Source organism: Amblyomma mixtum, chromosome 9 (assembly GCF_055824585.1).
Source record: "Amblyomma mixtum isolate Tamu chromosome 9, ASM5582458v1, whole genome shotgun sequence".
Taxonomy (NCBI): Eukaryota; Metazoa; Arthropoda; class Arachnida; order Ixodida; family Ixodidae; genus Amblyomma; species Amblyomma mixtum.
In genome coordinates this window covers 64,429,410-64,501,498 of record NC_143020.1, presented here as the reverse complement: position 1 = coordinate 64,501,498, position 72,089 = coordinate 64,429,410, and the positions used below count along the sequence as shown (strand labels likewise).

The following is a 72,089-nucleotide window of genomic DNA, read 5'->3' as shown; positions in this document are numbered from 1 at the left end:
TACGCAATAAACTGGTAGAAGACAGGCGTGCCGAAGGCGTCCGAGTGTCGTGGGACGGCATTTTACAGGACGTCTGAAGTCCTCAGAGTGTCTGAAAGGGACGAAACGGCAAGAGATCGTGAGAAAAAAAAATAGATGGGAGACGGAACGAAGAGCAAAGCGGCAAGCATCAGAGGAAGCGTGTTGCAAAATGAAAGAAAAGCTGAAAAATCAACAGGATGGTGCACTGAAAAAGGAGATTCAGAAACCGTGATAGATTTCAAGTGACGGTAGATACGCCTCTAATGAATAACCTACTCCTATTGAAAGCAGAAGACAGCGGTTTGCAGGCAGAGGAAAGCAGTTAAATCAGCAGTGTTTCTAACGCAGTTCTTTGGGAACTTGTGCAAGATTGAAAAGGCAAGAGAGCTGGAAACCCATCTATAGAGTACGGTGACAGAATGGCAGAAAAAATTGGAGGCTTATCAAGGTTAAGCGCAGTGGATGCGAAGCATGTTATGCAGCTGCCTCAGTGTGGATGGGGCTAAGTAACGGAGACGTGGTTTTAGGTTAATCGTCGTACTTTATTCTTTGCAGCCCGACAAACACACTCTTATGGTCCGTAAATGCATGACTCTTGGTTTGCACGTCACTTATTCTGTATTGTCTTTGAGCATTTCTACACAGCACCAAGTCTAAACTGTTTCCCCACTGATTCATTTTGCATTCCTATTAACGTCCTTAGCGTTTGGAGGTATCTTGACCGCATACACGCCCGGCGCAAAGACTGCGGGCACAGAGACTGACGCGACGGCGGGCGCGCGCGGCTTCCGCCCTGGCGTGACGTCACATATCACGTGATGCAGCGATGGTGGCGCCGCCGCCGCGTCGCGCGCGACGGCGCGAACCGAAGCGTGGAGGCCTCCGCCGGGCGACGTCCCACGGCGCGATATGAGGCCCCATCTGCAGCCGGTGTGACGTCATCACGTGACGTCACATCATGTGATCTCACTTCAAGGTCAATGGTGGCCACCGCCGGGCGTCGCGCGAAGGCCCGAAACCTACGTTAATATGCTTCGCATAAAAAACAAATACAGCAGTAATACTAGTCAGCCTAGGCGCACTGAAGAACTGTACGGTACGTACCCGAGCAGTTAAGTGACGCAATATGCAATGAAGTCGGGGTAAGAAACTAAGCATGCTTTCATCAGATATTGCGCTTCCTTAACCACTGAATGGTTCACCAACGCGCGGAAATATTAACATTGAGCAACTACGATTGCTGCAGTGTGCAGTGGAGTCTCGAAACACGAGCACTACCGCATAAACGGAAATAACCATCTTCCGCTCATACACAATTATGCATTTCTTCTACGCTCTCGGTGATAGCCAGCAAATTTTTTCACCAAAGGACTCACCGTTTCCGGAGTCGGTAGGCCAAGACTTGCGCTGTCCTGAGCCTCCGGCTCAGACCTAGTGACTCTGGCTCGCTCCCGCTGCGTTACCGGAAAGACTTTCCGAGGACGGCGTTGCGGTGGACGGATCAGCCGGCGCCTCCTCTTTTGCCGTGTAGTATGTCTCCGTGCTCGGAATGTCTTCTTCCAACGGTGAGGCGTCCTCGGGACTGTCAGGTGCCTGCGTTGCCTCGGAAGTGTCAACTTCCATATCCGATTCGGAGAAGGACGCTGCGCTGATAAACTCCTGTTGCGCCCCAGAAGAGAGTTCAAGGCCCTCAGACGCCGACGTCCCTTCCGACCGGTCTGACTGGGCATCCCTTGTGATGCTAGCACGGCGCTTTGCCGGCGGTGGTAAAGGGGATTGGAAGCTTCCCGTCCCCGCGCTGCTGTCGGAGTCGGAAATACTTTCTTGACTTGATTGACGTGCGGGCATTCCACTGGGGCCGGCTTCGTCTGGCGAAATCTGCGGCATGCTACTCGAAGAAATCGTATCGTCGGAGTCCCCCACGGATGTCCCCAAGCCACTAGTCAAGGGTGATTTTCTCTTGGGCTTCTCAGGAGCAAAAATCGCCTCAGGCAAATTTGCTTCCGGAACTTGGGACGACGGGCCCGCTACTCCCGACGGGCCCGCTACTCCCGACGGGCCCGCTACTCCCGACGGGCCCGCTACTCCCGACGGGCCCGCTACTCCCGACGGGCCCGCTACTCCCGACGGGCCCGCTACTCCCGACGGGCCCGCTACTCCCGACGGGCCCGCTACTCCCGACGGGCCCGCTACTCCCGACGGGCCCGCTACTCCCGACGGGCCCGCTACTCCCGACGGGCCCGCTACTCCCGACGGGCCCGCTACTCCCGACGGGCCCGCTACTCCCGACGGGCCCGCTACTCCCGACGGGCCCGCTACTCCCGACGGGCCCGCTACTCCCGACGGGCCCGCTACTCCCGACGGGCCCGCTACTCTCGACGGGCCCGCTACTCTCGACGGGCCCGCTACTCTCGACGGGCCCGCTACTCCCGGGGGGTGCTCATAAACAACCACTTCAGTCATCTCTGTTAGCGGAACTTGGGACGTCGCAAGAGAACTGCTTTGGTACGATAGCGTTGTGCTACTCCCTGGTAGACCACTTTTCCCGCAGCAAGTTGATAGCGCGCCTCCATTCTGCTCTTGCTCACCTTCCTCTTCTGGTTCCACTTCGGGAACATCGGCCTGCTCCACTGGGGCCTGGGCGGCGACCTCAGCCTCCTCCACCGGCGGTTCCTCGCCGCGAGCCGAGGCCTGTTGAAGTCGCTTTCTACTCAGACAGAGCTCGCAGCGTTGGCAGTTGCATTGAGGACTGGAAGGATCCATGTCTTTCCGGGGCTTTAGCGAGCGACAGGCTAGCGTGGAAGGAAAATCGGCGCTTGTTACGCTACAGGCGGTGGGTCCCCCGCTTTGTTTCACGCACGCGATGGTCTTTCCTTAATATATGGCTTCCATTCCATGACGTCACTCCTCTCAAGAAGGGCGTTGCATGAAATGCGGTTATCAGGAAAACATTTGTGGTTTTTGAACATACTTAATCGCATGCAGAGGGGAGGAAGGGGAAGTGGTATTTCGAAGGCAACGACACGTGTAAAGGTCGCACTGATATCGCCATCAACCTGTCTAATCAAGTCCTACACTAGCCGCTTTCACTGATGCTGGATGTAGAAAGAGAAGTTTATTTTCAACTAATGTCAACAAAAATACAAAGCAAAACTGCTGAACTCAATGCTCTGATCAGTCAAGCACATGCGCAGTGACGCAGCACTGAGCACGTCAGAAAGGCAGTAAGAAAGCCGACACTCTACCGCCGCGCAGGACGATGAAGTATGTCGACCATTTGCGCAAGAACTCAGCCTAACTCATTAACAGTGCGTCCACGCATGCTTGCTCAAAGAGGCGCGTGCGGAGGCGCTGCAATATTGGAAACATTGCTCTTTGCGGACGCCTATTTAAGGAAGCCGCTCCACGCTGCCGCCACAAAACGAACATGCCGACACACAAGAGCATATTTGTAAACAGTTCGCGTGAACTAGTGCGCGCTTCGAGGCGGGTTACGAACATTCGTGACACTAGTACCCAAAAGGTGCGCGCCACTACACAGTCGAACAATGCGTGCCGCAATGTTTCTAAGAGATGCTGGATGCTGGATGACGATTGCTTTTGCCTCGCATCTGGTTCGAAATAGTCGGGCATGTTTGATTTCACTCCGTTTTCATTCTCACAGTTTGAAGGAATGGTGTGTCTATAGCAGTGCTTCGTCACAGGCATGTATTCGTTGCGGCAGTGATTTTGTATTCCTTCGTTCGTTGTTTACCACATTACCAGTACGGGCTACCGCGAGCCCGGATGGTTGTCTCACGCGGCGTTGATCTCAACATCGTTTATTCCTATCTCCAGGAATCCGTAGCAGCGGACCTAATTTTTCAGCAAGAGCTTAAAGCAAAGATTTCAGCCCTTCAGTCATGCCTTAACTTAAGCCAGGCTCGCGCGTGCAAAGAATCACTTTGCAATGAATGCTGCGGCCGACTGGAGCAATGATTCTGTCTTGCGCGATTTTCGAGAGCAGTATTTGAGGGGCTCCGGTGTTTTGAAGTAATAAGTCAGTTGTACAAGTGCTTGCGCCTTGAGCAATACATTTCGACTACGGAGAATTTTGAGCTCCAAATACAGATAACATTTCAGTAAAGTTGCAATCGAACCCTGGTTGTTTCTTCAAGAAGAGAACGCGGTTGTGTAGAGGAAATTCACTTATGTTGTCTGCGGAAAAGTGGCGCACAATGATGTTCAGCGTTCTTGGACAAAATTGTGAATATTGGAAAACAGTAAGGTATTGATATGGAAATATTTTAGACCATGGTTTATTCTTTCGATATGTAGCAAAATCTCTATTTTGTAGTGTTTGCACAACTCGCATCGAATTAGTTAAGACAGGCATTGAAAACTAAGGGGGAACGCTTCTGACGATAGCAAAAAAACTTAATAGCAAAAAAAGTGAAAGCCTGTCGATGGGAGATCTGCGGATATATACATTGTTATAGTGAAATCGTAAATTATATAAAAAATTGCCTTCATAAACTCTTTCCAGTTCAAAAATGCATCATTCGTGTGCGGTGCTAATAAAGATTCTGGGTTCGATGTTACAAAGACGATTGTTTCGCATCCTCGCCCTGCACGTGGCGCTTCCGTAGGACAGTGCTGCCCTCTACGCTGCGGCGCGCAGCCTCCTGCTTTGTCCCATCTGCTATTTTTAACGGTATGCACCTTTTCAATAAGGGCTGCCTGGGCGCCGCCATATTGTGCTCCGGTCTGGTGTGTGCAGCTGACGTTAGTACAGTGGAAGCGGAACGGGTTGGCAACAGCCCAGAGAGGAGGAATTTCGGCATCCTCCTCACCCGATGGAATGTCTATAGGAAGTATGCATAAACGGCCCAGTGGCTGCCTCATTGTGGCACATGTAGCACGGCGAAATGCCGCAGGCATATCTAATCGGCTTCTCGCCATCTGTTCCGGCTTCCATTGCTGAAGCTGCGGGCTGTAGCCAAAAAAATGGGGCCCGTGTCGCTTGAATAGCTCCTATTAGTCGATTGAGGGTGCATACATCAAGTGCATAAACCAAATAGAGGTGCACTGGTCCTCCCGCTCTTGTGAGCCAAGATTGACACATACACAGATTCTAAGCTATTGTAGGTTTGGTTTGGTTTGGTTTATTGGGGTTTAACGTCCCAAACCAACTCAGGCTATGAAAGACGCCGTAGTGAAGGGCTCCGGAAATTTCGACCACCTGGGGTTCTTTAACGTGCACTGACATCGCACAGTACACGGGCCTCTAGAATTTCGGCTCCATAGAAATTCTACCGCCGCGGCCGGGATCGAACCCGCGTCTTTCGGGTCAGCAGCCGAGCGCCGTAACCACTGAGCCACCGCGGCGGGGATTCTAAGCTATTGTAGAATAGGTTTATGGTTTTTGGGGTTTAACGTCCCAAAGCGACTCGGGCAGTGAGGGACGTCGTAGTGAAAGGCTCCGGAAATTTCGACCACCTGGGGTTCTTTAACGTGAACTGACATCGCACAGTACACGGGCCTCTAGAATTTCGGCTCCATAGAAATTCTACCGCCGCGGCCGCGATCGAACCCGCGTCTTTCGGGTCAGCAACCAAGCGCCTTAACAACTGAGCCATCGCGGCGGGGCCCATTGTTGAATAGACTGGTGTGCAAACCTATTTAAGTCTTCTTCAGATGCAAAAACGAAAACCCTAACTACAAGCAATACGGTTTTCCTAATGGTTTCCTTTAAAGCTTGCAGTAATGTTCTGTTTTCATTTAATTTACTGTACTTAATCTAATTCCCGTACCTGTTTAATTACTTGTTTTAGATGAAACAACGATGTCGTCTGCGCATGCGCTAATTGCGTTATTGCATCTGCATTATTGTATCATTCTTCAAATGATTACTTTGCGAGTGTCGCAATGCCAACACCGTCTTTGTTGCGAACATTTCTGTCTGGCGCTGTGCATCAGTCGCGAACAATAAACGCTGACTCGATGTAGCGATGTAGCAAATTTAGGCTACATGTCATTGTTTCGTATACTTTTAACTGAGTGTGAAATGGCTGCAAATATGGTAATAAAGAAATGCGCCGCGCAGAAATATTTTTAGTTTTTTTATTTCAAAGACTTCCCATGTGGCCTATGACAATGCTGACGATAAGCTAAGGTAGGTCGTGGAGCCCATTCTCTTCAAGAGACCTTAACAGGCCCCGGCTCTTAGCGTTGTCCGTTAGCCACAGGAACAGGTGTTTCTCAATTGCAGCCAGAAGTCCAACTTCCAGTAATCGTCCTGCGTTCCCGGGGAAGTCCACAAAAGGTGGAGGAAATCCACCTCAGTGGACGGCCTGGAACACTTGGAACATGTGCTGAGCTTTGCACTTTATTTAGAGCCCCATCGGCATGTCACCGACGGGGAATTGGCCGCCCCGGCCCTTATCCCAAGCTCTGCACAGAGGAGGGCCCCGTGCGAGACCCTCGGCACAGACAACGGGAAAAGCAAAACGGTGCACGTTTTGGCTCCACACGCAGACGTCGTCAACATGAGTGGGACACCAGCGCGCCTTCGCTTCTCCAAAAGCGATGATTTTGACATGATGCGGGGAGTGCGGGAATGCAATTCCTTTGAAGATAACATGCAACATACAGTGCGGTAGACAGAAATCGCTCAACTTTTGTCAGAAGAAACAGCTAAAGTATTTACCGCCCACTTTGAACTACTGCCGCCTTGATCCCCCGCGCGGGGCGCAACCCCGCCGCGAGCTCGATCCAGGTGGCCGTGACTAAACAAAATTGCTTTGTTTATCTGTACCAGATGGCGCCGCCTAACACGCTAGCGCATTTTTTAGGATCTATCGTGGATCTACATAGTTTGCGTCCCGTACTTGTAGCTAACACTGTACGAAGCGACACGAGTGTACGCTATGTAGACTGCTCACGTTTACTTGCGTGAAGGTTCCACGTACCTAAAACTAAAACTGTCTAATGACTTAGTGGTGCTACAACGCTTGGGGAGCGGCACTCATGACTAAAGATGCTTAATGCCGACGTCCACTAGCTGGAAACGTGGAAGCTTCATGGCACTGTCCTTGTCGCAGCGTTTGCTAAGAGCAATGCCCCGCGGTGAGATTACGACCTTTGGGTCGTGTGTGTATTTTCTTTTTCACTAGCCACAGTACCAGCCAGTAGCGATTAACTTCAACTTGTGACGTCGGTGCATCGTAATACGGCACTCATGCATTACCTTAAACAATAGGTTCATCCCTAATGGCTTCTATTCTTAATAAACTAGAAGGTACCTTAAACTTCACATCCAATTTAGGCAGATTCAAAATTTGCATTAAAGATGGCCTAATAATATCAGGTGTCGTACGGAAAGCGACGAGTATTCAGGCGAAATATTCCGTCAGCAGAAAGTGTCACACATTTGGCAGCGTTTAACTCGTGTGAACTGGGGAACTAAAAACGACAGCAGAAAACGAATAATTGCTTCGGATAGAGGAGAAAAAAATGAACCTAGAAGCCAAGTTTGATAACTATAGGTTAGTTAGTTAGTTAATTATAGGCAAAAATGTAGAAATTGCGTCCAAATAGCGCGGAGGTCGATATAGCAACAGGAATGGTGTGACGTCATATCCAACGGAAGTCGTCACGCCATAGTAAAAATTATCACAGAATTGTCGAAAAAACATCGGATTTCTGTCAAATTGGATGGGAAAATGTTTATTTAAGCGTAATTAACACTCATTATCACCGAAATATATATAATTTGGGTGTCGATTCAGCCACGGGAATGGTGTGGCGTCACATCCACCGGAAGACGTCACGGCATAGTGTCCTCGGCTTTCGCCTCTCAACGCTTTAGTTGCCAAAGTGTGCTCGCAATTTCTTTTTTATTGCGAAAGCAATACTACTCGTACTTTTGAGCCTTCGCGTCACCCGGCCGCAGTTACGTTTGACCTTAGCGGAGTGAATATGGGCGACCAACTCGCTCCTTCAGATAGCCCGGTTGCAGTTACGCCGCGCCGCGCCCCTGTGGCGCTACTGCCGCTGTGACGTCATACCAGCTGTAGATTATGGGCGACCAACTCGCTCCTTCAGAGAGCCCGGCTGCAGTTAAGGTGTGTGTTTGCCGCGCTGGGCACCTGTGGTGCTACTGCCACTGTGACGTCATACCAGCTGTAGATTGTTTTCTTTCTCTCAGTCGCAACAACATAAAAAACAAAATATAAAAAATTACCGAAGATGCTTTGAGCCGTCGCTCACCGGCGGCCAGTAGCCATGCGTGACCTGTAGACGCGGCGCTCTTAAATGGCGTTATATGCCACTAAGCATCACGATTTGCGACCTAAAAGGGAAAAAATGGAAAAAAATGAAATTAAAAAAACAGTAAAATTACAGTACAGAGAGCGGAGTCGAACGGCCGACCTTCAATACGCAACACGTGCCTCTAAACCACTGCGCCATAGCGGCTTTTTTTTTTTTATTTATTGCCTGACTTCGGCAAGAACCACAGTACACAAATACACTTACAGAGCGCAATGAGCAATAATTAACAACACTATCCGCCCGGGGGTGCGTGGCTTCATCATATTAAAACTCCTTAAGCGTCACCAAAGGCTCGACTCTTTCGAGCCACTCGGGAGCTTCAGGAGCAAGTTTCTGAACTTCAATATACTTATGCATGCACTCCCGAAAATAGATCCGTGCTGGCCGTGCATCAGGATCGCAATGATATCCTGCCATTCTGGAGCGCCAAATACAATGGAGGCCCATTAGCATAATGAGGTCGAATGGTGTCCCATCCTCACTCTCTACAGGCAAGTACCGAATACCATGAGCGTCGAGCGGAAATTCCTTTTTTAAAGTCCGTTGCAAAATGTCCCAAAAGTATACCCCCTCCCAACAGTGCAAAAAAACGTGGTCTATTGTTTCTGGTTGTTTACAAATAAAACAATGTGATCCCCAAGGTAGAAATAACTGCTTCCTTTCCAAGAATTCCTTTACTGGTAGTGTTCCGGTATGTAATTTAAAGAAAAAAGTTTTTGCACTTGGCGGCACCTGCATCGCCTTCACACGCTTAAGTACGTCGCGTCCCTGGCCTCCATTGTATAAGGCCCTGTACATAGGTTGTGGAAGAACTACATCGCACAAATCTTTATACAACTTCTTCCTGCTAACAGAAGATAAATATTCATACGAAAATCGAACAGACAGGAATCGAACACTCACAACCTCTCTAAAGTAACCAAAAATACGTCCCGAGAACCTTTCGGTTGTGACAACAAAGTCCGGCATAGCGCCATAGCGGCGATGTCAAACCGTCGTTCTGAATGAATATTTATAACTAGCCTTAATGTGGCTGCTACCTGCCGGTGGGCGGCGCTGTCATCGCTGGCTGTACCGGCTGCATTTGGCGAACACGCCTACCGGTCGCCGCTGCGCGACCACTGAAAGCGTCCTGGAACGCAGTGCGCCGCGTCTACAGGTCACGCATGGCTACCGGTGACCACTGCGCGACCACTGAAAGCGTCCCGGAACGCGTGTTCGCCACGCGTGATCTGTAGACGCGGCGCACTGCGTTCCAGGACGTTTTGAGTGGTCGCGCAGCGGCGACCGGTAGCCACGCGTGATCTGTAGACGCGGCGCACTGCGTTCCAGGACGCTTTCAGTGGTCGCGCAGTGGCGGCCGGTAGCCACTGTACATAAAGTTTGATTCTATCTGTACGCACCCCTTATGTAATACCCCCTAACTGGGGGTCTTTAAGGAAATAAAGTGATGTGGTGATGAGTGATGTGATGTGACCTGTAGATGCGACGCACTGCGTTCCTTCAGTTGGTGGCGCGGCCCTTTTGCTTTCGCAACCTACCAGACTTAACCGAAGCTAAGCCCCCGCCAATTTTTGTCGTTTCTCTTTCAACTTTTTTTCTGTCGGCACGTGGCAGCGGTGGTGGCTCGGCTTGAGCCAGTCGGCAGGCCCGTGCACTTTCCTTTTCATCCTTCTCTCAGCAAACACAACAACACAACACCGTTTCACAGAATAACTATCACTGCTATCATCGTCACCAGTCAAATTAGTTTTGAAACACTAAAAATAGAAACATAAAAATAGAAAAATAAAAACAAGTAAATTACAACCATCAAAGCATGCGATTTCTGCGGGAAATTTTATGACCATACACCCACTGGTACAACCGAAGCTCTCTAGGCGGCGCAGCAGTCGCTAGCCGGAGCCTTGGAACCAGCTCTGCCGCTCGACCGGTTGTTCCAGCCTTTGTCATCGTCCCCGCCTGCTGAACATCGTGAGCTAGCTCCTGCCACACTTTCGGAGTGCTTGAAGTGTCATCTCGTTCCCCGTGTCATCATCGTTGCTGTGTCACCACCTGTGTCGCCAGTGTCCCTCCTGACATGGCCACGTTTCCAACCACAGAGAAAGACCCCATTGTGCGGTGCCCGCGCGACCCTAGGCACCACTGCAAACTGAGCAGGTTGTGTATACACCTGACCAAGTGTAAAAAGAACAAACCTGCTAATGACATCTCGGCCTCCTCACCGTCCCACGTCGTGTTGTCTACGGAGTCGCAGAGCCAGACGCGCCGTCTAGAAAGGCCTGGACCTGTGGTCTCAAGGGGCCCTGCACACGACCCGCCGCCACCGCGCACCGGGCCTGCGCAACTGAACGGTCTTCCCGGCCGACATAGACAGACAGAGAACACCGTCATCGTAACAGGTATTTGGGGCACGCCCCAGGGTCCCCGCACGACGCCACGGCATCCCGGCCAGTCTTCTGAGCTGCGGCGGCCCGCAGACGACATTCCGAGCCTTGCCCAGAAGATCGCCATGCTGGGTCGGGGAAGACCAACGCCGTAAATTTAAAATGTCGTGGGAAACTGCTTGATTAAAAACAATTTGTTTCTGGGCTACAATTGTTTATTCAACTGATTCGACGACGCACAATGTCTTCATTCCTGTACACTTAGTTTCTTCCATGCAGAATCGGCTCTGCGTGCCACATAGAATTCTGAGGATGCTTCCGTTGATGAGTTAGACAGCTTCCACGCATGACAAGATTGAATGTCATGGAAGGCGCGCGCTGTCACCCACTCTTCCTTTTTAACTCGTAAGAAAAATTCAGGGGGACACTTCGTTGACTTAAAGTGCGGTGAGGCGAAAGCCTTAAGCACGGTGCTGCTGCTTATGTCATTGATGGTTTGGTTTGGTTCATGGGGTTTAACGTCCCAAAAGCGACTAAGGCTATGAGAGACGCCGTAGTGGAGGGCTCCGGAAATTTCGACCACCTGGGGCTCTTTAACGTGCAGTGACATCGCACAGTACACGGGCCTCTAGAATTTCTCCTCCAAAGAAATTCAACCGCCGCAGCCGGGATCGAACCCGCGTCTTTCGGGTCAGCAGCCGAGCACCATAACCACAGAGCCACCGCGGCGACCGCTTGTGTCATTGATGTTTGGTTAAGAAACTTGTTTTGTTGCAACCTTCACGCGTGAATAGTTTTATAGCGAAAGCAATACTACGCTCATGAACAGCCATTCGCGTAGGGGCGGCCGGTAGCCACGTTTGACATTTAGAATGACCTCTGACGTCATGCCATGCCTAGTGACGTCATAGCGTGACGTCATACCAGGGTGACGGATGGGCTACCAAGTCGAGTCGTCGCGCAGCGGCGGCCGGTAGCCACGCGTGACGTTTAGAATGACCTCTGACGTCATGCCATACCTAGTGACGTCATAGCGTGACATCATACCAGGGTGACAGATGGGCTACCAAGTCGAGTCGTCGCGCAGCGGCGGCCGGTAGCCACGCGTGACCTGTTGACGCGGCGCACTGAGTTCCTTCTGTTGGAGGCGCTGCGCTACCAGGCTTAACCAAAGCTAAGCCCCCGCCAGTTTTTTTGGTCATGTGTCTGCAAACCACCAGGTAATCTAGTAACGTTGCTGCAAACGTACTCTCACGTAGTGGTGACTGCAGCCCTTGGAGCATAAAGACAGCGAAAACGGCTTCTAAACAAAACTATTTGGGCTTACTTGCGCCCGCTAAGAACTGAATGAGTTGGTGGCGGCGTAGCTACAAGCGTGCTCGGTGGTTGTCAACCCGAACTCCAGATACTCTCGGCCATGCTCATTTTAATGCTGAGAGCGAACTTTCGAGATAAAGCACGGAAAGTTACTAGAATATTCTGGAACAACGTAGGATCAGCAATATCTGGATGCGATCAATAGAGATAAATCTGGACGCGTCTTGCTTCACAAAAAAAACGACAAAGTGGCATGCCAGCAGCTTCGAAGTTGAACAAGAACTACAAACATTCGCGGCAAATCCTTGCATTGAATCCTGTTTTTTTCTATTTCACTTTGTTATAAGGCTCCTCCATTGTCTAGCACATTTTAACTGAACAGAACCTCTGTATAATATCCTTTCGTTTTATTTTCCATATTGATATCATGCCTATAGTGTGTACGTTTTGATTGTATTTCTTACGCGCATTACCTTCTTTTTATGCCGAAATATTATTGCACTTTCGTCGGCCGCAGATGGGTCGAGTCATTCTTCAGGCGCCATAGCCTTTAGCCTCTGCCACTGCAGCAGGCGCTGTACCTACTGTGCGCAAATAAAATCTTTTCTGAATACTTTTCCGTCTGTATTCCTCCTAGTAATGCTTAAATTGTTATGAATTTTGCAAAGCAAGGACTGTTGTGAAGTGTAACTTCTATCCGCAAGGAAAGTAGTGCTCACGAGAGAATTAAGGGTACCACAAAAAAATTACCGACGATTACGTTACTTCCTAATGCGAAATTTGAGCGCAGCAAATAAGCTGTTTCACCTTTTCGATAGATTGAGGCAAGGAAATCGAGCAACACATGTATGCGCTATCACAGAATTTTTTTTTTATTTTTCGCAGGAAGAGGGGGGAGGGGGGCGGCGTGTACACCCAGCGGCAAACGATGGGGGCAGAAGCGCGCGCAGCAAGCGGACAACACGATAAAGGGAGGAGGGAAGAGATAGCAGCGACTGACTGATGCCGCTGACGCCGATAGTGAGTCAACCCCAGCTGCGGAGTTGGTTTCAGGGACAACGCCGCCGATGCCGACACAAACAATATGATACACTCGCTTCCGCAGCGCTAAGAACCAGGTCTAGCCGTGGGAAGGTGGTCACGTATTCGTCGACGTGCCGGGGCCTACGTGAAATAACCGGCGCGTCGGCAACTGAAGAGCACCCTATCCGCCACACAAGAACAGGGGGGACCCTTTCCTCCTCTTTCTGCATGGCGGCGACGGTGTTCTATGCAGTCACGTTGTCTTGACTCTCTAGCGGCGTCAGCGGCATCCAGCGGTATCAGTCGGTCGTTATCAGTCGGTCGCTGCTAGCGCTGGGGGGATGAAAGGGGGGCGGAGCTGGTTACGAGGCCGACGACAACGCCGACGACGACGCGAAACCCAGGAACGGACGCCAAAGAGCTGCGCTCTAAAAACTGCCCGCAGACAGTCCCTGACCATAAGTTTACAGCGGGCGTTAGGTACAGCGTCCAAGGTGACCTCGATCGACCTGGGCAAAGCAGCTTGCAAATCACGAACGTAGGTTATCTTCCGCGCACAAAGTGAACAGGATGCCTCCAAAGTATCTGATAAATGTTCCGAACATGAGATTACGCAAGAGTATACCGGTGTCTGGCAGTGCGGCGATAGATTTCATGCGCAAGTTGCGTATTAGCGCCGCACATCTGGGACGAAGATGCGACTTCATTTTACCAGTTTTTCTACAGCACGACAACTCTGTACGAACGATGGCAGTGATCGGCTCGGGTGCGAAGCGCTGAAAACCGCAGATTTCAAATTGGGTCGCCAGCAACGAGGGTTTGAACGCTGGACGAATAAATGCCAAAAACAGAGCGGATGTCCAGGTCAAGAACTTTATTGATACAAAACGAAAGGATAAAATACACAAACAAAAAAGAACCGCCTGAGAGCAAAAGCAGACGCCGTGTGCTCTTCTGGGGTCCATGAGACAGCCTTCAGGAGGCGGTGAAGTTTCCTAGAGAGCCTGGAAGAAGAATACAAACTCGTTGTAAGAAATATAAAAGTTTAAGTACTTCCGGCTTTCCGCCAGTCGGAGTTGGATGCTAGCGAGAAGTTGGCGAGGGAAGCAGGAAGATACAGTCGCAAGCATAGAAGTTAACTGCGGTCGACTCCGAAAGACGGCATAACGACGCTTGAACTCTCGATAAGAGTTGCCGGTCGGACGATAAATACACGCGTATGATTGGTGAAGTGCACAGGACCGCTTTTGCTACAGTGGCTGAGGTAATGATCCCCCCACAGCACCTGGTTCTGCGTATCGTGTACATGAGAAAGGTGCTAGAAGGGGCACGTTCGAGAATTGTGGCCCCACTTAAATGAATGGGACATAAAATAGGAACTAATCATGAGGCTGGTTCAGTTGTTTTGAGGATGTACAGAGGTGGACAAAAGTTCCCAGGCAACAGAGTCTGCTTTTCGGCGTTATACCCTGGCGCTTAAAGTGCCATTAAAGCTATCGAAGTTCTCAGAGGTGAGCATGATGCTTCTCCTACCATCTACAGATATATTCAGCTTCGAGGGTGTCGTAACGTTCGGGCTATACTGCTTAAAAGCCGACCCTGTGGCCTGGGAACTTCTGACGAATCCTGTACACACAGTAGAGAAAACCGGAAGAGCTCACAACAGCGCAAATGAAGAGAGGAATAGGAAAGAGGGGCATTATAGTAAACAGCTCATTTCACTCCAGTCGTCTCCATACACTTTTTGCTTCGGTGAACCTGACATATCTGTTGGTGCTAACTGGAGAGTGCTGAGAAATATGAAAGTAACGCCATGTTTGAAACGTTATCGCCTAAATGTAACGAGACCGCTTCATCGCGTCAATAACTTCCCCTTTTCCCTGCTGTCGTGGCTGTGCCGAACAATTTTTTTTTCCCCCATAGACTCACCGTTTCACGACTCGGAGCACGGGGCGTCACAGTGCGCGGGGTCGCAGTGTGGCGAGTCTTCTTTTGAGTGGAACTAGTGAGGCTAGCGTCCGTAAGTTCCTCCGAGGACGGGCCTTCCATGCCGCCAGAGGACAGCGTCACAGAGCTCACGTCAGCCATCGTGTCGTCTCGGATGGAAGACATGTCTGCCGAAGCACCCTCCAGGGGATAACCCGACCGACTTCCAGAGGATATGGACGGCACGGTCAAGTCGGTGCTCAGGCTCTCTACTTCCATTCCAGAGGGGTCTTCGAGGCTGCCAGGGGCAACCGTAGCCTGGGAAGCTTCGACGTCCATGTCTGCTTGGGCAAGCGTCGATCCACTAGCGCTCCTATCTTCCACCACAGACGGCCCTGACAGGCTGCCGGACGCCGATGTCGCTTGAGACAGGTCTGACTGAGTGTCCGCTCGAGCGGGGGCCGTTCCACTTTCACTGACCTCCGCTCGAGGTGAAGTGGGTTCAAGGCTCTGTATGGACGTGTCGGACACGTCGGGACATGCTTGAGCAGAAGCAGTTCCTCTGGGGTCGGCTACGTCTGGCGGCGAAATCTCCGGCATGCTTCCCGAAGACAGAGTCGCCGCCGACAGATCCTGCCGCCTCTCTTCGCTAGACGTCAGCCCACCGCTCGACGAGCTCAGGTCGTCAGCTCGGGGTGACTGAGGTACGCTACTCGATGGGGTATCCGATAGAGGACTGCACGGCGACAAAGTGCTCCTTGAGGACTGCGAAAACCGTAGTCTGCGTTCTGCAGCGCCAACTGCTCCGACATTAGGCGAGGCCGCACCCTCCACTTCTTGCTGAGTAGGTGCTTCCTCGGTATCCGCAGGCAGCCCAAGCTCCTTTCTCTTCAGGCAGTCTTCGCATGTTCCGCACTTGCACTTTGGAGGATCGCGCTCCATGGCCCTAGGACTTGTTCGAGTGAAATACGAGCGGACCAAGAGCAGCTTTCTTTTCCCAATAAGGCGGTCAACCGGCGTTAGCTGTCGAGTGGCTCGTCGTGCGGATTTAAGCGGTCGCGTTCTAGCCTTTCATTATTTATGGGCCTCTGTGTGACGTCAGTCCTCTGACACGCCACGCATCGTCTTAACTACGCTTATCAAGCGCGCTATGTCATGTGCATGTGCTACTGCATTGACGGCTGTTAAATGTTGACCGGTCAAAGCGTCATTCGAAGCAAGTTATCATGTCCCATATGGGTCGCTGCAGTTGACTGCAAGGCGATTTGGAAACCTTGGCATAATCGGTCACGAGTTTGAGTTTGATTTCAGACCGTTTCTTTTATCGCATTTTTATGCGCTGTAGTTACTACCAGGGCGACTTACTTTAACGTCATGCGCAACAAGTCGTTCTGGTGATGCTTCTGAATTACAGCACGTGTTATTTTGAACGCCGATAGTATTATCTACTAAGGGCGTGGAAGAATGCCTGCTGCAATTTTTGTGTCGAAATTTTTAATGCAATGTTTCTGAATGCACAAAACATTGAACCTTGCCGCGAATTTAGTGCTCTAATATGCCTTCTGCGCAGGAAAACTAACATAGAAACGTTTTCAATAGCTCTGTTCGTTTAAGAATTTGCTGATTATCACCAAACAAGTGAGCAGCTTTTCCACCGTTGTTGCAGTCTGTTTTCTAGCTTTTATTATGTGTAATTTGTTTTTTTGCAGTAGTCATTGCTTCAGAGATTACGGTAACTTCATTCTAAGAAACAAAGTAACACTGACACTTCTGTGGCACAATGTCGCACCCATCTTGCTGTTCCAAGATATCCATGAGCCACGGTTGAGAATTAGAAGTTGCCTTTCAAAAAAATTCGCTGTGGCTTAGCTTGGTTAAGCCCGGTAATTGCGAAAGCAATATCCGTACCTACGCCATGGTTCAGCTGGTAGTGTAGCTGGTGGTGGTGCTTGTGGTTAGACTTGTGGTGATGCATCGGTTATACAATCCAATCCAATCCAATCTAATCCAAACCAATCCAATCCACTCCACTCCAATCAAATCCAATCAAATGTAATCTAATCTAATCTAATCTAATTTAATCTAATCCAATCCAGTCGAATCCAATCCAATCTGATCCAATCTAATGCAATCAAGGTCAAATGAAGGTCAATGGTGGTCACAGCCGCGGCACGGCAAAGGCGTGAAAGTGCAAGTAATATTGCTTTCGCAATAAAAGGTGTATACGCTACTAATCACTGACCCCCCCCCCCCCCCCCAGAGACGTCTGTTTTAAAACGGAAGCAGCGTTTGATATTAGCTTGGAAAACTAATACTTGGCTGACTTCGCTCCCATCAAAATGCAGCAGGCCTTGCAGGGAAGCCAGCTTCGTGGTCGCCATTTACATTTACCTATTTCCTCACAAACTCCATCATGAATGGGTGTGACCCTTCAATAGCGCATGTACTGCCCAAAACTAGCGTGCATCATAAACAACTTTGCAAAATAGTAGGCTGGCGTACCACAGGTATGACTATCGTTTTGTGGGCATCTGCGGTGGCTCAGTGGTTATGGTGCTTCGCTGCTGACCCCCAAAGATCCGGGTTTGATCCCGGCCGCGGCAGCCACCTTTCGACGCGATATCAGCCCACGGTAAAGCGCCCCAGGTGGTCCAAATTATCCGAAGCCCTCCACTAAAACGGCCCTCAAAGCCTGAGTCATTTTGGGACGCTAAACCCCATATACCAAGCCAAATTGTTTACGAGAATAAATAATGTAGTCTAAGTGTAAAGTGCAGAGAAGTATAAAGCAACCGGGAAAGCAATTTCGGCAAATGACTCTCGGGGTGAAGGTGATGTGACCGTATCTTGTAACATTTCAGTGCGACTTGTTTCATACATCGTGACATCAATCGCTGCGGAAGTAGGATGACGCTAGGAAGCAAATGACTAGCGACAGGATGGACCAGTCTGTACACGTGCCGCCGCAGGCGAACCTTACTGCCCCCGCATACAGTCCTGCAATTTAAAACGTACCATTCTCGGCCTATTGTCCGTCATTCTCTGCTACCGTGACGTCATCCCAATTCCCGAAGTCACAGGGGCCATTGAACAATGAGAGAGGACGAACTCAAAATAAAAACTAGATAAAAACTTCACGTAATATTTATAGTCTAACTCTCGTCGAATGTAGGTTTAATTCTTTCAGGCGCCATTCTTTGTTTTTACTGAAATCAATTATTTTTTCAGCTAAGTAGTATATTCAGGCCTCAAGAAAGGGAATTTGTTAGTTTTCGAATGTGAAAAAACCAGCAGGTCAGTTCTTACAACGATGTGGAGAATTCCGTCCAAAGTGTCATATTTGTTAGAAATAATAACATCGAAATGTTCTCGTGTGTCAGGTAAACACCCTAGAGATCGTGGAATCGCTCTGTGTTTCGAAGATTCACATTACGCTCGAAATTGAGCAAAAAACAATCGACGTTTTCACTCGCGGCAAAATCTGTCTGCACAAAAACGGCGGGCAAAGTGCTACCTAGCTCACTCTTATGTGAAATATTATTTACTGCGTTCGCTACATGGCGCAAAAAATCAACTTATTTGCAACAAGAAGGCTGCTCAATTTGACTGAAATAATGAAATCACTGTTAAGTGCTCCAGTTTCTCAGAAAAAGCTGCAAGTTTGCCGCTTACACAATTGTGTACAAAGCGCCTGAAAGGGTTAAGCATGATGATAGCAAAGGTGAAGCATATATTTATTTATTTATTTATTTATTTATTTATTCATTTATTTATTTATTTATTTATTTATTTATTTATTTATTTATTTATTTATTTATTTATTTATTTATTTATTTATTTATTTATTTATTTATTGATACATACTGCAGCGCATTTATATGCGCTATGGCAGGAGTGGGAAAAACACAAAATGCAAGCGCAAAATACGCAACAGGGTAACAAAATGCAGCAAAATGTACAAAGTGAGCACTACAAAAAAGTTAAAACCACAAACGAAATATCAAACAAGAAAGGAACTGTTAACGACAGGGTAAGAATATACTGATATTAAGCGTCTTCAATGGCAGTTACAAAATTTTGAAATGGACAACAACGAATGGACCCAGGTAGAGAATTCCAGGCCTCTATTGAATGGGGAAAAAAGTGAATTTGAACAAATTAGCATGCGCAAAATACGGTATCAAATTTAGCTCGTGATGACTTCTTGTAGATGAGAATGGTGCAAAGTTAAAGGGGTAGAGACATCAAATTCCAAGGTTGTACAAAAGACTGTCATACGTTTCCTTTGTATGTGAGGACCATAAGAGCGAAGTATTAAATTTAAGGGAGGTCTAGAACATATTTTAATTTCATTTTAAAATTTGTGAAAATGCTCACTCTTGAAGTCTGAGCCATCGCTAGTGCATCAATGTGACGTAGGAACAGAGAAGAAAACACAAGCAAGTATTTCCTACGTCATTGCACAGTTTTCTGACGTACGGGACCAAGTTTTGCGGTTTCGCGGCCTAGCAACCTTGGTTACGAGTGCTCACGAGTTTTTTTGTTTTTTTTTTCTGCACGCTCGCGAGTGCGTTGGTGCTTTACGCCCGGCGTTGCCGAAAGATCCACTTTTGCAGAGGCATATTGCCTGTGCTCTAATGTAGGAAGCATTCTCTAGTATCATGGATGTTATGTATTTTCTTGTGCGAACGTGAAGTACGCCGAGCATGCCGGCCGGCCGGCCAGCCTGGATCCCGTCTGCCGGCGTCATCAAAAAGAGCTGAAGTGTGTTCTTGACGTAAATAATAAACCCTGGGATAAGAAATGTGCAAAATGTGTCATTTTTGAGGATCGCTGACGAATACTGAGCTGCTGGCAAAGGTAACGACTGTGATACGAGCAAACTTTTTGCCATAACCGCCTCGCAGCTGCCGCTCGCCCGACGTTGCGGTCCGGCTCGCCTGGCGCCCGCTCGCTTCGCTGCTGAAGACGTCGTGGAGATTTACCATACTATTATTTTATTGTGAGATGATGCTGTTGACAGTAAAGGGATGTGTAGAGTAGGCCTTCTATTATAGCGCAGGCGACTTCCGAAGCGCCGGCCGCTGCGACTTCGATGCGGAAGAGGCTATAGGCCTAGCGACGACCACGGCAACCAGGCAGCAGAGGAGCTCGTCGCCCGGAGCGCCCGCGAGCGATGCCGTTGCCGAAAGCTCGAAACATAAGCAGGCATGCTTTGTCGCTGCTCGAGCAGTCTTTCTGAGGGACTGCTGTACGGCGGCGAAGTGCGACACCGGTTGCGGGCGGAGCTTGGGTAGAGCGGCGCAGCGATGCTCACCGCTCCGTGTCCCTGCCTGCAGTGGGGCGGCAGTTCGCAAGCGACGATCAGTGCGGCGCGTCGGCCAAGTGGCCATATGGCTTGATGAATGTTGCTGCGCGTGCATTATTTATCTAAATAATGATTGCACTTCGCGCTCTGAGCTCGCTACTTGTTTTTGGTCGGCGAATGTTTTCGCTCGGCCACCGATATGCCCAAGGCACGTCGGCCAACGGGTCTCGTTTTGGTCGGCGGCGTTGTCACACTAGGACGACGCTTGGTCGTTGGGGCGTCGTCGTCGGTGCAGTGTGACTGGCTAGTCGGGGAACGACCAGGTTGTCCGACGCGACCGTCGGCGTCGCTGTCGCGTCGACCTCGGGGTCCCGTCGGCCTAGTGTGAACGCGCCTGAACAGCGCGCTGGTCCCAGGCTGCCCTAGTCGTCGCTAGGCCTAGGTGGTCTCGCTTCCGCAGTTGACGGCGCTTTGGAAGTCGACTGTGCTATAATAAAAGGCCTACTATTCACATCGCTTTAGTGCGAACTCGTTCCATAATAGAAGATAAGTTCGATTTCCAAGACGCCTTCATCAACGGAGCTAGCAGACGAGCAGCGCGCACGAAGAAGCAGCGTCGAGCTGTCGGGATGGGAAAACGTCGGCGTGAGGTCGGCGCTGTTGTCGGCAGAGTGTGCCACACGGGTCGGCCGACGGCTGCTATCTCGGCGACGCGACGGCGATGCGCTCGTCAGGCGACGACCGGTGCTCGGTCGGCGTCTGCGCAGTGTAACAGACGCGCCGACGGCACGAAAATCGCTGCCGCCGACCATCGCCAGACTGAAATCGGCCGATCGTCGGCGTAGTGTGAACGCGCCTTTACCATTTGACGTTGCCTACACGCTCGGCGTTCGCTGGCACAATCTGAGCTGCGTCGGGCCTGACGCCTGCCTCCTCTTCGGAATCGCTGGCCAGCGGATCAAAACGAAGTGGTTGTCGGGGTTCGAACCGCGGCGTCTTCTTCCTCGTCTGCGTCATCCCGCGATTCCTCATAATCGGTGTCTTCGCCGAAATAAAACTCTTCTTTCCGACTCGGAGCTGTACGACTTGCCCTCCGCCCGGCCAGGCCCGGCTCTCCGTGTTTACGCGCACCACGTGCGTGTCAAGCAGACGACATGCCTGCACGACGTCACGGCTTTCCGTACCCACGTGACAACGTATTGTCTGGTTTTTGACGTCATGAAAGAGCCTGGCAAAACCTGGCAACTACGAACCGAAACCGAAACTGCTGTTTACAAATAATACGATTATTAATTATATAATGCGAGTTCATGCTTCTAAGATGATGTTCCATGCTCACTGAATCGCTACGCATTATTTACAACCCAAAGATACAACACAAAAATTTGGTGTCTCTACCCCTTTAATGTAGTGGTTAGCTGAGAGCCGGGGAATTGACGATACAATGTAAGAACTTTAATGATTCAGCATTAGTTTTCGTAGATATAGCGGCTCCCGTACACAGACATTATCGCGTCCCTTTGGATGCTGAACAAGCAGTTTGTAGCGCCTGCTTGCATACTTCGATTCTGGAACCATGCATTGGCGCTTTCGAAGCTTCAAGAGCCTCTGCCACGGGTAGGAAATTTCCATAGGGGCCATTCTACAGTAAACTGATGTCAGCGCCAATTTCTCCCCCAGCGGCCGGAGGAAAGCTCGCTGGAGCTTCGTATCGTTGTCATGGCAGCTGTGTACAGGAAATAGAACACTTCATGCCCGTGCGGGGTTCGAACCATTGCCTCCGAGAACAGAGCATTTCGTTTTCCGGTGCCGGAGACAGTTCGACCATCCCTGCAGTCTGACGCTCCTTGCACGCAGTGGAACTATTTATTTTCAGACATGTGTTCTCTTTCAGTCACCAAGATGTTTGGTTGGTTTAGTTTGGTTTATGGGGTTTAACGCCCAAAGCGACTCAGGCTATGAGGGACGCCGTAGTGGAGGGCTCTAGAAATTTCGACCACCTGGGGTTCTTTAACGTGCACTGACATCGCACAGTACACGGGCCTCTACAATTTCGCCTCCATCGAAATTCAGCTGCCGCGGTCGGTATCGAACCCGCGTCTTTCGGGTCAGCGGCCGAGCACCATAACCACTGAGCCACCGCGGCGACTATTCACCAGGATGTGCTGTTTGCGGTTTCAACTATTATAGTCACCAGGATGGGCTATAGCAGTTGAAACCACAAATAAGTGGAGTTTCCTATCCCTACCTCCGCAATCAGTCTCTTATCTACCAGCTGGGCAACACATGCGGCATTCCTTACTGTTTTTGACACTTGGCAACCCGTTGCGGTCAGCCGTTTATCTTTTCCGCGCTAGTCTGCGGCGATGACTGGATGGCCTGAGGCATCGAAAAAAAAAGGGTTGCGCCGGTGGTGGTTCGAATCACAGTAGGAGCTGAACTTATCGTTTCACTATGCCATTCGGAGAGAGAATTCTGGAATTCGCAGATGTTCGGACGCAAATTCGACTTGACGTTCGACCTCAGGTTCGAAGCATTTTCCGGGTGATATTCACCTGAACATACCGAGAGTAGGATTCATTTTATGCGTAACACGGTAGCTGGTCGTCCTTATAATGTCGCGTACGAAGAGTTGCTTCCAGAAAGCAACCTTTGCTGAGGCCTCGAAAGCAGCAAGCGGCATGCGTGCGAAGAAATGCTAAAAGGAACACGGAAAAAAAAACAGAAAATTGCGTTTAATTCTTTTCCACTGTTCCAAGCGTGGCAGCGAACCTTGGACAAGCTCATTTAGGACTCGACGTCGCATCTTTTCTTAAGGAACATGGCTTTGTGCTTCCCGCAACGGAACGCCTTGGCCAGTCGGGCCGAGCTCTTAGCTACGGCGTTGACAACAGCGGAGCCGTCAGATTCGCCGCATTGACCTTGCGCCCACAGGACAAAGAAGAGCTGCTCGTTGGTGTAGCCCATGTGCAGGATGGTGCCGTTTGGCTGCGACCCAGTCAGCCTTTTTCTGCAGGAACGAACAGACAAAAAAAGTGGCTGTGGCTTAGCTAAGGTTAAGCCTGGATATCTCGAAGCGAAAAGCTGCGGCGAGGTGGAGGAGGAGCCGCGCGTGTAGTGAATACGGTGCTGTCTTTGAAGGTTGCTTTAGAGCAGGGGTTCTCAAACTTTTTTGCTTGGAGGAACCCCAAAAGCCTTCAATAAGTTCCAGGGAACCCCCTCCCTCCCCCCCTCCCCCGTTCCCCACTCCGCTTTCCCTTACCGGCAACCGGCAATGTTGTCGAGTGCATTTTTGCAAAGAGAGAGTTGCAAAAGTGAAATGTTTATTGCACAGATTAATACAAATACTAATGTGAAGGGTGGTACTGCTTCCCTTTTGAGAGCAAGTCAAAGCGTGGCTCAGCAGCACTTAGAGCCAGTCTCATATCAGCTGCCGGGTCAGGGGCGGGGAGGGTTCTCGCGGAACACAAGAAGACAGCCCGCGGAACCCCTGTGTTCCGCGGAACCCAGTTTGAGAACCCCTGCTTTAGAGACATGTACTGTGGTGTCCATTCCTTCCGGGTGTGCACCAAGATATGAGATACAGGTATTTGCTTTCCTCAAAAGCAATTTTCATTTCATTTCATTTTCCTTAAGGCCCTTACGGCGCGGTTCGGGTATCCACCGAGATAATTAGAGGCGCACAAGCAATTCGAGATGGCGCTGGCACAAGTCGTTCCCTTTCCTTAAAACCAATTCTCTGTTCATTTTCCTTCCCTTACGGCGCGGTTCGGGTGTCCACCGTGACGTCACGCAGTTCGCGCATGCGCACCTGTGGCTTTTTCTGACGATGGGGCCCACGGTAGCCTCGGTGTTGACTAGCACAGTGAAGCTTTTCGCTTCAAAAAAACTTAAGGGGACACTTAAGCTCTGTCATAAAGATATGACGCGATAAAGTTAATGACTTAATGTCCAAGTATGCAGAATTCGTCATTCTCTTTATATCCATCGGTCCCTGGGAGTCTCCACACCACTCCGTCAGCAATGGTTCAGCGGTTAAGGATGCAACACTTGTTTTTGGGCTAGTTGTTAAGCCACGATCTCAGAAGAACAAGCTCAAAAGAACAACGGACCAACGACAGAAATGCTGTCCATGTCGTCCTCCTTCATTCTTGTCCGTTCTTCTTTTGCGCTGGTTCTACTGAGAAGTTAAGTGATGCGCCACTGCCCTGCGATGGCAGGCGCTGCCACCGGCGAGGCTTGTGAGACCCAAGTTTCTCTCCCTGAGTAACGTCTCACGATCAATCATTAACTTAACAGTCACCTCCACGGTGGTGTTTGCTCACAATTCGATGGTCACATTACAATGACGCCACAAGGTCACGTTACATAGGTAGCCCACCTAGGTTGTTTGTTTTTCTAGAGGTGCCCACCTGGGCTACCCTATATGTCACCCTATTCACTCACAACGCCAACGCCGTACTTTCTGTGCAACGAGGCCTTTAACGCCACCAGGTTAAAACGATCGTCTACCACCAGCAACCTACTTCTGATAGTCTAAAGTTCGTGCGCATAAGGCACAAGTAAACTTGCACTTGAAGGGAAACGTACATAAAGGACCCGTTAGTAAAGACTATTAGAAGTAAAAGAGCACGTACTGCCTTCTTTCTATGATTAAAAGACAGCGGGTTTACTAGTTTCTTGCTTGGGAATGCTGCACAATATCACGAAAAAAAAAATAAAAGACAAAACATACGAAAATAAAGACAACTCGCCCAGCCGATTACATCGTCCCTGTTTTGGAGGGAAGGTCACACTTAAGAACACGATCCGGACTGTTGGTTCCAAGGCGTAGTGGGTTGAGGCTGCTGCTCAAAGCTTGTGAGGGTTACCCCACACGTGATGATGCAGGTCACCGAAAGGGTTCATAGCATTGGCTAAGGCATCATGAGGAGGAACGAAGCTCTCTCAGGGATAGTGCGCTTGAAGTTCCCTCCATAGAATCGAGCGCTCTTGATGCAACGCGACCTACTTTGAAGGGCTTAGAGCGGCAATTCATTTGTCTCTGAAGCTTTTGTTCGGTGTCGGAGCTGAGAAGTGGAATTGGCAAGCTTGTTTTTAGCGGCAGAGCGCGGCTGCCATTGACGCGCTCTGTGACGTGAGCTTCCGTGACGATATTCGAAAACATTTTTTCCCTCCCCAAATCATCATCGGTTACACCTGCCGCCAAAACCTGCTACAGTATTACTTCCCCCATCGAAACAAAATCAGCATCGTCATAAACCTAACTACATTCACTGCAGACCAAATACCTCTTCCTCTGGCCTGCGGCTTCCATGTCACTGCAAACTTTCTAAATTCATCCGCACACATGACTCTTTGCTACCCTCTCTCATATTTCTTTCTTTCATATTCAATTGCGCTATCCGAAAGCAGCGTCGGTTATCCTCTCCGCATCGCAGTCCGAGCCAATTCCTAGTTATATTTCATAGTTTCATCCAGCAGTTTAATACAATGAAAAAAAAATTGAAACACGATTACGATAGCCGGTAAAGAGAAATTTCAGCGCAGCTCTTCACGGCTAACAGGTGGCGTGTCAGGCTGCTAGCAACCATCAGGGATTTTCACGCATCAGCCACCTTGCAAGTGGCGTTTCGCTGTGCTACTTGGACAACACGTTACGCCAACGCCAACGTCAACGACTACGACGCGGAAGCCATGAACGGGCGCCTAAGAGCTGCGCTTTAAAAACAGGGCTCAAATTTGAATACAACTGAGGGTGCAGCAGATGATGCCCTTAGTATACGTTGTGCTCGTTCTACATCTTTTTAAGGCGAAAGCCTTTAATGACCATTTTTCCGTCCGTCCGTTCGGCGTTAAATCCAGCGCCTGGGGTGACTCATCGACGAGCAGAGCTGCCAAAAGGTGACGTCATCTTCGTCGACAGGTGGAGCTGTCGGCGCGGTGGTGTCGAGCGCTGCACCCTCGTCAGTCGGTGTGCGGCAGCTAGTGGAGGAGGATGGCTCCCAAGCGGTGGAGCCGTAACAAACACAGGCAGTCACTGGCAGTCGAAGTAGCGAGACAAAGGCTTTCGCCTAGCGCACTTTAGGCTGCCAAAGTGCCCCCATAGTTTTCAGTCATGCGCTGTAGTCATGTCTCTGCCATAAAGCAAATTTATGAACTCGCATCCTCGGCGCGGTGGAAGATGATTTAACTCACCCATAAACGCGGAAAAGAGGTTCCAGTACCGCGGACTCTTCCGCCACCTCGCTGCTCACGCTCGCACTTAAGTTGAGCCGAACAGCCAAGCACTGCGCCGTATCTTTCAGACGCCGCACCGGTCCCTCCACCGAGACTCCTTCCTTCCGCCTCCAGGCTGTTACTGCACGAAGCAGCGGCTTCGCAAAGGAAGGCACCAGCACTGGTTCCAAAGAAGAAGACACGTCCACCAGGAGACCAAGAAGACCGGAAGCAACCAAGGCGACAAACTTCCGGCTGTCGTTCACGAAGCGTACCTACAAAGTCCGTTAGCATTCAGTGTTAAAGCGTTCAAAAGGCCAAGTTTAGAGCGTTAATTCCATAAATGTAAGCGCAAGTAAATAACAACTATTTATAACAACTATTTAAAAAAGGTGTCCTCTATATGTCCATGAGAAATCCGACAAGGTTCATTTAAACAGTAATCGAAAAGGAAATTCTTCAACTCAGTGAGCTCTATGAGACTAGGAGAGTTCGTGAATCTCCGTTCACAGTTACCACTCCCATTACCTAAAGGCCTCAAGCACGCCGATGTTCGATTCCTAACACCTGCTCAAGACAGAAACATGAAACCACTGATAAGCTGCAGAGCTTTCCTTTGTTGCCGTATACCTGCGCACTGGTGAATTGTAAAGCGTGATGACTCATTTAACTGAATCAAAAGTAAACGGGAAAGCTATACCACATTTTTTTGCTTACCAGGGACGCCAACTCGAGGCCCCATAAATCCTATCTGTTCGCAAAACATGGTTTAGTTTTGGCTTTATAGAGTTTAACGTCCCAAAGCGACTCAAGCTATGAGGGTTACCGTAGTGAAGGGCTCCGGATAATTTCAATCCCCTGGGGTTCTTTAACATGCACGGACATCACACAGTACACGTGCCTCTGGCATTTCTCCTCCATCGAAATGCGACCGCCGCGGCCGGAATCGAACCCGCAACTTTCGAGTCAGCAGCCGAGCTCCATAACCACTGAGCCACCGCGGCGGCTTAGAAACATACTTTATAAAGACTGCTAACTAGCATGTAAAACACTGCGGGCAGCCAATTATTGACCTCGCCGGCGTAAACAGGCAATGGCCTATCTTGACACGTGGCCATGCTCATTTGCAAAGGATTTTTTTTGGACAAACAATCAAATGAGCTTTTAAGAGGGATGCATATCAAAGACCATGGCGTCGTTAAGCCGACTTTTTTTTTATTCCAGATGTTTGCCATTAGGCATAATGTAAAACGGAAAGAAAGTTAGAAGAGGGAGTGTAAACAAGCCTCGCTTAAAAAGCGGCAAAAGTTCACGATAAAGCGATTATCATGAGTCCACTTGCGATAGTCGCCTGCAACGTCCCATCGCAGGCCTACTTCAATGTAGACGTTGTTAGTTCTGTACGGCGACTGCAGGAAAGCATAGACAGCTTAAAGGCTTGAATGGAAACCTCTTTGCCAAGCTACACCGCAGCTATGTAAAGATAGTCATCATACTGCCGTCCGACGCACCGCCGGTAGAAAACGCGCCAACCACAAAAGCCAGGCATGTGCATGTAGGTAGATGTGCTGGCGGATAAGGAAGACGGGGGGAGGGGCCGGAGTTACCAGGTTGCGAATCTTAGAACAATGACAGGCGCATATTGCTCACAACGGGCTGTGTGGCATGCTCTTCACGTCAATATCGCAATATTAATCCTGCCAGCCACCGTTAGAAAGGGCGGGCTAGCGAAGCCCTTCTAAAAGCCGCATAAACTCCGGCTCATTTTCTGCTTACCACACAGCCCAGGTTACCATGCACACATTCGCTGCTGACTGAAGCAGCCCCATGCGATATCCAAGCAATGTGAAAAACGATCACTTTGCCAGATTTGACGGAACTTGGTTGCCTGGAGAAGACTGACTAGAGAAGCGTTCCAAAAACGTTTCAGTGCTCTTGTCTGCCCGAAACATTAGAAAGTGTAGGTGATAAAGTTTTGAAGACTGGCGGGCCATAGAACAGGTTCACGTACTCGGAAAGTCTCCCTCGTGATTAGGGTTCTCACACACCGACCCGACAGGGCGTGGTGCAAAGCTCACCTCAGATGAAAATGGCGCCAGGTGATCCGGTGCTACTTTGGAATAGTTCATGAGCATTGCATCAAATTCTGCTTCCTCATCCTCCAGCAGCTCCCGGGGTGAGGATTTTGGCTTGCCTCGGGTGACATCATGTACACGCGATAATCGAAATTCTGGCAGCATGGCCTGCAACAAACCAGATCTTTTTGTTCAGTTACACGCGGGACACCATAAGCTGCAGTGGTTAGTAATGACCTCCAAACGAAACGCTTTCCGCTCCTGTTACAGACGCGTATTTATTACAATGAAAACCTTTTTTTGTATGGTTAACTTTGTTTCCACGATGTTCAAATGGTGGCCGCTTGAAAGATCAAGTGCCAGACAGTGCGTTAACGAAAAATGTTTGACGTTGTTACAACTCACTTTACTAGGCCTACTTGCGTAGAACCATTGCCAGGTTTTTTAAATTCGATGATGAGCTACACTTTTTATCGGTGGTGCTCATATTTGGGAGCGACCCTAATGAACATTTAGTGATAAAAAAAGCTTGCAAAGGTAAGAAGCACGGAGTGCCTCGAGCACTAGTCAACGAAGACAAATTATAAAATTCACATTAATCCCAACCAATATAAAGAGTGTATTAGCCATCTCGTTTGTCCCAGGTGATGTTTTTGCGCGGAATTATTATGTGAAGAAATTTATTTCGAACTTTGTTTAATTTTCAGTGGGGCTCATTTGTTTTATTGTTCGAGCCATAATCAGACTCCGAAATCAACTTTTCTTTACTTAATCTAGCGCCATAGTAATCTGCTCCCAGGCGCATATTCTTTTGCTGTTCGGGATTCAGCAGTCCACTTGAGTCGCGTCGCCTTATGGGACATTGAATACTCGGGGAAAATTGTTCCTACCCTGACAAACTTGCTTTGTTTTGTTTTCAATGTCATATATGCGTGTGGACTAAGAATAACGCAAAAAGGAAAGGCACCGTTACATCTGTAAACTGGTTTAAATTTAAACTCCACAGAAAGGAGTGGCTAAAACCATGGTAGAAACTGCGAGCTGATGTTCTGGAGGCGAGCGCCAGAACCGCTGATTGACGGAGGATGGCGCCTGCGCCTGGTGGATAAAACTCACTCAACTCACTTCCCGGATGTCTCGTGCTAGTGTAGACAGCGACTCGTCGAGGTCATCGATGGCCTCAGCCAGCACCTTCCGGACAGCTGCGTTCGTCTCGTTTTGAAAGATATCCGCCATGATGGCGAGACACGACTGAAGGCGACGTCCTGGAGGGCGCCGGTAGGACAACCCAAGTAGGGGCTCCGCCTACGTTAGAAGCGGCCCCAAATGGTGCACTTTAATCTAAAAGATTTGATCGAAAAATATACCTTCCTGCATTTGATAACTCCTAATAAATCTGTAATAACAACAAAAGTTCCTTAAGACTCATCAAATGGTACCTTGCTACCACGATAGGTCCATGCTAACTAGGCAGTGTGGCGGTTACATGTTTTTTTTTAAGTACTCAGAAACACCTCCTGAGGAGAGTACACAAACTCGCTCAATCACTACACTCTCTCATCATCAACACCTGAGCCAAATAATACACTTGCACACGCAGCAGGGAGCCCACAATCGCGCGTTAAATTTGGCGAATTCTTTCCGCTGACTTTTTCATGCTCGCTCCTTCCTCCGTCCCAGGCTTCTGCGTACTTCTGTTCAGAGACGGGTATTGGTTATTCTTTCAGGCGTCAAGCAGCTACCATGGCCGCGGCAAGTCAGCAGCATCACTGCGGCTGGTCAGGAAGCTCAGCCCCCCCCCCCCCCCCCCCCTTGAGGAATTCCCGCGAGCGTCGGCGGTGGGGCCGGGGGAGGAGCGGCGACCATGAGCGTACAAAAGTTGACGAGAGAAGAGGCAACGGCGACTGTATGCCACAGCAAAGAGCCTGTGACTTGTTAATCCATTGCCTCCGAGATGCCCATGTGAAAGACTGCAAAGTAAGATAAGCATTTCCTCGGAAAATGTGCTGGAGGAGTGAAGGATAACCTTCTCTGTGGATCTGTTCCTGTTTCACATGGTGGCAAAGCTTAGGTGGGACAACCTGGCCTAAAGGCTACTTAGTAGACATTGACTTAAGGCGTACGCTGGAAAAAAATCCCCTTTGGCGGACTATGAAAGCTAGGCCTATGTTCTGAGTTCCGTTCCTTCTGATGCCGCTTTAACGAAACGTATATCATGTCCAGTAGAACTACACAGAAAGCGACCTCACCTTGCGACCCATGAAAGGAGCGAAGTACATTGTTCTCCAGGCGTGCTGGTAAGCTTGAAGGTTATCGTTTGGGAGCGCCAACTTTTGCTTTAGGTGACATCTTGCAGCCGAGGACACCCAGCGACATGCGCGTCCGACCCATCTCTTTGGAAAAGGTGGAGACTTCGTGTCGCCGCCCTCGGGATCCGCGTTGTCATCGGTCTTCTCTTCTTGATCATCGAGGTCGCGCTGCCCTACAAGCCTGGGTTAAAAAATATTTATGCTGGCTTATAATATTTATGCATACATTTAATGAATGCAACTCAGAGCCAGTGGGAATTTTGAGTAGGAACGTAGGTTGTGTGTATTGGCGGCTTATCGGACACCGAATGGCCACCAAAATACGTACGCCGAACTGAACAGCAGCGTTGCGAAAAGTTGTTTCGGCATTATGAGATAAAATTGCGCTGGCTCTATGTGAAGCTACAGGCCCCGAAGACAATGAAATACAAGCTCGTGCCTCTGTCACTCGGACGTTGGAGGAATTTCACCCTGACATTAACGTGCTAACCCTTGTAGGTAGTAACTGCTCTGAACATTGTAACGGCGATGCTTTGATTTTTATCTCGCATAATAATTCAACTGCTCGGCCTCGTTAACGAATCTAGTTGGGTGAGCTCATAACGGTTTCCGAAATTCATTTTTTTTTCTATCGAGTACTACACACACTACTACCCACTAACAGAACACTACACAGAACTAGACGCGTAGGGCACCTGCCAGACAACCGCTAACGGCTGTCCTTTCTTCTTCTGTAATTTTCTTTTAGCGTGTAGCAGCCCTGTAGTAAAAGATTAATTAAAGAACTCGGCCTCACTTTCTTTTAGGACAGTGGGTGTAACGGCTTTGTCTCTTGCCACTTCATTTAGGTATTAAAACCACAGGCTTATAATTTTTCACAATTCTGTGTGCAATCAAGAAACTCTTGAATCAACCTCTAACCGTCCTACTCAGTAATTTCTCGAACCAAAGTATGGAGCTTAACAAAATATTGAACTAATACAATGTGTTGGGCGAGTTCGTTATTAACTACAGCGCATCAGACGGCAAAGAGAATACATACAGCAGAGCACTCTGTTGTGTGTGTTCTTCTCTGTGCCATCAGATGCGCTGCAGTTATGGAGGTATTAAAGGAAATGTTGCAGGCGCTGACATATTTAACAAAAATACATTGATTTTGTAATGATTCATGAAGCGAACGTGGTAAAATGGTGTGGTTTGTTTGTTTTGTTTTGTGGGGTTTAACGTCCCAAAGCGACTAAGGCTATGAGAGACGCCGTAGTGAAGGGCTCCGGAAATTTCGACCACCTGGGGTTCTTTAACGTGCACTGACATCGCACAGTACACGGGCCTCTAGAATTTCTCCTCCAAAGAAATTCTAGCCGCCGCGGCCGGGATCGAACCCGCGTATTTTGGGTCAGCAGCCGAGCACCATAGCCACTGAGCCACCGCGGCGGCTAAAATGGTGTGGGAACAAAAAAGTAAAGAACGCTGCAGAAAATGATTCAGCAAAAAGATCGAATCCTGCATCTTGTAACACAATATTATTCCTGAAGAGGGCTGAAATCATTTGAATATGAAGATTTTATAGGCAATAAATATTTGCTCACAGCAACATTTTATTATAAATATGATGGAAATGGAAACAATGCTTAAACTAATGGTACACTTGTAACGTTCTCCCTCTATATTGGCAACTAATTAAAAATTGTTATTAGTAAGGTTAGTGTTTCATTTACTTCATGCTTACTAAAGATTATAAATAGTTTCCTTGCTATGTATTCAGCTGTTCACAAAATATCAGTTTTTCCTAAGCGACCGCTAGTAAAATACTTACAATAATTTAAAATCTAAACATCAAGCACACTTTAAAAAAACACGTGCATAGCACACTTGGGAACGGAAGTTTGCACAGTGTCTTGGACGTTGTTTCGTGGGGCCACGTACCTTGCAATGAAGGCAGAAAAGCTCTCCACAGTTGCATTCGCATTACTATGGAAGAAGTCTTCGGACACCATTGCCAGTGCCTCGGGTTTTCGGGAAGAGCAGTCCGGCTCCAGGGTCTCTTCACAACGACTGCACCAGTGAAAATTAGCGATGTCATCAAAACGTACTGACAACTAAAAATTCGAACACGAAGAAAGAGACGTTGTGCACTTTTAGCTGGGCGAAAGCACCGAACACGAGTGCCTAACGCTCACTGCCTTGTGTGCGATGGAACAGCGCCACCCTAACGGTGTTTACCACACCGTGCATTAGTTTCCAGCCGCACAGCGGGGCACTAAAGATATTGTAGCGAAATATAAACTTGTGATTTCGCTGTGGCGGTGCTGCGAGGGGGCACAGAGCCCGACCTTGAGCCGTTGCCTAGCAGCCGCCGCAGCTGGCGGACGCCGCACGCTCGCCGCGCGATCTGGCGTGACGTCACACCACCGTTTGGTATGACGTCACGCGGCTTGCCTCGTCGTTACCCTCGCCTCAGCTTTCGCTACGCATATCTTGGCATAGCCCAGCTAAGCCACAGCATATTTTGTACTCCATGCCAGATATATATGGACCATATCCAACAGTTACTTATCACACCGATCGTACGGTGTGATGAGAGAAATCTGCGTAATAGTGATACATTTTAGTTTAGTTTAGTTTATGGGGTTTAACGTCCCAAAGCGACTCAGGCTATGAGAGACGCCGTAGTGAAGGGCTCCGGAAATTTCGACCACCTGGGGTTCTTTAACGTGCACTGACATCGCACAGTACACGGGCCTCTAGAATTTCTCCTCCAAAGAAATTCCAGCCGCTGCGGTCGGGATCGAACCCGCGTCTTTTGGGTCAGCAGCCGAGCACCATAACCGCTGAGCCACCGCGGCGGCGATACATTTTCCTTTTACCTTAGAATTTCATTTCGCCGTTGCTTTTAAAGCGATGGCGTCAGGCTTTCACTAAGCAGCGAATCCTGCGGCGCCGGTTGAGTGCGACAAAATGCGGATTGATGAAAAAGGTAATGACGTCACATCTGAAACGGCGGATTTCAAAAGTCACGAAAATATCGCATAAATTGTAAGTAAGGTCGTAACATGCTTATAACTTCATTATGACAAGTACCAATCAAAGTAAATTAATTGTACCGAAAAGAAAAATTGAGCAAAAAAGAAAGTAGCTTGGTCCATCTGCAACAGCTGCTGCGAGACGCGCAGCAAGAAGGAGAGGATCATCGGCGGCGCTGCGCTTCTAGAGCGGTTGACTGGTGAGAAGACCTAGACGAAAAACGACTGTGTGTGGAAAACTACAGAGAGCGCCCTAGAACTATGCAGATGTGAGGTCTTCCTCGTATTCTCTACCACAACATATCGTAAAGTACAAATGCTTTTACAGCTGTCGCTGAATCTCCCGTTACCAGCGGTAACCGCCCTGTCATTTATTTTACCGGCGGGTTACCAGAGGTGCCCCCCCCCCCCCCACGCTAAGTCACCTTATCAGTGGAATGCGAGAACATTAGATTTATCATTTGACGCAGCTTCTGTTGCACTTCCATGTGTGTTTGCCTGAGTTTCTTTGCAACTGACGCTCCGTCAACCGCCATATTCGAGCTGCAGCTCCAATAGCAGCTATCTGCTTTGCTGCGAGTGACGGTGCCGACATTTCCATATGTAACATTTCAATCTGTTTTTTTAATCATAATTCTCTATCTAGATTGCTGTGTAGAAACTAGGTTGCTCAAGGCCCGTGTTCTGACTTCACAAGGCCATGTGACCTATCTCGACAACATACTGTAGAAGGGTGGCAAGTTGAGCTATAGTTGGTGGATACTCATCTTGTAAAACGGGTACTGCGATAACAAACAAGGACAACAGAAGAATACAGGATACGCGCAGACTAACAACCAGTTAGCGTCCACCTACTAGCCTAACTTTCCACAAGAAAGTTCAGTTGTGTCTGCGCATGTCGTGTGTTCTGTGGTCCTTGTTAGCGCAGTACCCGTTTTACAAGACATCTCGATAAATCAGCGAATTTAATGATATCGGAGGGGCTTGCCACAACAAAGTTCAGCTTCTCGTCGACCAGGTACTTGCCTGCTGATGTCGAAAGCAGTGAGCGCCGGTAGTCCTCCGGCAAGGCACCTCTCGAGCACTATAATGTGCTCTTCAAGCTGTCTTGGGACGTAGCGCCCTCTAACAGCCTCCGGGGCCGGCGGCGCTACCGCCTTGCCAGGTGGCGCTGGTGACAGCAGCGCGTCCTTCACGGCTGCCATTAGCCTGGCGCGGCCGTCGGCGTATACGGAGTGCTTATGCCGGAAGCATGCGTGTTTGTAGAAGTCGTCGCAGGGATCGCCGCGTTCGCTGATCTCTCCACCAAAGTACGAGTCGAGCCAGAAACAGCCAGGGGTGGTGCACAGCCGCTCTACTTTTCCGTGGCTGTCCACCTTTCCAGGTAGAGGCTCTGGGTAGTCATTCTGCAAGAAATACGTTTGACACTGGCGCACACTTTGGAGCCTACTTCGTTCGATGAAAGGCCGATATTTATCCTGCCCGCCATCTCATTCGCTAACAGCTGATTATGTGAAATGCCCGGTGTAGGCGTTGCCGTCGGCGTGACAGAAAAATTAGGACTAGTCGATTGCAAGATGCTCCCATAGAGGGCGCCAGCCGTACCAGCGGCGCATCGCAAACCCCGGACCCTCTGGCCCTCGGGCTGTGAATCAGACATGCTACCACTACCCCGCGCAGACAGTTCGCACGGCTTGGTTAAAGCAGAGCATTATATGTATGTCGTGTGTTCATTCACAAAATGAATGTGATTGTGAAAGAGGAATCAGTATCCGTGTCTGCGTGGTCAAGAGGAACCATTGTCGCATCATACCCTTAAAGGTGGAGCTTAAGTGTCCCCCAATTTTTAAAACGGTAGCGTCGAGGGCCCCGTGTCGCACAAACGCCGATGTCATCGTCGGCGTCGGCCGTGAGCGAAAAATCCCAGAAGTACTAATAAATCGAGTAGGAAATCGTTCGAGTTGGGGAATCGAACCATGGCCTCCGCAGTGCGAGAGGAGCACTCTAACCACTCCAAAAAACACGCGTCTAGTGAATACGGTGTTGACTTAGAAGGGTGCTTCAGAGATATTTGCTGTGGTGTTATATTAGTAATTATGAGCATGAAAATTACAGCAGTCGCAGTTAAGCGAGTAGAAAAGTACGTTCCGCTACTTTTCCTCTTCCTTTGGCGCGAAAGTAGCGCCATCAGGCGGCGCCCACTAAAACCCCTCCCTCCTGCTCCTCCTCGCAATATACGCCACTGCACCAACCGATTGCGCTCGACGGCAGCGCCTCCCGCTCGTCTCGTTCGGGCGCAGTGGGGCCGTGCGGGGACGCAGGAATCACACGGCGAGCAGTAACCCGCCGCGGTGGCTCAGTGGTAAGGCGCTCGTCTACCGAGGCGGAGTACCCGGGTTCGAACCCGACTGCGGCGGCCGCTTTTCGATGGCGGCGATACGCAAGAGGCGCCCGTGTGCTGTGCGATATACAGTGCACGTTAAAGATCCCCAGGTGGTCGTAATTATTCCGGAAACCTCCACTACGGCACCTCTCTCTCTCTTCTTTCACTCCCACCTTCCTCTCTTCCTTTGCGGCGCGGTTCAGGTGTCCGCCGAGATATGCGAGACAGATACTGCGCCATTTTCTTTCCTCAAAAACCAATTTACCAGCGAACAACGGAGCGCACATCTAAGGCGCGTTCACCACGAAGCTTGCGACTTGCTGCCCGTTCGTTCGGCGCTGAAGCTATGATGGTGTTCGTGGCATCCTGTTTGTCGAGAACGATGCGCCGACTAACTACGACTGCAACTGGAATCCCGCGCGTTTCGGCAAGACGCCTGGCAGCGCTTCTACGGGGTTTGCCGCACCGCGCGTCCGTTTCACCATCTGCATATATGGGAATTAACTCATTACGCTATCGTGTCCTACCCTCAAGGCGGAGCTTGTGTGGCCCCTCCAATTTTTGTAGCGATAGCTAAACTACGCCAGCCGCTCCGCTTCATCCAGCATGGTCACACTTTCGCCGTGGTTGCACCTTGGCCCTGGTCGCACCTCGATGGACACTCGAACCGCACCGCACAGGAAGGACGGAAGTGGGAGTGAAAGAAGAAAGAGGGGCCGTACTGAAGAAAATGAAAATTGTATTTGAGGAAAGGAAATTACGCATTGACTGTCTCCCATATCTCGGTGGACACACATCATTTGTTTGGAGAGGAAGGGAGGAAGTGGAAGTGAAAGAAGGAAGAGAAAGAGGGCCCATTAAAAAAGAAAATGAATTTGAGGGAAGGAAATTACGCAGTAACTGTGAATCCACGTATAGGGACGAAGATGAAGAAGGAACGCCCAGTCAAACGCTGCGGCGAAAGACTGACCCGAGAGAGAGAGAGAGAGAAAACTTTTATTGCTCTTTCAAGAGATTCGCGGAGATGAAGACTTCTTGGTCGTCCTGCTTGGGCGCTGGCGACTTGAGTCTTCGACTGACCCGAACCGCTCTGTACAGGAAGGGAGGAAGTGGGAGTGAAAGAAGAAAAAGAAAGAGGGGTCGTAATGAAGAAAATGAATTTGATTGGTTTATTGGAGTTTAACGTCCCAAAGCGACTCAGGCTATGAGAGACGCCGTAGTGAAGGGCTCCGGAAATTTCGACCACCTGGGGTTCTTTAACGTGCACTGACATAGCACAGTAAATGGGCCTCTGGAATTTCGCCTCCATCGAAATTCCGTCGCCGAGGCCGCGATCGAACCCGCGTCTTTCGGGCCAACAGCCGAGCGCCGTAACCACCGAGTCACCGCGGCGGGGGAAACTACATGCTCCGTAATCTGGATAACCAGTCGATCCCCCACATTACGAAATGCTTCAACCAGTGCTGGAGGGAGGGTAACCTTCCGCAGTCCTGGCGCCATGCGAAGGTAATATTCATACCTAAACCAAACAAGCCACTTACACTACAGAACCATCGCCCGATTTCGCTATCCTCATGCGTCGGGAAGCTCCTCCAGCATGTCGCGTTAGCGAGACTCACAAGTCACATGGCGGACAACAATCTTTATCCGCATAGCATGGTGGGTTTCACCCCCATCTATCCGCACAAGACGCCGTGCTGCAACTCACACAAGACATTTTCGACCCGCTTCTTTCAGGTCGAACCAACGCAGTCTTAGCTTTGGATCTCTCCAAAGCTTTTGATCGCATTCAACATCAGGCGATTATGACTGCCCTATCCCAATTGAATGTGGCTGTGTGCACGTACGCCTGCATTCAAGCATTCCTCACTAACCGCACGGTTTAGATACACTTCGGCCCTCTGTCTTCCCCCTCCTACACGCTTGAGAGTATCGGTAACCCTCAAGGGTCCATCCTTTCCCCCTTTTTGTTTAACATTACCCTCATCCAATCCAATCCCATCCACTCCAATCAAATGCAATCCATTCCCATCCAATTCAATCCACTCCAATCAAATCCAATCCACTCCAATCCAATGCAATCCCATCCAATCCAATTCAATCCACTCCAATCAAATCCAATCCACTCCAATGCAATCCAATCTCATCCAATCCAATCCATTCCAATTCAATCCACTCAAATGCATCCAATCCACTCCAATCCAATGTAATCTAATCTAATGTAATGTAATCCAATCTAATCCAATGTAATGCAGTCAAGTTCAAATGAAGGTCAATGGCGGTCACCGCCGCGGCGCGATGGTGGCCACCGGCCGCGGCACGATGGTGGTCACCGGCCGCGGCACGCAACGGCGTGAAAGTGCAAGTAGTATTGCTTTCGCAATAATATCTGTGCAGCCCACGAACGCTCAATCGAGTGTTCGTGTTAAGCGTGCTGACGACTGTACGGTGTCGTCGAGTCCTGGTAAATAAAATTGGTAAATTGGTTTTTGAGGAAAGGAAATGGCGCAGTATCTGTCTCGCATATCTCGGCGGACGCCTGAACCGCGCCGTAAGGGAAGGGAGGAAGGTGGGAGTGAAAGAAGAAAGAGGTGCCGTAGTGGAGGTCTCCGGAATAATTTCGACCACCTGGGGATCTTTAACGTGCACTGAGATTCATCGAGTCCTGCGTTCCACATTTCCGTACTGTAGCTATCGAATGTAAAAATGCAATAATATTCACTTGATTCTTTGATTAAAAACCTGGCAAGTAGGTGCCCTGTCACCAACCCGGCAAAAAATGGTTGCAGTTTAGCTCAGTTAAGCCTGTTTTCGCGAAATCGTCTCGACGACATTGACGGTTCCGGCGGACTCGCCCCGTCCTTAGCGAGAACTGCAATACGAATGCCGCGAGAACGGCGCCGGCTCCTGTTTCCAGCAAACAGCGGGTCACGAGGTGAGTCACGTAATGAATCACGTGGCCACAGCTGCAAAAGCGACTGTCAGCACGGCGGCTGCGCGCGTTTGCAGCTGCGGTGTGTGACGTGGTATGTCACATGGCTGCCACACCTCCACCGCTCCTCCACTTGAAGGTCAAATTGTGGCGCCAATGACCTTGGCATGTCTAGGCCAGTAAAGCTTTCGCTTTAAAAAAAGACCGCGATGCTAGGCCAAACCACTCGGTTGAGATCTACGCTTCATTCCTAAACGAAAATTTGACGTGCAACGAAAGTACAACGACGCTTCGCCAAGAGTTTTCCGAAGAGATAAAATAGACAACTGACCAGTGTCGTGTAGGATTGGCCGTCCGACTCGTCGCCGTATAGGTTTCCTTCCTTGCGCACCTTCTTCGTCACGCGATAGTACTTCTTGGCCGGCGCCCTCAGCCACAGGAAGATGAGCATCGCATCTATGAACACCAGGATCAAGACGACAGCGATGCTGCCATGCAAAATACCGCGTTTGCTGGCAGAGCTCCACTTGGGAACCGTCACCGGTTTCGAGTCCTGAATCATAGGCACAGCGAGAGCCAAAAGCAGTGTCGCGTCTTTTGCATAAAAGGAACTCAATCTAACAAACAAAAGAACAACGAAATCAAAAACTAGGAAACAAAAAATCAAAACCAAAACCCATGCCCCGTAAGGCGCCGTATTGCTGCTTTAAACAATCATATGTAGTTTGAGGGGTTTTAACCTCTTAAAGCGACTTAGGCGATGAGGGACGCCGTAGAGAAAGGCTACGGAAATGTCGACCACCTGGAGTTCTTTAAGGTGCACTGATATCGCACTGTACACGGGCGTCTAGAATTTCACCTCCATCAAAATTCAACCGCCGTGGCAGGGATCGAAACCGCGTCTTTCAGGTCAGCAGCCGAACGCATAACCACTGAGTCACCGCGGAGGCTCACCAATTATGCATATTAATATCAACATTTTGAGAATTTACTTTATCAGGCAACCTTGATGAATTTCGTCTTGTCACCGGCTTCTTGTGTAGGTTAAAAGAAAATACTGATCAAAGAGCCATTTTCTTGCCTCACAGGATCAGTGTGTTGGTGTCCTGAAGGTGGGCAGAGCTTCAGAGCCCGACACTAAGCCCTAATTTAACGAATTTCTGGCTTCGAGAGCAAAATATTCAAAATAGTCGTTGTTTCACCGAAGTGTACGTTTTTCCTCGATGTTCATTCAGCCTAGAAGACAAACTTGCCCCTCAGCTTTTACTGGCAAAGAACAGTCACGTATGACACGGCGAAGTATTAAAGGTATCGAGCTCCTTTTCGATTCAGGGCACAGCATTTTTTTTTTCAACACGGTTCTAAACGGCAATCGAAATATTGGACACTGCTGGCCATGTTCACACATGAATGTATACATCCTAGTGTCAAAAGGCAAAGCGGAGACTTTTATTCTAGCAGCATTGCTCTTATGTCAAGGTTTATATTGGCCATTATGCAGCGATTCCGACATAGCTTGATAACGTAATTTTTAATTACTGTTCTGTTCACCTCAGGCGAGCAAATAGCTCAGCAGATTGCAAAGTTGGGCTCGTTGGAAGCTGTTCAAGATCAAAATAGGGGCGCTTTCTCTGTCTCCGTTTTGTTTGCGCCCCCATTTTCATCACAGCAAATAGGTAGCCAAGGAGACGATAGCCCGTATGCGCGCAAGGCATGAACTGTTGTTGCTTGCAAATCGCAACGTGGTTAAGAAAAGGAAGCGGCTATATTGTCGCCAGCTGGAAGAATAACCCGAAAAACAGAATGTCGGCAGTATAGTCTTAATGGCTCGCTGTAGTCACGCGACCTGCACAGCAACGGTAACGAGCACAGTATAATTGTACGTGCCATCGGTATTGTGAGTTAGTGGATTAGCACCGTGTTTCAAAAGGCAGAAGACAGCAGTGGAAGCCCTCCTCGAAAATGATTTTTTTTATTTTATTAATGGAAAAAGAAAACAGGACAAATCAATATTTGTTTCTCCTCGGAGTGTGTCGCCTTTACGTAGCACTCTGAGATTCTTTGGGTTAGGTTTGCTTGCCAGTGCTGGTAGTGACAACTTTTTAATGAACTAAATGAGAGTTTGCCGGCTGTCGGCAGCTTCTTGTGCATGGTATTCTGCCGGTGAAACAGCAGGAAAAAGAGAATGCCAGTAATGCCCTTTCATTGGGTCTGTGCCTTGATGTGAATAAAATCGGCCTGTGGAGTAAAACTGCCGGCGTAGTTCCCTGCGGGCTATTTAGCCGACACAGAAGTCTCCGCAAGAAAATGGGTTCCTAGCTCACATCATAGAATACCTTTTCATAAGAGTTCTTTTCTGCCTCCCAGCGTTTACATACGCAATTATATTCAAGCAAACAGAAACATTTTGTCAATTACCTTCTCGGGGGCCTCTTCTGCAGTCATTGTGGCAGAACCTTTTATGGTTCAGCCCACTAAAGCTGCTGTACTTCTTCTTCTTCCTCCTCCTCTTAAGACATGACACGTTACTGGGGGAAAAGCTTCTTCTTCTTCTACTTGTAGGACTGCTGATTGGCTACCAAGAGAGTTTCTGTCCAAATGGCAGCCTATAAAGTCAAGCACTGCCAAAGACATGCACAAAGCCAACACTCAGTTTTAATTTTATTATTTTTAAAAAACTCGGCAAGAAATCCCAAAGCCTCCATCTATGTGTGCGTTGTGCATTTCCTGCTTTATTTCGATGTTCCTTCTTTTTCTTTACTTCGCTCTTCAACAGCATTCATTTTATTTTCTTCCATGGAAGAAATCATGTGATAATAAACATCTGTGCACCCCAATTCTTGGCCGATCCCCCTGTGTGGGCATGTGTCATTGTAAGAGGATAAGAACGACAAAAGTGCTCAGCAGTTTATGTTATTTTTATGGTGTTTATGGCTTATGGTGTTATGCTTATGGTATGGTAGCAAGACACCTAACCAAGTGCACTATTTTTTGTGGTCGACTTCAGTGTTCTAAAGCTTGGAAACCGACTCATAATCCCATCCCTACCTAAAAACAATCACCCCATCTATCCCAATGAGCGTAGAGAGAAGCAGGCCGAGGCTTTTGGCAGACGTTTAAAAAGTGACAAGACGTGGTCTATGTTGATGCCGCTCACTATGAAAATGGCCGAATGGCTCTAGCGGTAGGCCACGCAGAAACTCAACTCATAGCTAGTGCTCTGGCTATACGGATTGCTCTGAGATCTTCCATAGCAGAAGAATCTTCCATATCGCTTGCACTTGCAAGTATGTGAGCGAAGAATATAGTTAGTGATTCTGAGGTTGGGGTGACGAACATCGCCAGAGGGAGAATTCCTCCCGAGGCGAAGAGAATCCTGCAGACCAGCAGGGGATACCAGACAAATTCAAAATAATCTGGACACCTGCGCATGTCTCCCTCGCTGGGAACGAGACGGCCCATGAATTACTTCGAGGACTAGCTTCCACATATGGTAGGCTCGCCGAGGGCTTCATGAAGGGTGCGACCGCTTAGTGTCTTAGAGAGAGATCACACAACACTATAGACTATGGCGGGTTGTTAGGAGGCTAACAAAGAGGGTTCAGCTTAGGTTAAGGACAACGCAGCGAGCTATGGAAAGCAAAATGATAGGTGTAACGTGAAGAGATCGGAAGAGGGCGGAGTGGGTGAGGGGACAAACGCGGGTTAATGACATCCTAGTTGAAATCAAGCGGAAGAAATGGGCTTGGGCTGGGCATGTAATGCGAAGGCAAGATAACCGCTGGTCCTTAAGGGTGACGGAGTGCATTCCAAGAGAAGGCCAGCGGAGCAGGGGGCGGCAGAAAGTTACGTAGGCAGATGAGATAAAGTGGCCGCAACTGGCGAAGGACAGGTTTAATTGGAGAGACATGGCAGAGGCCTTTGCCCTGCAGTGGGCGTAGTCAGGCTGATGATGAGATGATGATGATGATAATGATGATGACGGATTAAATATCCTCCAGCCGATACATCCTTGAACAGGCCGTCACTTGGCGTCGCTTGCAAAGGAACTCATTTCCGAACTCAGTGTTGTGCAGCCTGTACTACCTGGGTCAGTACTCTAGCCTGTGTAACCTATTTTAAGCCAGAGGTCTTCTCCATCACATCTTCTGGGAATGTCCTCAGGCTCCCTCTGAGGGGAGAAGCATAAAGTCGTTAGACCAATGGGGTGCCTTACTCCTCAGCTTAAGTCCAGAGATTCAGCTGAAGACCGTCCGGTTGGCCGAAGCCGCTGCTAGGGTCTAACATACCCAGCAATTTTGGACAAAAGCATTTTTGAGTGGGAAACCATTTATGAACGAAATTTTTTCTTATAATATAGACTTCATTATAACAATCAATATATCCACAGATCACCTGACGGCAGTCTTGTATTTTTTTTATATTAACGTTCTTACTACCGTCAAAAGCGTTGCCCCTTGGTTTTCTAAGGCAGTCTTAACTGTTCGATGCGATTGATGGAAACACTTTAAAGGAAAGATTTTGTTACATATCAGAATAATGAATATTACCTTCAATATTTCCGTAGCACTGTCTTCCGAGTTTCCCAGTTTTCAAAACTTTTGCCCGAGAATGTTAGAAATGGGACTCCTGGCTGTCGTCTAGTTGTGAAAGCTAAAAACTTCTCTACGTCTTTTGGACAAAAAAAGTTTTACAATAAAAAAAATTCATAGCTAACCTTGCCGGCAGAGCACAATAATCAGTGAAAGCTGTTCAAAGTTTAGCTTGCATTCGCCCGTGGAATCTTAACCGTCAGCAGTAAGAGAGAGCTTACCTATGCTTGCACGAATCAGCCAAATATGGAGATGTATTCTATGAGCTGTCAAGTTTCCGTTGCCCATTTCGAGTCCATTTGATCTGCTGTCATTGGTCACTCTGATATACCAGCTGCTTTCAAGCGTCTGTTGGAAACGACCGGGCCATAGGGGCTATAGAGCTCATTCACGTGTCATCAATTACAAGGCTCACCTGTGTAGGCAGCTATGACGCGCAGCAAGATAACTGTTGCATCGCGTCGCGGCCGCTCATGCGAGATGATGCTGTTGTCCGGCTAATCCGTTGATTCCCACTCCAATACAAGGCGGTGGGGACTTTTGGGGGCGCCACTCAACACACCTATTAAAGAAGCAGAGTGCGCTGCCCACTCGCGGCCTGCCTTTGCGCAGCGTCTTTTGAGTCCGCGAGGAGCCCGCAGTTTGAGCTTAGAGATTCGAACCTCGGCAAGATATGGTGGTCGAAGAAGTACAGGGTTGCCACGTAAGAGCCTCCCTCCATCCGCCAAATCTGATGAAGAATGGGTCTCTATGAATAAGTCATAGTTATAACAGCTTTCGCAGTAAAAAATAACACTTTTTACCGGAAAGTACGTTGTGCGTTCAACATGCAAGCGAGTGAGGCAAATATGCGAGGTTGAGTAGCAATACTGGAAGTGCGCTACTGAAGAATGTGTGGTGTTAGTTCGGTATGAATTGATGACAGTAGTTACTCATGATGACTCTCGGTGGCAGAGATTGACTGAATGCGAAATCAATGTGCGGTTGTTTCTTATGCAAAAGTTCGGAATAAGGGTGTAGCTTAACCACACAGAATGATGTACTAGGTAACGCCTACGATATATGTGTTGTTAAAAGAATACGAAGTTGCCTGGAACGAAAATGACTCCTTGCTCTAATAGAGTTAACGGATATCTGAGTGGCTGAATCCGTATGCAACGCTGTCGTCGCGCGTGATCCAACACGTCAAAAGTGCTGGTGTTTCGATCACATTCTCGACACCCCCAGGTGGTCGAAATTTCCGGAGCCCTCCACTACGGCGTCTCTCATAGCCTTAGTCGCTTTGGGACGTTAAACCCCATAAACCAACCAAACCAACATTCTCGACACAAAGACGTGATGTGTCTGTGAACGGCACGTAAGGCAAAGGAACAGTGCTTTCATCCACACAGAGCAAAGACAAACACGGACAAGAGGGGAGGAAGGAATATCCAGGTGGCATAACTTCAATTGACAATCCAATGAAATGTGTTCAAGCATTCTAGTCGTCAGATTTTAAAAAGTGTCGCGACTCTCTCGACTTATCACGGAATTTATTTACGGAGAAACCCGGTGTTTTCTGTAAGACGAGCACCTAAATGATGTCATATTAAAAGCAGCTTTCAGCTGTGCGAACACACCCCTAATGTCATATGACACCTTAACGGCGGAAACGGAGTGTCGAAGTCAGGTTCTGCACAGCCTGCCATCTTGGAACCCTGCCAGTTTGAAGGTGCGGCTTCAAACCGGCGGAGAAGGGACCGTTACAAAAAAAAGTTTTACAGAGGCTATAGGGTGTCATAGACCTCTGTCTATAAAGTCTATAGACTGTCTGTAGACAAATCCTAGAGAGCAGTCTATAGGCAATACAAATGCCAGAGACAGTCTACAGACAATCAATATATTTATGGCCATACACGTTTAGTAGACTATGAATAGACAAAAAGCAATATCTATAGGAAGTCAACAGAGTCAATAAGAAGTCTATAGACTGTCTATAGTTTTGTGAGGGGAGAGACGGCGGTGGCATCAACCGGAACGACCAGGTCCAAGTCCGTGGTCATCAATGTCTCAAAGGATGAGGGACATGCAACTAAACCGTGGGGTTAACCCTCAGAGACATATCTGATCCTCGAACGCCACGCTCAGCCAGCGGCTCTGACCTTGCGCCTCCTGCAACTTCCTTTATTGACAGGATGGGGCGCGCGGCGGATGGAAATCGTCGCCGCAACAATTTTTTCCTGGGTGCACTCAAAGAATTGAAAAGCAGGTGGAGTCCGTTTCAGTGTACAAATCTTAGTAATTTCAGGTGTGCGTTTCGAAATAACGCCCAAAACAGACAGTTTACTCAATATAGTGGTGATAAACAACCATATTGTCCTCATACCACACTAAGTTAACCCTTGTGTGTCCCAACACAGTATTGAGCAGCTGAAATGTACGTTTTCACTTTTTTTTGTGCCGGGATGGCCATCTATATTACACCGGCCAATCCGCTAGCTGCGTCACAGACCACAATATTTCTGATACAACTGCCCATTTGAAACTCAACTGTTTTTCTTTGGGCGTTGCTCCGTCTATGAGGGGCAGCCAACCAAAAACGGATATTTTGGATTAAAATATTCCGTTCATCTGGCACCATGAACTCCAGATAAAAACATTTCGTTAAACTGGGACCACAAACTACAGTATCTCAGCCCAACAACCAGTCTAGCTGATTACTCAACTTTTTTCTGAATTTAATTAGTTCGTCACCGTTCCAGCGACTTGGTCCGTGAAGAGCCCCATTCTCCACAAAGCTTCAACGACGCAAGTGTATCGAAAGTCTACCTAGCCTTTTTGCACCTGAAGTGGCAGAGTTCTAAATGGCTGGCTTAACTTCAACAAAGAGCACAAGAATAACCTTAAGGACAAGAAAAACACTTTAAGCAGTGAAGTTATACGATGTCGATGTACCCTCCTACAAGTCGAGCGCGTAGCTTAATAGAGCGCAGATTGTTCACACAGTCTGTTGGAAGGAGGGGGGGGGGGGGGGGGTAATATTGCCTGAGGCGGCTTTTAAGAATTACGACTGTTTTCTAGGAGCAGCTGTTTCTCGAAGTGCTGCTCTACGCAAGCTGCTCCCACAACTCTGAATAATCTGGCAGCTTGAGCAAAATGTGCTGCTTCGCTTTCTCTTGTAAGGCCAGGCCGTGCAATATCCGATCCTCAACAATATGAACACAGCTCTCACATGCGTTTTGGCCGGGAGCGTTGTCGGTAAGGTACTAATATTCTGTGCACGTGGTTCGCCTTAGGGAAATATTATATATATATATATATATATATATATATATATATATATATATATATATATATATATATATATATATATATATATATATATTACATATATATTACATATATATATAATATATATGTAGTTTTTTTACTGACGGACTCTCCGTCTTGCGTCTGCGTTTATTCGTGAACTTTCATCCGTTTCTTTGAGTGATAACCTTCATTAAAGTAATTCTCTAAGTGTACATGCATACCGAGTCGAAAAATACGACAAAGCCGATATCAAAATCACAGAGAAAGTTTTGTCGTCCTGTCGTTATGACAAATTTTTGCAGTAGTATCGCGAAGGTGTGTGTTCTTGCGACAAAACTGGCTCTGTCGTTACGACAGGACACTGCACAATACTACAGAAAATTCTGTTCTAACTACAAGAATTTCTGCTCTCCAGTCCCAAAATAACACACTAAAATTTGTTCTTAAAAACTTGTTTTTCGATAGGGCATGGAGGAAAAACAATAGTGGTGGCAAGAAATGAACTAATAAATGCGTATTGAAGACTATCGCGGCACTCATACTTTAAGAGATACTAAATGCAGGATGTGGTCTTTGTTTAGACATCAATGGTCGATAGTATCATATGGTACCACAGCTCACTCTAAGTGAGAACAAAAGGTGATTTTATTGCTTCGGTGACGTTATTCAATAATTTTCAGGGATAGGACTACCCTGACAGGGTTAGGAAAGGGCTACTTGGTGGTTAGGACACTGAAGTTGAGTGTATAGAGCAAAAAGAAATAGAAATAATACATGGGCCTTTCTGATGCCACCGATAAAGGAAATATGCCTTTCTGTGCAAGTACCCTGTGTGGTAAAGGTAATAACAATAGTAGAAAACTTGCTTTCGCCATCATTGCTATCCCAAGCAATGTCATCATCTAAAGCAGTCTGTCAGATCAGCAGTATACGAGAAAGTGCGAGGAAAACTTTGTGATAAAAATGGTGTTTAGATATGCTGCTGCTTTTCCACACTGCTCTCCTTCTGTCTTTATCTCCCAAATTCCCCTCCCCACGCAGAGTAGCATGCCAGCGATTTTTAAACGCCGGCTAAATTCTCTGTATTTCATTAAAGAGTTTCTCTCCCTCTTGTGAGAAACATGCTAGCTGGCATACTTTCAAATTGATAATGGTGTAAAAACAGTGACATTTTCGGTTGCATTTTTTCACTTTAATCCTTGCGTACGGCGTCAGTGATCGTTGAAAAACTGTGTATTATTCGCCAGCACTGCATGGCCCTTTTATCGTCACATTTTGTCTACCCAATCGGAGTCTCCGAGAAACGGTAACACTTCAGCTCCGTAAGAATGTTACGGAATCAATTTTCTTCTTCACGTCCGTAGGGACGTGTGTCAAATGCTGGAAGACAATCTTAGCTAGGAGACGAATTATCGCTTGCGCTGGTCATTGGGGCAAAAGCAGGCATAACGATACCGGGGCACGTGGGTGGCTGCATAAGATACGCACACGGAAAACGGCAACGGTCTTTTAATGGGAGGTAAAAACAGCGTAAACTTGTGACATTTCGCGGATATAAAAACGTAAGTGAATAATCATTTTGTGCCCAGGACACTTGTAAATAAATCGCAAAAAAACACATTGTGCATACAGGCTGCAGCCCACTCCATCACCGATGCATTTATGTTACGTGTAACCTCAGTATTAGTGAGTCCCATGCCAAATTGTTGTGTATGTTGCCACCAAGAGAACAATATTAACATATTCAAAGCTGATGCGCACTGCCCTGTTTTTCACGTCATCAGCGTCGGCGTAGTGAGCAAAAATTCCTGAAAATAAACCTGAGCGGGGGGTGGGGGGGGGGGGCGGCACCTAGGTCACGTGACCTTATGGCGTCCTTTCCACCTGCCCACCAGATTGTGCGCAAACTGACCGCCATGGCAGGTTGCGGTTGAATTAATGATTGGTCGCGAGAGGTTACTTGAGGAGAGCAACTGGTTCGCACAAGGCCAACCGGTCGCAGCACCAGCCACCTGCCAGGGCAGTGACGCACCGCTTAACCGCTGCACCACTGCGGAAGGAGTGTTTTGAGGACTCCCCGGTACCTATGAATGTAAAGTAGATTGATTTGTTGGTTTTATGGGGGTTTAACGTCCCAAAGCGACTCAGGCTATGGGGGACGCCGTAGTGGAGGGCTCCGGAAATTTCGACCACCTGGGGTTCTTTCACGTGCACTGACATCGCACAGTACACGGGCCTCTAGAATTTCTCCTCCAAAGAAATTCAGCCGCCGCGGCCGGGATCGAACCCGCGTCTTTCGGATCAGCAGCCGAGTGCCGTAACCACTGGGCCACCGCGGCGGGGTAATGTAGAGAATGACCAAATTCCTCATCTACGGGCATTAACCGATAAACGCTGTCAGGTCGCACCCTTACTACGGAGCTTAAGTGTCGCCTCCAGTTTTTGGATTCGTTCACCGGTTGTTTCTTTTTTTTTTTTTCAGGGATGGTCGCATCAGAACAAAACGTTATGCGCAACAATATTGACTGTAAATCGCCGCCTGACACGCAGCTCTGCCGCGAATATGTCCTGCGCTGGTATTTTGATCCCGAAGAGTGGCACTGCAAGACATTTTACCACGGCGGATGCCACAATAATGACAACCATTACAACTCGAGGGAGGCGTGCGTTCTTGCCTGCTACCTCTTGAAACCGCTCGAGCAGCTGATGAATATACTTACGTCTGCAAAAATTGAAACAAGAAACCCCGACATGGAGCGCCAACCCTTGGTGTCACATTAAAGTCAAGCTTGTTATTTCTATCATTGTCAATGAGTCTTATATTGTCAAACACATTCAAAGATTTATACTAAAGGTTAGTTTTTAACCAATGGGAGTAAATTAGACAATTCGCTTTATTATGCAGGTTTTCCGTCACAGCTACGGTGCTACCCAAGCAGCACTGGTAATCGGCCTAACATTGCAGATGGATGGTATCACTCTGGCCCTTTGTATGAATGGCCTTTGCCCATACGTTTCCAATATTGGCCCAATTGGGGCTTGCCGCACTCTCCTGCTGGTCTTGCAGCAGGTCCATGGCGGGTCAAGCTGTTTATAAATTAGAATGTGGACAATGATTATGTGGCGATTGTGTGGCTGATGGGCATTTACAGAGACAGTGTTATAGGTTAGCATAGTTTTGTGGAAAATTGAGACGTGAAGGTATAGCCCAATGACGGCACGAATATGCCCTAGCTGGTGCATAAGGAATATTAAGATGAATTTTGCTTAGGAGACAAGTGGATCAGGTTGAGATGCGCGGGTGGGGAGATGTGAGGTTCTGCCCGGGTGCTAACCGAACGTATAATGTAGATTAAATTTGGATTAGGTAGCTTAAAAAACTTAGTGACTTTAGTTCCACCACTGGTGACCATGACAGCCATTTCTTATCATTCGGGCGTTGTATAACCTTTAATCTTTGAAGTAACAGAACGGAATATGCGTAATCATATCTGGTCGCGACTACAGTAGAGATAAAACGGCAATAGAGCTAGTAAACGAGAGTACAGAAGCATTGCGGTGGTGCTGTTCAAATCACGCATCCCAAAAATCTCACCTCTGCAGCTACCACGCCGCATGAGGTATAAATACCGGCAGCCTGCAAAGCCACCGACTAAAGTAGGAGGCTTGCAGTCCAACGCCTTGTCCATTTAAGTAAGAGCCTCACTGATAGCTAGCCGGGTACATTTCGGGTGCGCCAGGTTTCCCAATCTTTTCTATATGGCTCCACTAAAGAGTAGTGGTTGCTTACGTCACAAAGTGAACTGCAGGGATGCCTGACCTATGCTCAAACACTAAAGCGCTTCTTGAAAGGAAGAAAAAACTCAAATTTGTTCCTTCTCTTCCCACTGTGGCTCGCTGGTTCCGGGCAGCTACACTATAAACACGATTTAGCTTATACAGGAGTAAAAAGAGAGCAAGTTGTCCTCTAGCGCATTCCCTTCTAAGGGTTGCGTATGCCGCCCAAGCCCTGGAGTAGATTTCTATAACTAAAAATACAGACTGCTAACGGTTGGTAACGGACACAAATTTCCTCTTCAAAATAAGTGAACTTATAGCGGTTACATTTTTTAACCTAGGCTTCAGCCTCCTCTATTTGCAATCCTGAAAACCTCCGATGCCGCGTTTAAATCCCTCCTGCATTGCTAACTGCATCAAGTTATTATGTTTTACAGTGGGATTATGCCTCCGTTGCCAAGAGTCAGAATTCCGTATGTTTCATGATCGAAATCTACCCCGGCACTTGGGCAGCATATTCGGCCTCTAAAAGGAGGTGCGCTAAGAGACATCTTACTCCCCTTCTACACCCATATAAGCTTATTCGTGTTTATAGTGTGTCGCCCTCGATGGAAAGTTGAAGTCACGTGAGTTAGCAAATGGCAGAGCTTCAGGAATGTAGCAGCAAAAGAAGTCTTGATTTTCAGATAGCGGTGTATTTCATGAATTATGAAGAAATTTCAAGCTATTTCAAGAAATAAGAATGACACAACGTATATAGGCGACATCAAATGAAGGTAAATAGAAAATCTTCCTTCAGTCTTTTCGCTGCATTATTAATGCAGGAAAATCGTCGAAGAAATTTCACGCGTAAAAAATTTAGGACTGCGCTCTGGCTAACAATGGAAACTTTACGCTCTACGGACCATAACAACAAACTTGAATAAGATAGTGGCAGAACGTTATTTTAATGCAGACTTAGATGCTCGGTAAAAACGCTGTAACAAACTACTGAGTAATTTGATCTTACCTCTTCGTTATTAAAATTAGAGGGAACCGGTAATCTGAGAAAAACATGGAAGGTTTGCAATTGTTCTGTCAACAAGAGAAGATTTGCGCGAATATTTGCAAATCCATGGTGAATATTATTAAAAATATGACCAGTACAGGTTGTTTTCCATCCCAAATAAAAGTTTAAACGGTGATACCAATGTGCGAGAAAGGCCGTAATATGGTAGTAGAGAACTACCGTCCCATATCTGTTCATTAGCCTCTAGCAAAGATAGCTGAGGAGTCACTGTTTTGCCAAAAAAATTTTTAAGTCGATGTAATTTATAGAGAAAACAGCAATATGGATGCTAGAACTAAAGGTCAAAGATGCTTTGCTTAACTTAGTTGAAAACGGAAGATGAAATGTAGAGGGACAACACGAAGCAACGGGATTTTTATACATTTAACAAAAGTATTTCACTCATTCAATCATGACATTTCATTATCAAAACTTGAAAGCTATCTAAGGAATTTTATTGCATATACTGAAAAACTTACCTGTACAGTTGTGAACAATACATAGCTGCTTTTGAATCACTATTTTAGCAATAACAACAAACAATAGATTTTCTCAGAAGTCTATCTTCTGTTCGTTCCTAATCTTCACCTACATTAATGACATTCCATCCTACAAATCTTATGCGCATATTCTTTTGGTAGACGACACTAACGTGTTTGTAACGGAAGATGACGAAATAGCATTTTATTGTAAGGCAAAAGGAGCCTTAAAGATCATTCACGGAATGGTAAGAGACTCAAAAACGTCTACCAAATTTTACTGAAATAAACAATATATCTTTGCTGCAATGAATACAAAACCAATATTGCGTTTAATCAGTCTAACAAAAAAATTTGCCGGGTATACTCTGACTCTCGGTGGCCATTGCAGTTGCATGTTCACAACATCACCTTTAAAATATACATAAAAATCCCTTTATATCGAATCGCTGCTACTTATTACTACAGAGAACGCAACTAATATTAATATAAAGCCTTCATAAACTCGCATGTCACCTGCGCAGTCACAGTATTGAGCCTGACATATTCCTACGCTGTATCGCAAGCACCCAATCACCATTCGGTGCAACCGTTGGATGTAATGTATAGCGCAGTGCAAGACCTGGAATACATAAATTTTGTTGCCAAAAAGGTGTTCCTCAATTGGTAGAGCGACTGCTCCGGTGTAGCGGTGGTCCTGGGTTCGAACCCCGGATCAGGACGAATTTTTCTTTAACTACGAAGTTTCTGAGAAAGCTGTATAGCTTTCCTTTGTAGCCGTATGGCTGCGCTCGGGTGGATGCCAATGAGTAATTACTCCCTTATTACAATGTTGTGTTTACTGTCAAATAAATGGCCTTCTTTATATATGGTGGAAACCAATGGTTTGCTCTGTTTAAAATGTCCACGTTGAAATCCCCCTTATGATCAGTTCCATTTCTGTGTTTGAGTTGCCGTAAAAGGGTATTACAGCACCGGCTCAATGCGTAACGAGGTTCACGGAGGGGAATTCTTGTTCCTGCTCCTTTGCCTCACCACGTGTTCCTCGGCTGTTTCGTTAGCACGCTTATGTCGGGTGGTGGTGGTGAAGAGCATTTATTTAGTTATTTACAGAGAGGTGCTCGGGGCGAGGCCCCTAATGGATCTCACCCCTTACAATATTAGGCGGAGTCCCTCATTCCGGGATCCCGTTGGTCGAGACCGCTACACAAGTCCGCCGAACCAGGGCCTGTTGGGCCGATAGTTCCTGGCAGCTGAGCAGGGCCGCCTCCCAGTCCTCTCAGGGCAGCTTCAAGCATCTGTTGTAGACGCTGTTGCTTCGCATCGGCGGGCTCGGCCTCTGCACGTCAAATTTTATTTTTTTTATGGAGCTCCTCTTGTGTAGGTGGTGGTCCCTGGTGAAACCCCATATGGTGCCTCAAAGACGGGCACCAACTGGCCGCGCGCTCGGCGAGAGAGCGCCGGCGCGCCGGCGCTGGCAAACTTGTTTGAACCTTTGCAACGCTGTTACAAAGAAAGGTGCATACACCATGAAATTTTGATGAGACAGCTAAATAATGCTTTGCATCGAAAACTCTCTAAGTTTCTCTTTATATAGTGCACATGAATCCAAAATGCGGCTTATTTTTCAACCAGCCACGTTAAAACATATTGAAGTGGTCGTAATGCAGGTATTTCTTCCAGCTTAGCAAAACCACTCAAATGAATATGACGTTCGTATAATGAAGTTATATGTAATAATTAATATAAGCAGGACTCACAAAAATACACGTAACAGATCACTTCGCTTCCCTTTACGACATATTTACGCTCTCCGTATCTCAACTAATCTAAGCACTGTTTTTTTCCTTGCCACTTATTGTGATTGCGCCTCTAAATGTTTTCAGGCTTCTAGGAACAATACGAATTATGAACCTGCCTCTAACCCGCAGCTTAATTCGGCTCTGCACGCTCCCCGCACCTTTCCACCCTTCGAACACCCTTCGAACTCTGAGTTACTGATGAATGCTGCGTTTTGTTTCTGTCTTATTATTACCGCATTGAGAGCTTGCTTCCAAAATAAGACGCTTGTAATAACTAACGGCCCCGATAAGAAAGGCTGCCAGCCCCGCCAATCGGAGTGCCTTTCTGGACGCCCAGCTGTGATGATAAATCTCCCCGGCTAATACGGAGAAGCCGCTGCCCTCTCTGATTCCACTTTGAGACGAGGTAGCTAGTGGAAGCAAGTAATCCAGCCGAAGAAATCGAAACCTTCGCAATTACAGCCTGCCCTTGATTCTGTCGTCTAGAGCGGTAGTTCACCTGTACTTCGCATTCGGTGAGTAGCACACAAAACTATATGGTAATGTATGCACTAAACGAAGGGTTGTTTTAAAAAGCAACTTGAGTATCCTATTCTCTTTGCAGTTTACCTTCCAGAGATTAGCCATGGAGAATGAGAAGTACTGTAGTGGATGGATGCATATTCATTTTGACTGACTAGATTTTTATGAAAACGCGCCGGTATTGTAAAGCACACTGCCGGCTTTGTGTTTCGCTTCCATCAAAACTAGGCTGGGAGCCAGTTCTAAGACCTTGGGATAAAGCGCCGAACGCTAGGGCTACTGAGCCACTGCAGCGAGTAGAAAGCAACGGTACCATTTAGGCTATAAGGTAGATAGACATAAGACTCATCTAGGGATAGCGGATGTCCGGACAGCGCTGTGTCAACGAGAACCGGCTAAGGGAGTTGGTTCAAGGTGGTCCTATTAAAATTGTTAGGGTTTTAACTTGAGCAAACCTATTATAGTGCCAAAGCACTGGCTTTTTTGGCAATGGCCCTACCAAATTTTGGAAATGGTCTGGGCCAAGTTTGGAGGTCGCTATTATGTTGGACACGCTCAGTTAAGATTGGACATCGACTTTGGTCCAGATCGTTCAAGGTCAAAGTTCAGAGGTCGCCCGGATGAAATTTTTTCAAATGACCCAAACGAGCCAAATTTGGAGGTTGCCATAGTGTTGGGCACGCGCATTTATGGTTGCACATCGGTTTCTGTCCAAATCGGTCGAGGTCAGATTTCGGGGATGACCCACGAGGTCCGCCTGTGCCCGGTGTCAAGACTCTCGGGTTAAGGAGTCGCCATCCTCATTGCCGGGATTCCCCGAGTGCGCAGATACCCAGATGGGCTTAGCGCTTCGGGGAGGGGGGCATGTGCAGCAGGCATTGTGCAGGGAGATAAACCCTGCGCCTGGCATAGTTTATAATGGAGGTTTTTGAGTCAATACTGATGTAACTGTAATCTGTGTATGCCAGAGCAATATCTGTTACGGTCTTCTATAGCTTCCTAACGGGTAATCCTGAAGAAAGCTCGAAAGTTAGGGAGTTATGGGAAGAAAACACGGAACCCGCGAAGTCTTTCAAATTCTCTTCTTGCTACGCAGCTATAAAAGAGCATGCCGATCTGGTAATGAAGAGACAGCTTGAAGTGGCTGAGATTTCTCGTCTTTAAGATGAGTGCCAGCTGCCTTTCAATGACTTTAGGATGAGTTGAATTCCACTTTTAGCATATATAAACGAGCACGTGGAGGCTTCTTACACACTTTCTATGGGCTTGTTTCTGTTTATGATGTTGCATTGCTTTCATCTTTGGATTTTGTTGGGAATGGATAGAGGGAAGGTTTCTGCTTATCCAGCAGTTTTATGTGGAATAAAAATTTGCGGGTTGTAAATATTTTTAGGGGGAATTTTCTTGTTGTAGCATTTCCGCATTTGACGTCGCAAAACCTGTTGGCCTTTCAACCTGTTAAAGTTTATATTTCTACATAACTTCCATGTCAGTCGTACGGGGCAAATGAAACAAAGTAAAATGAACGAATACGAACAAGCCAAATGAATGCTAGGAGTTCATTTGTCTACTATTACGCAAAAAGGCTATTTCTAAGGCCGACAACTTTCAGAACATTAATGGATTCCTGAAGTCAGGAGTAGTATTTCTCTAAAGGCCTTTTCTTCCCCTTTCTCCCGAAGGCCTTCCGTGAGATATGTCTGTGTACCAGCAGGAGTCCCCTATGCCGATTCACGTGTTTCAAAGACTGATCAGGACTCGTGAAAGACCTGGGCTGCACATGGAGTATCCGGTGAGTGGCCGACACATACACACTGTGACGGCCTGGGGGTGAAAAATGTTTGTAGATGTGCATGTGTGTGTGGGGGGGGCGGGGCGTCCTTGCAAACTGGTCCCAGTGGAGAGATCCGTACAGTTTGTAGCTTCCCCTGAATGTTTGAAGCCCTCATAAATCTCTTTTTTTTTAATGTCATAGAACTGGAGTTCGGCGTCCCAAAATGCGCTGATTGGCCAAGAGCGGCCATGCGACCTTGTGACGTCATTACAACCGGCCCACCGTGGCAGGTGGCAATTAAATTAATGATTGGTCGAGAGCGGTCACGTGAGCTTGCGCTATCATCTCAACCTATCGACCTGGTTGTGAGCAACATAGTTTCTAGACATCAACTTAAGCAGAAAATCTATATCAAACATGAGAGAAAAAATTGTGACATATATAAATGCCGGCACCTTCGCAGAATAGCGGATACCCGCTACCGCATCTAGCAGTACGAATATGGCGGCATATAGAGCAACAATTCTAAAGAAGCTGGCGTGAAAATACATAGTTGTTACAACACAAGCTGCCACAAATGTGAATTCTAATGCTATTGACATCCACAGTTTAGGTGATTTAAGCGCCCCATATTTTCTGTAATATAGTTTATAGCTCAAACTTTTCATTTTTCCCATTGGCACGTTTTCTTTTGTGGTCAGGGCAGCTCTAGCGGCCGTTCTGCGTATCACCTAAGGAGAAAAGGAGGGCGAGAGAGAAAAACGAAAGTATGCCTTGACGCAGTGCGTGACGTTACGCGCAGCCCGTAATCCATAGACTATGAATTAAACTATTCTATGGGCTTATATATGGTCGATAAAGAAAGGCGAAACGATGCCCATTTGACACACCGGCTGAAACAAGGTCTCGCTCATCCAGGAGTTTCCCAAATACCTGAGCGAGGGCAGCACAAGCGCGTGAAGTTTTTTTTTTATATTTTAGTGTATCAACAAAGAACCATACAGGTATTAAAAGTTAGTGCGTTGAATGCAATTAATGATGGGCGCAGAAAAAGGCACGTGTATGACACAAGAGATCGAAGCAAAATAAAAGATTTATAACATGTGACATAACTGAATTTGTGTGGCACTGAACATCATGCGTCTTGTACGCCTTGCCAGTTCTAAAAAGTTTTTTTTTTGTGCGCCTAGGTCGTTATATCGTTAGCGAAAGGCAAGCCTCTCCATACCAAAGCCTATCACTGCAAAGGGATTAAAAAACCTGAGAATTAGTTGTCGAGAAAGGAATTGATTTCAGTTGCAAGAGCTAATAGTTATATATTTTATTTTCACAAGATAACTACTTGAACTTTCCACAAAAATGTTCTTGTCAAAGACAACACCTTTCTTTTTAGCACTCTTAAACAGTTCATTTGGAAGATGATCTATATATGCAGAATTAAAATTTCATAAGTAGAGAGTAGAGATGGAGCCAATCTAAATATATCGAAGTCTGGCTATTCACTGTCGCAGATTGGAAAAGTTGTTCGCTTAACATATAAGGGACATTTATTAATAAACTACTTAAGGCTTTATTATACGGGCGCTAAAAGTCATCGGAATTTTCATTCTATTGTCACTAGATTCTGAGGCACGGCAGAACGTTTTGTGCACAATATTTGGGCCTTTGTAACCTTCTATAAAGTTTATAACACTCGAACGCATTTGTTTTGTAAATTTCATACGACGAACTCATACTCATATTCAAAGTGCCATTTATTCTCGTGCAATGCCACCATAGCTAAACTTGCGGCTATGTTTGCATAGTCCTGTTCCTTTACCCGGCTTAACGCTGCTTATTTGCCTCGGACGGACATTACTGAGACTTCAAAATTAATGCGTTTATTTGTGTGCAATCAAATTTTTTCACTTATTTACGGACGCTAACCCTCACAAAAAAGTTTTAGAGTGTCTATAGAGTGTCTATAGACTTCTGTCTATAAAGTCTCTAGAGTGTCTATAGACAAACCCTAGAGAACAGTCTAAAGGCAATACAAATTCTATAGACAGTCTATAGACAGGCTATTGATTTATGGCCATACACTTCTAGTAGACTTTTGTCTATAGAAAGTCTATAGACTATGAATAGACAAAAAGCAATATCTATAGGAAGTCAATAGAGTCAATAAGAAGTCTATAGACTGTCCATAGACCATTTTTATAAGGTAAAAGAGCGGCAAAAGCACATTAGGCCCTTCAAAAGCAGAACTGGTAGCTCAAGGGGATGTTATGGTATCATCAATAACTAGGCGATTGGTGATACATTAAACACTTCGAGACGGGTTAATACAGCCAGTCCAGCTATAGAAAATTGCCCGCCTTGTCCATGAAAGCTGTGTTGTAGTACGGTTCAAATTCGGTCTTGCTAAGGGAGCGTACCAAAATCAAGGGGCACAGACCTGCTCGACCCTATCACAGCGGTTGCGCTAATTATTGCCTGTAAATTAAAATTATTCCAAGGTATCAGTGGGCGCTGTTCTGTGTGCAGCAGTGGCGGAAAATCACCGTTAGAAGACCCGGCAGAGCCACATCTATTCCTATGGACGGCCTCACAATGTCCAGAAGGACACGCAAGGCTCGAGTCCCGCGGAATAGCGTGCTTTTACTAACCGTTAGACATGTAACGTGTACTTCAATTTTTGAATGTCGCAGTTGAACGCTGCAGCTAAGAAGCAACTGCTACACCAGCCGTAACATGTGTTACGAGCAGGGGCAGACTTTCCGTTGGTATGCTCGCTGCCTAGAGAGTGCAAGGCCACGTGATCGGATTGTGTCGATTCCTTTACAAAAATTTCTTTAGAGAACCTATAGACTGTCTATATACCCTCTATAGACAAACCCTAGCGAACAGTCTATAGGCCATATAAACCCTAAGAGAGTCTGTAGACAATCTACAGATTGATAGCCCTACACTTTTAGTACACTTTTGTCCACAGACAGTCTAAACTCTATGAATAGACAAAAAGAAATACCTATAGGGCAAAAGTCTATAATAAGTGTATAGACTGTCTATAGACAAAAGTCTACTAAAAGTGTATGGCCATCAATCTATAGATTATCTATAGACTGCTCTCTGTAGGGTTTGTCTATAGACTATGAATAGCAAAAATAAATATCTACAAGAAGGCAACAGTCTATAAGAAGTCTACAGGCTGTCCGTAGACCATTTTTATGAGGGGAATGCTGGAGCAGCGGCCTGTGGCCGCGATGCGAGACAATAAACGGCTTCAGTCTCCTCCGCGTTCCTCTCCTCCCTTAGGTGTTACAAAGTCATAGTTGCAGGATAGGATCTCCCTAAAACTGACGTCACGCGAATAAATTTGGTAGTCACAAGTGTGCAAGTTTATATAACGCAGCCGGGTTGTCAGCAGTCATTTCATCATTTTATTTTTGCCCCACTAATGACATTTCTCTTCCAGAGCGGCTATAAGCCATTCCCGGACTATAACGGTGCCTTGCAGCATCCCCTGTACGACGGGTATACCTTCCGCGTATTCTTCTACCAGCCCGAAGTTACAGAGTAAGTACAGTATAGGCACAGCGCCTTTTTCATATCCAGTCATTGTAGGCTGCCTTTTTATGAACTCCCCAAAACCTTCATTTCTGCATGAAGCCTTGTAGGCAGCTTGCAAACCGTGAACGTGTGCGGCATAAGCGTGCTTTGGATCCAAGAATGTGGATTCTAATTCTTTTCGTGGCAAGCGCATTTCGATAACGGCAGAATTCAAAATCTCCTCCGCTGTACGATGCAAGTGTACGTTGGAGCACGCAAGGTACTCCAGATTATTCCACGGCCCCAATCTTGGCGTGTCTCACTGCTCACATGGTGGTTTGCGACGTTAAATCCCGAGGAGCAATAGTATTTTCGCCAATACTATTCAGTAGTAGCGGATCAATAGTAGCTAGAAAAAATCATATTCAACTGAAATTGGCGCGCCATGCTGCCTGGCTAGGTGCGAGCCATCGCGGACTGCGGTTTTTGTTCACCATCACCTCAGAAACAAAAGGGGCACGCAAACTTCTACCAAACTATACCCTAATGCACGAATGCACGTCCTGTAGTGCGGCAACCACCCAACACTCATCCACATCTCACGGTTCTGTAGCGCGGACCATCGTACCTAAAAACTCTACACACAACGTTTCAGCAGTAGGAGGTAGGAGGTAAATATCCCTGTCTTTGAATGATCCGTAAGATCAACGCCAGTTCATTTACTGGGTCAAGGCGGCAACGGCAGCCGCCGGCACTCTGAAATAAGAATGCCAACCACCGACGCTACAACTAACCTGTTTTGCTTAATAACAATTTTCAGTCAATCGATTAGTCAATGAGAAATGGCAGGCACCTCAACTCTCCCCGAAATACTTTAGCAGTATTGTATAGTAATGCCATCCTGAGCATATGGCGCAGTGGTGTTGGATGCAATACCCATGCAATGCTTTCTACCCTAGAGAGCCATGAAAGGAGCTGAGGTTCACCTGATGTTATGAAATTTTTAGAGAGACGGCATGGTGTTCCCTCAAAGTATCTTAGGTGATTTTTTTTTTTTCAATGCAAGAGTGTTGTCTCTAACCGCTACAGTTTCAACACTTAAATTGAAGCAAGGCAGATTTCCTTCCGTGCAAAATTCTTTCAAGACAGAACCTGCGAAGTCTCATTATGAAGCCTTAAAACCCAGATAAACATTCGGCACAGAAGCTGAAATATTTGTTCTTGGCTGTATTTTTTTTTCTATCTCAGCTCAGAATTTAGCAATTTCTTGCAAGCCTGATATATATTGCAGCTGGTTCCCTACAAAACTACATTGAAATAAAAATAATATGCGAACCAGCAAACAGCGCTCGTTCGCATATTTCTTTTATTTCGTATGTTTTTTACGCATGGCTACACCTCGCTCTCGACGATTTCTTTGTATTGCCGACAATAAAAAAAAACGCCAAAAGAAAAGAGGTAAGGCATTATGAAGGAGGTGAAAAAAGCTTCGCAGGAGTCACTCAGCAACATCAAGCTTGAGCAGTACCACAGGTGTTTCAAATAGAGAGAGAAAAAAATCATACAAGAGCATTGTTTCCAGTGGAGAGTAGTTTGAAGGAGATTCAGGGCTCCTTGCCCGAAATCTCAATAAATCACCATTTTTGAAAAAAGGTCACTTTTTCGATGGGGTTTCTGTGTATAGGGCAATATGTTTGTGTGTAATCATCGGTACTTGAATAATAATGAAAGAAAAAATCATTTAAATACGGTCGCTATAGATTCTTATTCACTACTGCAATGCAGGACCTTCTATGTCTAGCAATAATAGTAGTGTCAAGTAGCAACCTAATTATCGCAGCACAGATAACAAGATAGCGCACTTTTAACCACCTTCTCCTTGTCCTATCAAGTCTGACCGTTAAAGTTTTCGTCATCCAAATCATGCGTAAATGTACTAATTATTACAAATGCGGGGCCAATATATGATGCAAGTAATGCCCTGCCATCTTTGATCACTAATAAAATGCTTTCAATTCTTGAACGTTCGTGCCTGTACCAAGTATTATGAGTATTGTCTTTCGACAATACTCATAAGCATGCAAGCTCATCGCCTTCGTCAGCTTAACCATGTCAAATGAAGGACAAAAGCCTCTCCCATATCTTTCCAATTACCCTGTTTTGAGCCAGCAGTGGCCTCCTTATTCTCCCAAACTTCTTAATCTCATCCGCCCACCTGACTTTCTGGCGCCCCCTGCTACGCTTGCCTTCTCTTGGAATCCAGTCCGTTACCCTTAAGTACCAGCGGTTATCTTTTCTTCTCATTACATGCCCTGCCGAAGCCCACTTCTTCCTCTTGATTTCGACCAGGATGTCATAACCCGCGTTTGTTCTCTCACCCACTCTGTCCGCTTCCCTTCGCTTAACGTTACACTTATTATTTTTCTTTCCATAGCAAACTATAGCAGAGCACGCAACCGTAATATTAATGGCATTTTTTAAAGATGGTTTTGTTTGGTTTACGGGGTTTAACGTCCCAAAGCGACTAAGGCTATGAGAGACGCCGTAGTGGAGGGCTCCGGAAATTTCGACCACCTGGGGTTCTTTAACGTGCACTGACATCGCACAGTACACGGGCCTCCAGAATTTCTCCTCCAAAGAAATTCCAGCCGCCGCGGCCGGGATCGAACCCGCGTCTTTCGGGTCAGCAGCCGAGCACCATAACCACTTAGCCACCGCGGCGGCTTTTGTTTTTTTTTTTTTTAAGAGACAAAACATGCAACTTCAGGTAGGATGACATTAATTCTTTGCTTACCGCAGTTACAATTTTTGAACAAACACAGGCCTTGTCATGGCCTGCGTTTGGACATTTCGCTGTAGTCGCCAGTCGCCTTCTGTGCTTGTGCTGTATGCCATGTTCACTTTCCGGACTCGAAACATTATGTTGTTGTTCTTGTTGTTTACCTCAGTTAATTGACATGGCGAAACAATGTATTTCTGGAACTTAACCACCTTTACGCGACGCTTTCTCTTTGTTTCAGCGATGAAACCTATGTGGAGGTTTATTACAGTTACAAATGGCACACCAGCAGTCGTGTACAGGATGGAAAAGCCATAAGTGTATACTCTGCTGTCGGAACCGGTAACGACAGTATCTCAATTTTATTCGGCAATACTGTCCCAGCAAAGGGCTACTATTCGATGGGCGTCCGAATCTATCAGAAAAGATACCTTGAAGTAAGTAGCCGCATTCCGTAACTTAGAAGGCAAAAGCCTTCAAATGGCTCATGCTCGCGGTGTCCGTCCGTGCTCTGTAATCGTGCCAACTGTGGCCTCTCCTGTGTGCAGCGGCGCAACCTCCTCCGTAATTTCCTTTCCTCAAATCCATTTCCTTCATTACGGCCCCTCTTTCTGTTTCCTCTTTCATTCCCACTTCCTTCCTTCCTCTGCAAACGGATTACGGGTGTCCATCGAGATATGTGAAGCACTTACTGCGTAATTTCCTTTCCTAAAATAGAATTTTCATTTTCTTCACTACGGCCCCTCTTTGTCTTTCTTCTTTCACTCCCACTTCCATCCTGTACGGTGCGGTTCGGGTGTCCACCGTGACGGTTGCTAGGCGACGGCTCATACGGCCGCATCAACAACACAACCGCGCGATTCAGGCGTCCACTGACCCAGGGAGCCCGTTTATGCACTTTCCTTCCTTAAAATGATCGGAGTGTAAAACGCCAACGCCAATGAACGCCGAACGGGTAACGGCGACGGCGACGCCTCGAAACGGGCATAAGTACTGGTCCCGGAGCTTATGCGCCAGTTGAGTTGTGTTGCCCTGAAAGCTGTGTATGGCTCTTTGAAGGTGTTTTTGAGTTTCGGCGCGTGTTCGCGTTGGATCAATTAGGGCGCGAAAGAGCCGCCACGTGTTCCGGCTTGAGAGAGAGAGACTCTTTAATGAAATACAGATAATTTAGCCGGCGTTTAAAAATCGCTGGCATGCTACTCTGCGTAGGGAGGGTAATTTGGGAGATAAAGACAGAAGGAGAGCAGTGTGGAAGAGGTAAAAAAACGATAAAATGCGGCCATGAAATGGGTACTAAGGATGAAATGGCGAGTATTGATGCAACCTATGGAATGATGGAGTGCATAGTCCGACAAATGGGCTGACGAAGTTCGCTGCATGAAGAATGCATGAAGGTAACGTGCAAGTGAATTTAAAGCTTATCGAGATGTCCAATGTCTTTTAAATATGTAAATAGAAAGTTCATTGCAAGTCTCTGTTGCCTAAGGCAGGCTAAGGGACCTAAAACTTTGTCCATTGTAAGGGGCACTGGGCAGAGCTTCTGCATGTAATGTTCATAGTACGCACGCTCGTTAGCATATACGCAGGGCACTCAAGCAGGATATGTTGCACAGTTTCTATCGAGGCAAAGTTGTCACAATGCGGACTGTTCATTTGTCCAAAACGGTATCGCAAGCCGTTTGTATAAGCAGCATTCAGACGAAGTCGATGATAAAGTGTTTTCAGATGTCGAGGAATTCTGGGTGAGAGTCTTGATCTAAGATGTGGGTCGATTGAGTGAAGAAATTGGTACTGATGTGTCGGCAAACTCCAAAGCCGATACGTTTCTTCGGAAGCAAAACTTTTAGCCATTTGGGACGCATCAGATTTCGTGAAAAAAGTTCGAATGTATCTCCGATGTTGATGTCCCTTACGGGCCGCTTCATCTGCTTTTTCATTAGCCTGAATTCCACAGTGAGCAGGTGCCCACTGAAATGTTATGCAGTGGCCTGCGGCAATAGCTAAATAATGTAGATACCCGATGTCCAGGGAAACTGGCTGGTGATTCGTTTTCTTCAGCAGGTTGGCCAGGATCTGCAGAGATACTTTTGAATCGGTGAAGATAACCCAACGGCCGGCAGTTCGGCGCAGGATGTCAGAAACAGCTTCCTTAATGCCGTGAAGCTCGGCTGTCGTAGAGGATGTCCTCCGCTGCAGCCAGTAAGAAAGGGCATAGCCTGTTGAGGGCACATAAAGGCCACAAGAAGAGGTTTCTTTAGTAGTTGAACCATCGGTGAAGATATGGGTTTGCTGCCTATATTTCTCCGTTGAGTAGGCGAGAGTAGCTTGAAGAAGCGCTGCCTGTGGCATGCGGCTCTTTGCATTCACACCTGGAACAAACTTCTTCACCTTTAGAGGAGAGAGTGTCCATGGAGGAAAGGCCAGAGGTAGTAGTTTCTGTGGCTAATTAATAGTAGGGAGGGGCAGGAGCTGCACTGCCTGGCCAAAGCTAGAGTTGCTGTGAGTTTGGTGGACACGGTGCAGGAAGTGCTTCTTCCCTTGCAGGACATGGCGGAGATGGGTACGCATAGTTTCCTGGGCGGCAATCACCTCTAGTGGGAGACATCCTGCCTCCGCTACTGTTCCTGATGCAGAGGAACCCTTTGGAAGGCCAAGACATATTCGCAGGCAGTTCCGTGCGGCAATGAGAGTCTTATTTCTTGATGTAGCTAATCTTTGAAGCACTGGTAGACAGTAGCGCAAGGTTCCTTCAACGTAGGCTTTTTCAAGCAGAAGCATTGATCGGCAGTTGCTACCCCACCTTGTTCCCGCCATGAACCAGAACACTTCCGGCTTGACATTTGCCGCGCGGCCGTATTGCATCGGGCCACCCAGTTGGAGTCGGCGAGTTGGGCCGCATACTCAGCCGCTCGTTGAGTGAGCTCGGCGATGCGACTTTAAGTTTCCGGTTGTGCTTTTTCCGGCGCCACCGACGGACGCGGCAATGCCGGGCCTCCCGGAGGAGGAGCAGGTGGTTGTCCACTTCCATGCACCACCCAGTACCCTCGCGGGCCGGCGTACTCTTATGCAGGTTCTGAGAACGTTGAGCTAGATCAACCGTTCCAGCTCCCCGACCTGAGGGCTGCCCTGGCAAAAATGAAACGTGGCACCGCTCTGGGTCGGGACAAAATTACAATAAAATTGTTAGCCAACCTCCCCGACCCGGCATACCTGTCTTTAATGAATTACATTAACTCAATCTGGCTTGGGGAAGTGCCACTCCCCATCAACTGGAAGACCACCCTGGCCACCTTCATTCCTAAAGCTGGCAAGGCCATCAGCACGGACAACCTCCGCCCCATCTCTCTCATTTCCTGTGCGGGCAAACTCATGGAGACGATGGTACGTGACAGGTTATCCGAGTTCATGGAATCAAAACACCTTTTCGCAGACACCATGTTCGGGTTTCGCCCACACAGATCTGCCCATGATGTCCTGCTACAACTCAATCGGGAGGTCCTCGACCCCGTCGAATGCCCTCACAATGACAAGGTCGTACTCGCCTTGAATTTGAAGGGTGCATTCGACAACGTTACCCACGAGATTATTCTCACCCACCTCTCTCAAACTAACTGCGGCAGAAACGCCTTTGAATACATTCGGCAATTTTTAACCGACAGACAATCTTACATTCAAATCGAGGATAAAGAACATGGCCCTTTTCATTTAGGAACCAGGGGTACACCCCAGGGCGCGGTGCTCTTTCCCCTGTTATACAATTTGGCTCTGAAGCGCCTACCGGCCCAGCTGGGCGCTGTCGCCGGTGTGCGGCATGCGCTGTACGCCGATCACATCACCCTGTGGGCACACAGGGTTCCCTTGGAGACATTGAGGCCAACCTGCAGGAGGCGGTGACCATAGTGGACCATTATGCTCCCCGCTGCGGCCTCCAATGCTCCACCCAAAAGTCTGAATTTGTGCACATACGCCCCTCACCAAAGTGCACAGCCAAAATTTCATTGTCTCTTGAGACAGGTCTAATCCCTGAAAATATAGAAGTCCGGATACTGGGGCTCTTTATACATCAAGGCAGACGGTAAGAAACAACATTGCTTTGGTTTGGTTTATGGGTTTTAACGTCCCAAAGAACTCAGGCTATGAGAGACGCTGTAGTGAAGGGCTCCGGAAATTTCGACCACCTGGGGTTCTTTAACGTGCACTGACATCGCACAGTACACGGGCCTCTGGAATTTCTCCTCCAAAGAAATTTAACCGACGCGGTCGGGCTCGAACCCGCGTCTTTCAGGTCAGCAGCCGAGCACCATAACCACTGAGCCACCGCAGCGGCGTAGAAACAACATTGGCCAAACTCCGTCAGGTGGGGGACCAGGTGGGCCGCTTGGTCCGCCGGGTTTCTAACAAGCGTGGGGGGTTGCGATGTATACAGACGCCTTGCGGCTGGCGCATGCATTTCTAACAAGTCTAATTCTATATTCGACTCCATACCTCCACCTGTGGAAGCAACATGAGGATTCACTCCAAGTCATCTTCCGCAAAATTATTAAGCGGGCTCTGGGCCTGCCCGTGAACATCTCCAACAAGCGCCTCCTGGGGCTGGGCATGGTGAACACATTTCGGGAGCTCAGGGAAGCCCACTTGACCAGCCAATACACACGTCTCTCGAAGACATCGTCGGGTTGCCGCCTCCCTGCCCGACTGCACATCCAACACACCACTCTTATGGAAGAGCGCGTACGTATTCCATCCCAGTGGAGATGTACCCTCCACGTGCGCCCTCTTCCCGCGAACATGAACCGTGAGGACCATAATGGCCGGCGCCTGGCGCGGGCGGAAGCCCTGGCCCGCCACTATGGATCGAAACCCGGCGTATTCTACGTGGATGTCTCCGGCCCCCATCATTGGGGATGGTACACGGCCGCAGTCGTCCACCCACCTAAAACAGTGAACGGCCTTACTTTCCGAGCCCGTGACATAACACACGCGGAGAAGGTCGCCATTGCGTTGGCTTCATCTGATTCCAATTCAAAAACAATTATTTCCGACTCGCGAGGGGCATGTCGGAACGGCGAGCAGGGCTGGGTACCGTATCCAGCCTACCGCATTCTCCAAAACAGCGTCTACACCGGCGACCCCGCGCACCGGCGTATCGTTTGGGCTCCTGCTCACATGGGCCGTGAGGAAAATGAGGCAGCTGACGCCACCGCCCGCGCGCTCTCTCGCCGGACATTCCCCTCCGATCCCGACGATCAGGAACTCGAATTCACTCCCGCTTACTCCTTCAAAGACATTGTTTTACTTTATCAATCTGGCCACAGTCTTTATTCCCGCCCATGTAAAGGTCTCTAAAAGGCGGAGGAGTGGCTTTTGCTTCGCCTGTACAGTAACACTTTGCTGTGCCCGGCAGCTCTCAAACACTTCGACCCTTCTTTCACGGGCAGCTGTCCACACTGTGCGGTGAAGTCTTCGGACATCTATCACATGGTGGGGGCCTGCCCCTCCAACCCTGCTATCCCCCCTCACCCCAACCCAACCCGGGAGGACTGGGAGGCGACCCTGCTCGGCTGCTCTGACCTGCAGGCCCAACGGGCCATGGTCGTGCGAGCCCGGGCGGCGGCCGACGCCACTGGGGTCCCGAACTAGGGACCTCCACCTAGTACTTGTAAGGATTGGCCCCCTCTGGGTCAGCTCATACATAACCTCCGGAAGTGTATGTGCACATAAATGTTTTCCACCACCACCACGAAACTGGCGCCAAAGAGCTGCGCTCTAAAACACTACAATCAAAAAACGACCGCCGTCGCCAAAGACAATAAAAACCGCACATGCGGGAAGCCCGCCACGCGCCAAGCGGTTCGGGGAAGCGGCAATGGGTTGACCACAAGGCTATCGCCAGGCACACTTTAGGATTTCCAAAGTGTATTCGGTAATTTTTAATTGTCATTTCCGCAGTTGTGAGTAACGCGCAGTACTACACGTATCAATGTTTCAAGTGGTACTATCAGGCATCTCACGAGAACAGCAAGGCTGTTGTGATGTCATATTTGCGCCTTGAAAATCGTGGGAAAAACGTGTTCTGCCAGCTTCTTTTTCGAAAATTCTTATCGTATTGGGTACTTTTAGCAGTTACGACATCGGTTGCATCAAAAACTGCAGCTCCAAAATTTTTTATTCGCCGACTCATTAAGCGTGTGCCCAGCTGGGTACTAGTGAGACGGAAAGTTTCGGAACGGTCGTCTGCTCATGTTCCCTCTTATCAACCCCATGTTCGGCCTCTCCTACACCACGCATTTCTAATGATGCTCGCCTAAATCTAAACCTAACAACATTTGGTGTTTCAAAGGACCAGGAGTAATGGGCTATCGAGGGTTTCTATCGCAACGGTTTCGAAATGGAAAGAAAAATTCGAGGCCAAGATGCACTGAGAAAACCGTCTGCAATGCAGTGAACCTAGAGGCGCGCGCCAAAAATTTCATACATGAGACGAAAACTTCCATAACTCGCATTTGTCACGTAGTGGTGACGTCGGGCGTGGTCTTGCGCCGGAGATAACTAGGGTGGCAAAGATCTCAAGCTAGTTCTCGGGCCAATGCGTGTCCCCATACGGAAAACAAGGCTACACAAAACAGGAGTGAAGAAAAAAATTACCGAAGACACATTGGAAATTCTGAAGTGTGCTTGGCGAAAGCCTTGTGGTCAACCCACTGCCGCTTCCCCGAACCGCTTGGCGCGGAATCAGTGGGCCGCATCGGAGGAATGCGTCCCACTCACTCGACTGCAAAGAGACGACTGGCGAAAGAGCGGCAGTGCAGCTGCCACCGCCGACGCGCGTGAGCTCGTTCTATCACTTCTGTGTGACATCACGGTTGCTACGCACAGCTGCGCCCCCAACCGGCGAGCTGGTTGCTAAGCAGGGAAGGAGGCTGCGCCACTGCGTGGAGAAGAGGCCAAGAACCTTCTGTCGATAACGATGAGGCATTAAAGGCTTTCGCCTTAAAAGAATTCTCGCTACACTATACTCCGTTTCATACATCCTGTGCAACGCTGTAAAGGCTACGGAAGTAGTCCGCCGAAAAAAATAAAGAAAATTGTATCACTCCGCGCTGTTTTGTGGCCGTGTGGTCTAACGCGTCGCTCCGGGGAGTCGACAGGCAGTGGGGGTGCGTGGGTTCAAATCCCGGGTGGTGAAACTTATTTTTCGCACTTTTTTTTCATCTTTTTTTTTCGCACATTTTTTTTTTTTTAATCCCAAGTTGAGTTTCGCGTGACTTGAATGAGAAAACTCGTTTTGTTCAGAATCACTTGAATATTATGGCGTGTTCTGAAATGAACTGCATGCATCTGTTTACTTGATGCATACCGCGTTAATGTGAGCTGTCCGAAATTCGTTGTCAGTGAGCTCGCACCGGCTTTTGATCACCAGTAGCGGTTTTCTTCCCGATTCTGCAGCATTGTGACTATACTTTTTAGATGCAAGCGAGAGGTTTGTGCGAAAGATGACGTTCATTCGTCGGGTTTAATTAATTAGCACAGTGCTGAGTGCTCCGCCGTGGCCCGATTAACTAGTGGCCGTCAGTAACTTTCGGATCAAATTATTTTTACACACACCACCTCGATATGGCCTGTTTTCCCGTGCAGTCAGGTAAAAAGAGTTCCAAGCTGTGGGAGCGTCAAGTAAGAATGCAGAAAAAAGTTGTACAAAGCTAGGTAAAAATATTTCGAAAGAGCAAACAATAAATGAGACAGGACAATAAAAAATGCTGACCCCGCAGTGTTTGCGAGAAATGGTTTATTCTGGAAACAGCCAGTGGTGCTTTTTCAAGAGCCACGTTATGATATGGAGCATTGCCCATGACGACAATGCTATTGGCCGGAATGTTTGGCAAAAGCTTGTCGGTGAACCATTTCTCAAAGTAGTTGCCATCCATCTCAGAGTGGTAGTCAGCGTGGTTTCCCTTTTTTGCTCTGAAGAAGTCAGCAGTGTCTTCCACGAATCCTGTTGCACTGCTCCCACCATGTACAAGAATCAAACGGGCCCATTTGCCCGAAGGCGCAGCCAATCCCGTTGTTAAACCTTTCAGGAAGGCATCCTGAGATGACTTTACAGTCTTGTCCTGCCAGACGTATTCTTTTGTGTACCCTGCGTTTACCCAGGTTTCATCTAGGTAGACGATGCACCTGTAAATGCAAAACAACCGAGTACACGAGTCAATGCTTGTAAGTAAACAAACACGCTGCAGCATGTAAGTAGGCAATGCACTGCAACAAACGCACTGCTGACCCCTGTCCCACAAACAGCCGCGCAAAGACACTCGAGAAAAAGAATTATCTCAGCTTGATTGCTCCCTTGTTCGGGCTTATATTTCACGCCCAGGCGGCATCTGGTAACCAGTTTATATTCACTGTATGTTTACATGGGGTACATGACTAATTCGGCAACGTTTGAAATCTCTTCACTCGCGGCGACTGCGAACAAAACTTGCCAACGTTCGCAGCAGTAGCGCCAGTAACTCGCACCACCGGAGCAACTGGCAGTGTACAGTGGGTGTCCATTCGTTCCTACGGCGACGACGAGATGGCACTACCCATTGCAGTGCTACATTTTTGGCAGTTTTGCTGTTTTTGCTTGCCGCACCAATTGGGATTAAGCGATTTAATCTGACCCATGCAGACACGTACCCCACCGAAACGTAGCGCAAAACTGGTCGTGAAACATCACCACTACGCAAAAGGTCTGCAACAGCAGCGTGGTTAAGACGATTTCTTCTAAACGTGTTATTCTGAAGCAACACTCACTGTTCCGACTACGAGGTTGCAAAGCTAACATCAAGCTCTATGTGAAGCCAGTCTAAACGTGCTGCGTAAGAAAATAAGCGAGGAACGACCCGTACCTGCCCTGTCCTCCGAATTCCTTGATCGCCCGCAGGTATCTGCGACGCCAGGCAATGATGTCACTTCGCTCGATCAGTGCAAGATTCCGTTTTCTTTTATGAAATGCGAATCCTATGTCCTTCATCAACCTCCACAATGTGGTTTTCTTGAAGTTCGGCAGGTCGTCGTCCTCATTGCCAGCCTTTAGCACACTGCCCAGTGCTGGGACTTCCCTCTTCGCGTACATATTGTGCACTTTCAGACAGATTGCATAGGCTGTGAAGCTGTCATTCTTGGCCATTCGCGAGCTTGAAATCTTCACGTCGCGAGGTCTTTTCTTCGGAGACGCCACAGGCCCGCACAGACGCTCCGCCTTGATTTTGGCAACCC

The 72,089-nt window shown here is 47.8% G+C and overlaps 1 protein-coding gene across 1 annotated transcript; it reads right to left on the bottom strand.

Annotated features, from left to right (window-relative positions):
* Nucleotides 1-23,082: 23,082 nt before the first annotated feature.
* Nucleotides 23,083-41,681, bottom strand: LOC149329386 (uncharacterized). Its single transcript, XM_089559235.1, has 9 exons — nucleotides 41,655-41,681; nucleotides 39,568-39,789; nucleotides 34,948-35,327; nucleotides 32,825-32,953; nucleotides 30,839-31,079; nucleotides 29,715-29,894; nucleotides 28,593-28,757; nucleotides 26,494-26,789; nucleotides 23,083-23,305 (listed from the first exon to the last, which is right to left on the bottom strand). The coding sequence occupies exons 1-9, from the start codon at nucleotides 41,679-41,681 to the stop codon at nucleotides 23,083-23,085; spliced, it is 1,863 nt and encodes a 620-aa protein (XP_089415361.1).
* Between the last annotated feature and the right edge of the window lie 30,408 nt (nucleotides 41,682-72,089).

Bases quoted from the DNA above. Each gene is read 5' to 3' on its own strand.
- LOC149329386 (XM_089559235.1), bottom strand. From the start codon at position 41,681: ATGACTGCAGAAGAGGCCCCCGAGAAG. The intron at 35,328-39,567 runs GTCAGTTGTCTA...TATTTCTTGCAG, and splicing joins GCCAATCCTACACGACACTG to AATGACTACCCAGAGCCTCT. The intron at 26,790-28,592 runs GTGAGCTTTGCA...CGGACTTTGTAG, and splicing joins TGGCGCCATTTTCATCTGAG to GTACGCTTCGTGAACGACAG.